We start from the raw sequence: 72,089 nt of genomic DNA, 5'->3' as shown, positions 1-72,089 counted from the left end.
AAGAAGGATGGACTATTTAGAAGCCTCTAATCTAAATTTTAGCAATACTTCACAACAAGGGAACAGAGGCAGGCTAATGTGTACAGTTTGCCCTTTTTGTTGGTGGTTTTTCCTCCTCTATTTCTTGCATCAGCCAAAAGGTAATTAGGCTTGCTGGAACTCATGTGTATACTGGGAGAGCTAGGTGGTAAGGTCAGAGAGCTCCTGGGCTTGCAGCTGCAGGGAAGAATTAGCTGGAGCAAGCTGGGTATCAGCACCGGTCCTGGAGGCTAGCCTGTGCAACTCTTCCACAAAGGTTGTGGCATGTTCAAGAGACCAAGGCAGAGGCTGGAATCACATGAACATTGACTCAGCCCATTGGGACTCAAAACACAGTTGGATGAGTATCTGCAGGTTAGTGACAGCACAGCCCTTTCCTGTCTGGAAAGTAAGCACATTGGTGATGTCAGGTGAGACCATGACCAGCTACAGTATGCCTTAGAGAAGCAAATGTTGTTCACTACTGGAAAAACATAGAAGTTAGTTGGATATTCTTCTGGTTCATGCTGGAAATTCAGATGTTCCTCACTAAGACCTCAAAAATCAGGAGACATGCCAAAATGTTTGAGGGAGAGTTTTGAGGACAGAATTTCCTGGAACTGAGATACAAATGCTTTCCTCGCTCTTTCCATGTGGCAGCACAAAAGCTTTCCAAAATGCAGAGATGGATGTACCAAAACAACAGAGTGATAAAGTAAAAATTATTCAAGTGGGAGCTATGAAGAATTTATCAGGTCTTGTTCTGTAAGGCATACCCTGGTGAGTAGCTGCAAATACCAGGAATTACAACAAAATTTTATCATTAAGAAAAGGTGTTTTTTCACTGACCCTGAGACAGAAGGCAATAGCTATTGCCAGAAGCCAAAGGCTGAACGTTATGAGCAAATCATTCCGGATAAAAATCTCAGTTGTCTGGGGAATAAAGGTTTCTCTTTACAGCATCTGCTGTGGTCTTAGGTGGAGAGGCACATGACTGGGAGGGATGCAAGAAAAAAGTGAAATAAAGTGTAAGCAGAAGGGACGATTATGTAAGTGTTTTTATTAAAGTGGTCGCTAAAGATGGAGGACAGTTTTGTAATGAGATCACTTGTTTCTCACTCGTTGTAATCCTGCTCCAGAAACCTGAGAGGAAAATAAAAATGACAGAAAGGTCCAGGTTGGAAGGGGACTCTAACCTTCTGTGGAAAGCAGTGCCTTAGACTAGGTTTTTCAGGCTCTTGTTGAACTGAGTCTTAAATACTTTCATCAAGGGAAAGTCTACCACTTTTCTGGTTACCATGACTAATTGCTGTCAGGGTGAATTTGTTTTTTCCTGTATCCAAACAGAATTTCCCCAGAAACTGGGGAAAGTGTTCAGTTTGTGGAGAAGGCGCCTGATTTAACTTTCCTCCACAATTTGTCTTGTTTCTCAGTGTAGAGACTTGAAGGCTGATCTCACCCATGATGGCTGAGGCATAGAAGGCACTGAGTACTTTGATGTTTTCTGTGGGCATTTTTAATTAACCCTCCAGCCCCATTCAGCAGCATACCTACAGCTTCCTTGTACATCCACTTGGTAACATACTGATAAAACCCTTTTTTGCGATGTTTGTCACCTTTTGCTAGTTTGAGCTCTGGCTTAGTTTTTGCTTTCCTAACTACTTTTCTGCATGCAGGAGAAATATTTCCATATTTCTTCGTGGGATTCTCACCTTTTCCATCTCTCTCGTATTTTTCTTCTTCAGCTGAGCTCCCTCAGTATCTCACTTTTTAACCAGGCTGATTTTTGTTATGACTGTTCCTTTTTCTGATGAAGGCTGTAGACTGCACCTATGCTTTGAAAGGCTCTGGAAATCTCCTGGTACTCCTGAGCTCCTTTGTCCCCCAAAGTCTCCCATCTATGTTTCTTGGGTTCAGGTTCTTTCTTCTGCTACTTGTCTTCCTCAGGCTCCTTAGGACCTTACACTTCACAAACCTTACAGTCACTGTAGGCAAAGCTGCCAAGAAGTCTTCATTATTGGTAAAGAGCAGGCCCAAAAGAGCACCACTCCTAGTCAGTGTACACAGCAGTCGCCTTAGGACACGCTATGTCCTCAGCACAGAAATGTAGATTGATTGAGCACCGTTGTGTTGCTTTCCCAGCAAATATGAGGGTAGCTGAAGGATGGATAGCTTCCTGCATGTGCCACTTGAGTGAAGCTTCTTTTGACAAAGGGATGGGGACCTTGCAAAAGGCATGAGAACAGAGCCTGTCCTGGATGTCTGTGCAGGATTTGCTATGAGTCTGTATGCCATTTCTGTAGTAAGCTGAGGTAGACAGACAAAGAATGTCAGGTGTTTTTGAGAGCTGATCATTCATACCTAAGATAGACTTAATCCAAATTTACTGCTGCAGGTGAACACCCGAGACTTCAAAATGCACAGGAGAAAAAGATCTTTTTCATTAATAAGTAGGGTAGGAACAGAAGGACTCCAAACTAAAGCTACCAGCTGAAGAAACAGACAAGGCCTTTTAATTGTCATTTACTTGGTACAGCTGATGTTGAAAGAGGCAATGAAAGATGTCCGAACTGAACCCTGCCTTCTAAACTTAGTCATAGCCAAGCTGCACTGCCTCCATGACAAAGAAAGAAGCTGGGGACATCAGTACAATTTGGCTGCAGGCAAGCCTCACCTCTTTGACCCTCCCTACCATTTCACTGACTTTGACGATGGCAAAGAAAGAGCCTGCAGCTAAAATGTTCTCATAAACTCAACTTGCTCTCCTGCAGCAGAATTGGCAATCTGGGTTTTACCACCCTCTATTTTGTAAAAATTGGAGCTTTAGGAGATTCATCTCAGCAGGAATTCTGCTGGAACAATAGAAAGCCCATTGTTATTTGTATTGCAGAAACAACTAAGGGCTCATATGGAACTAGCTGCCCATTCTCAGATGATAAAATCCACATCCCACCATCCAGAGTGAGCAAGCAGACTGTGACAGTGGTGTTGCGGAGTAGCTGCTCTACCACAGGGGCTCAAATACTTGGAGCTCTGAGAAGGTTTCAGACAGACCACTGGCCCTGATCTGGGCTGCCTACAGTGAATGCAAGTGGTGAGACCTTGCCCAGCAGCCTGAACCAAAACCCGATTTTGATGGATGTCCCCCACCTGTCGATCCTTGTTTTTCAGAACTGCATGTTGTTCTGAGAATAAACCCTGGCTTCCAGTAGCAAACTACTAAGCCAGTCACATGATCACTTAAGCTGGTGACTTTCAGTAGTTACCAAATATTTGACAAGCAGCATTTCACATTGTTTTCTACAGATGTTTCATTTACCTCAACAATCTCAATGAAATTAAAAAGTCTGTTAAACGAGTGATTAAAAAATTTAAAATATTTTAGAAGTGTCTGGTGATAACAATGAGTATTATTTGTCTTTCTGGAAAAGATATGCAAATACACAACTATGTAAATATACATTAAAAGAATATTATTATCACCTGACATTATTTATTTACTAAGAACGTGACAAATTCTGTCATACTATATATTGAAAAAAACCCTATTGTCAACCAGCATGGGTAATCTCAGTGAAACAGAATTAGGCATAGAGAATTAGAATAAATATAAACAGTAGAGTTAAGAATGAACAATTGCAGAGGAAGGAAGACACTTGAAGAATGTGCTGGATAACCTCTGCCCAAAACTTAAGCAATACTTCAAGAAATGCTTAACAAAATATGTTGATCAGAATGCATGCCACTGAGGGACATAAGTTGTTGATCCAGATGTTGAAGTTTTATGAACATCAGTAGACAAATTTATAATGGATAAACAAAGAACAGGCAAAGATGACTGATTCAATGTTGTTCCTTCAGACCAGCCCATAGGGTTTCACATTGCAATGAACTCCTTCCCATGCCTCTGCTCCGGCTTGGGCTTATCCACAGACAGCAGTCCCTTAGGGGTGCACCTGCTCCTAGTGGAGCCTCAGCTATAAACCACAGTCTCTCCAGGGGTATCCCTGCTGTGGCATAGACTCATCCACAGCCACAGTCACTTTCCTGTTCCAACATGGCCTTACCCATGGGCCATGACCATAGACCTGCTCCAGTGTCCCTTTAGAAGTAAATCTTTTCCAGCATGGCCTTATCCCTGGCTGAAATCCTTCCAGGGGTGTACCTGTTCTGTCATGGGCTTATCCATGACCACACACTCTGAAGTGCTCCAGGATGACCTCATGCACAGCACGGATGCTTTGAGGTGTACCAGCTGCAGCATGGAATTATCCACAGCCACAGATGTTTCCAGCATGGTCTCGTCCCTGAGCCACAGTTGCTTCAGAGGTGTATCTGCTGCAGCATGGACATAACCATGGCCACAGATGCTCCAAGATATACCTATTTGGGCATGGACTTATTCACAGCCACAGGTGCTTTGGAGTGTCCTGCTCCCACATGGACTCATCCACAGGTCACAGTCCCTCTGACTCAAGTTCACACTGGAGTTCCAGCCTGTCCAGCACAGGTACATCACCATTGCTGTTACCAAAATGTTCCTGGGCATGGTACAGTGAGATGATAGGCAGTACAGCAGTACAGCAATCAGCAAAAGCACAAAGCAGCCACTAACAAGCGCTAGGCTCTAATACACAGTAAGGGAAGCAAGCCCCATGCTTGCACAGAAAGCACAGAAACCTGCCCCTTAAGAGCTAAACAGCCATAACAGCTATACATTTGAACTAGCACATTCCAGTCAAATTCATCGTTATCTCCAAGCCTTCATGCCCCACAGTGGATGCCAAAAAGGGCTGTTGCGGTTTAACCCCAGCTGGCCACCAAGCACCATGCAGCTGCTCACTCACTCCTCCCACAGTGGGATGGGGGAGAGAATCAGAAGATAAAAAGTGAGAAGACTTGTGGGTTGAGATAAAAACAGTTGAATAGGTAAAGCAAAAGCTGCGCACACAAGCAAAGCAAAACAAGGAATTCATTTACCACTTCCCATGGGCAGGCAGGTGTTCAGCCATCTCCAGGAGAACAGGGCTCCATCATGCCTAAGAGTGACTTGGGAAGATAAATGCCATCACTCTGAATGTCTCCCTCTTCCTTTTTCTTCCCCCAGCTTATATACTCAGCATGATGTTGTGTCACGTGGAATATCCCTTTGGCTAGTTCGGGTCAGTTGTGCCCGGCTTTGTCCTCTCCCAGTTTCTTGTGCCCCTCCAGCCCTCTCGCTGGCAGGGCCCAAGAAACTGAGAAGTCCTTGACTGAGTATAAACCTCACCCAGCAACAACCAAAACCATCAGTGTGCTGCCAGCGTTGTTCTCACACCAGGTTCAAAACACAGCGCTGCACCAGCTACTTAGAAGAAAATTAACTCTGTCCCAGCTGACACCAGGGCAAACGTCTAGGTACTGCTTGAGCAACCTATGATTAAGTAAGTCAGGTAAAATCCTGCTGCCAGAAAAAGTAGCTTGCTATCTTATTTATGGGGAAAATGGACTTCACTTAAACTTCTGTTATCTACTTAATTGTTCATTGTTACTGTCAGGATGACATAAAAAGATATTTGAGCACCACAGACTTGTTTAAATAGCATGGGTGATTCAACATTAAGGTTGCCTCAAATCAAAGTGGAGCATATTTTACCTTTGAGTCTTCAAATCTGAAATTAAGGGATGAGCTATAATTGTCTATCAATGATTTAATCAGTACATGAGGATAAATAACTCAACTCTCTTTTACTAAAGGAATATTTGAATTGCATATGCCAGGGTTCAGATAAAATTCCTCTACCAGACATTACTTCCATTGAACTTGAAATAATTATTTTGACCCTCCTCAAATGTAATTTTATATTCCTGTGGTTGGCAGCGTTACAATCATTTTGTTAAAAAGAACAACAGGAAAAAACACTAATTTAGTACTCTTTCTTGTTGCCTTGGCACCCATTAGAAGTGTTTGCTAGGAAAGAAACTGGAACAAGAGACTTACTATAAAGACTAGCATGTGTGGGATTAGACACAGATAGCCAGCTGTCTATTGCCATCCTGGAAATGAAAGAGCAAGTGGGTTATACCTTACTTCTTCTAAGAACTGAAGTGATAATTACAAACTCCTTTCTCCTAACAAAGTATAGAAATTGGAATGAACTAAATAAATGTATGACTGTGCAACTGAATTTATTAGACCTCATATAGTTATAATAGGCTTTTGTATTAGCTTTTTTATTAATGCATGTAAGCAGTAGTTTTGAACTGAGTATTCATAAGTTATTGAATGCTCTACGTAAACTGGGCCACCAATGTGAAATCAAATTTAGAAGTAATATTATTTCAATGCATTTGATTAACATTTGCTATGTTAACTATGTCAGCATTTACAATAGCCAGAACACAGCATATATTTCAAGTACAAACATTAGTTTAATAATGAACTTGAGAAATCAGATTTAACTGGAAAAATAAAGCATAACCTCACTCGAAAGCAGTATGAGATAAACTCTTCTTAAATTTTCTGTAAGTACGCTGAAGAAGAAAATTAAAATTTCCAGACTGTTAGGCATCAGGAGAAGATCACCAACTTAAAAAAATATATACATATACTACCATCATAAGTTTTCGAAGTTAATATCAAACTAAATTGAGGTCTTCTAAAATAATCCCGTCGGCATCATTATCTTTTAAATCGAAAACCTCAAAGAATCTCTGCAGGACCCAACAATTTGACAAAAGCATAAACTTTTCTAGAGCTCCGATGCCATCTGCTGGACGGGTAAAAGAATGCAACGAGCTTGGCACATCTACGTGGTACTTCTTCCACATGGAAATCTGAGGATAGTCTGTCCCCAGAACTGCTGATACGCAGCAAGATAACTTCAGAATTAGGAAACAAATCCTTCTTGGGACTGGACAGCTTTCCAGGGAACGGAAGGAAGATAAAAAAAAGATGTAAACCAGTAAACTGACATCTTGATTCCATGCAAAGAGGGAATAGCCATTTCAGGAAAAACGAAAGTGGACATCAACTTCACAGTTTTTGAAAAAGTTTCTCCAGCAAGGGTTCTTTCAAGACAATAACATCTCAGTTTGGGCCCTAAACTTAGCACTTGAATCTAGCTTTATGCAAGAGAACTTACTCTTCAAAGATGAGAGGCTTAAGAAGAAACTATAACAAAGCTACAAGGACAGATGGTTTAAGATTTACATCTTAGTTGTAAACCACATATGACTGACAAATCAAATTCCAGGAACAAAAGATTCATGAAGGACTTAATGTCCTTTGAAGACTCACACAAATGCGATTTTTAGTCTGTTTATCTGGACTCCTGATTTCTGCTCTGCAAGAAATCTTTTACACTTACAAGCTTTAAATACTGTAACATGTGCAAAACAGTAAGCCTTCTGGGATTCTCCCATTTCAGAAAGCAAATGGCAAATTCACTTGGGAGAGAAAAATAAGACAGTGTAGTAAGTGAGCAGTAAGATTTGGGAACCCTCTCCCTGAAGCAGCAACCAGATGCTTGAGGAATATATATGTTGAGGCTGACCTAACTATTTCTCCAAACCCAATACAGTCAATATTTGTATATTAAGATTGATAAAATCATCACTACCATATTAAAATGACATTCTTACTGTAGGGATGACCAACATTGACTTTTATCATTGTTTTCAGTGGGGAATGCAGACATGTACCTTCTAGCTAAGCCAATGCATCTTCATTGCAGTCTTGGTTGCGGTGCTTTCTGGGTTTTTTGGATGGTCCTTTGCTCTCTCCTTTTTTTGCCAGCTGGAAATTAAGAGTGTCTTCCGCACTGCTGGAAATCTCTGATGAGACCACGGTGTTGCTTGAGCCATGGTAACCAGCTGCAGCTATCATACATGGCTGCTGTGCCAAACAGCTGTGGCTAAAAATGGTTGGGCTTCCATGCACAGGGCACATACTCTTCTCAGCAGGTATAAGTGATTTGCTGCATCTTGAGTGCCTTGGGCAGCATGTATGCATGCAAAAGTGTGTAATTCATGTGAACTGTCTGTCTCTGGTGCCTCAGCTGGAAACATGAAAGCCCTGTCCTCATAAGAAACAGCACACTGCTGAGGTTTACATTCAATTTTACTCTTCTGCTTTTCCATGTGAAATGCTATTGATCATGTATGAGTACCACTCCACTATCAGCTTCCCTGTGTTTACCCATACCACCCTTCCACTGCTCCTTTTTATAAGTGTGCACATCTACAGAAGCAGAATCCTTTCAGTCTCTCCTCTTACAGCAGCCATGCAACAGCAGTGAGCAGGAGAAAAAATAATTCATAACTCCCGTAATTTTCTTTTCAGTGCAGATTAACTCAGACAGCATGACCTCTCCATTGCATCGCACAGAAGCTTGCTTAAAGTCTGCTTCCTTTGCCTGATTTGATGTTTGCCCTTTACGCTCAACTCATATGAGTTTATGCTCACCTTTGCAGTTTTAAAGTCATTCTCATCTCAAACAAATTATCCCTTTCAGTCCTTTTGCATTCCTAATAATCTTATTTGTATGTGACAATTGTAGCAGAGATTGTTACCATAATCATCAACATCTGCAACCAGACATGCAAGTGAATGCTGTATAGATCCTGAAATAGAATTGCTGCTTGTTTGGTCCTCTCCTTGATCTCAGAAAACACCATTTAGCCAAGAAAGTATGAAGACAAACCCAGCAATACCTATCTAATTTGATTTTCCCCTTCGCTGAACCTGTCTTCTGACAAACAATTTGTGGATGACTGTTATTCCTTGTTCTCACTGCTGGTAATTTCATTTGCTTCTTCATTTGAATTAAAAAAATATATTAAGCTAATTTTTAAGTCATTCCACTTTGCAGATCTATGAGTCCTCCCCACAGTGAGGACAGAAATGCATACAGCTAAAATCAAAATCATTAGCTGATCAGTTACTTTGGGTAGGATTGGTAGGCATGCCTCCTTACGCCCAGTCAGGCAGCCTACTCACTGCTCTGAACTACCTCTTAAACCTGCAGCTGCAAGCCTAGGAACACAGTGGTAAAAGGAAAAACAATTAGTTGGGAGTAAAGAAGCAAAATCATGCTATTAAATCCCAAGAAATTCAGGTCGCCATTTGGTGAAATCATACCAAACGTGGTATCCTCACATGTGTCACAGTCCTTCACTACAGCACATACAGAGCCAGAAAAGCTGTAATGGAAAGGGACATATGAATTAAAGGTGATATATCCCTGCTTCAGTTAGTACCAGAAAAGGTTTTAGCTGAGGTGTTCAGCAGTGACCCAACCCTAAATGTGAAGTAGACAGTTGAACTGGCAAGTCAATCAATAGACTTGATGGACACTGCAGAGTTCATTTTGGTAACAGCACCCTCAGACATGGTATTTTGCAAGCACCTGGTATTTGCAATAGCTACTGTGAGCACAGGAGTTCCAATAAGCTGGATATCAGAAATAGACAGCACGCACACTGAAGATTTGACACTGAAGTTTGCAGTGCAATCTCTTCCACTGGACTGTCATTCATGGCTTTGGGAGGGAGGGAAGGTCCCTTTGAGCTAAGAGAGTTTGCTGTTATCTAGAAGCTGCATTTTTTTCCCCCAAGCCTGGCAGGTGGAGGAAACAATCTGTTCAACATTTTACATTTCAGCCTTTCACAACTCTGTAATTATTCCTTGCACCCTAGTTGAATTGATTGCTGAACCTTGAAAATTGGATGGTAAGTACTGCTCAACTGGAATGTGTATTATAGCCAGCTAAGAATCTGTACAGATCTCTTCTAAAAGATAGCAGCCAGCACGGTTCTCAGTCACCTAATGAAGCAAGGCACCTTCCCAGTGAGCCTGCTGCCTCATTAGCATTCAAACACCTGCTGTGGCAGTCTCTGTGTGAGTAGCTGTGAATGCCTTGCTAAAAAATGACAATGAAAATCTACAAGGGAACGTAGAAGAACAGACCAAGGGTGTATGTATGTCTCTCTGTGTGTGTACCCATGTGTGTGTTTTGGATTATCAAGAGACAACAGTGTAATTCATCCCAAGTCATCTTAAAAGCAATCTAAAACCTGTGCTTGCTAGCACAGTCTGGGCTGTACCACCTTCCATTATAGACATGCAAGAATAGCCCTGAGTGCCAAGACGCATTACAAAAATATTTGAATGTTCTGTTGACCCCTTTTGAACTGCAGAAATCTTGTCCCATACAAGTCCATCGGCCCTGATGGGATCTGTTGGAGGGTGTTGAGTGAGCTGGCTGATGTCACTGTGAGGCTCGTGTCCCTCACCTCTGAAAGGTCGTGGAGCCTGGGGGAGGCGTCCAGGTCTAGAGTGCACCAAACGTGCACACCATCTTTAAAAAAAATAAAAGGACGATCTAAGGAACTCCAAGAAAGTCATCCTTGCTTCTGTACCTGTGGAAATATGGAATCCTCTTGGTAGCCATTTCTGGGTGCTTGAGAAAGTAACATTGGGGGCCAGTGGTTTCTCCAACGTCAAACACACTGCTAGAAATGCCAGGACTATTTCTGCAGCTTTCATATATTTATTGTGCTATTTGATTATCAGAGCTAGACTAACCATGACAGTCTCGCATTCCACTTGGGGGCTGGTGGGTGCCCCAGCTGCTGGCCTGGCCCCGGGTTTGGCAGCTCCTGGGACTGGGCTCTAGTGTGGCCGGTGGTGTGGCCTCTTGCGGGGCTGGGAAGAGTCCTGGCAGCTGCCGGCCCTCCTCTTTGGGGCTCGCCGTGGCCCCCCAGAGGAGCGGACTCTGTCCCGGCTGGGAGCAGAGGGTCCTGCCACAGCCTGCCCCGGCTCCTCGTGCGGCTCTTCCAGCTCCCCATGGGTGGTAACGGGGGCATTGCGGGGGCTGCCGGGACCCCTGCGAAGAGCCACACCTGAGGTGCTGGGGAGCTCCTCTTGGTCAGAACCCGCAGGACTGCTGGAGGGGGCTGGGCCAGGGGCAGGAGACCCCCCTCCGGAGGCAGCAGGCTCAGCAGCATGGCTGTCCTCGAGCTCCGATGGGCCTCCCCACTGCACTGTTGCACGGTGATGTGAATGAGGCGCTTTACAAACAGCCTTGCGGCCGTGCTCTCCACTCTCTGTGGTGGGCTGGGGGGAGCCGGGGATGGTGAGCAGCTCCCTCTCACTGGTGCTGCAGCAGCGGGTGTCACGCTAGGAAGGGAAGAGAGGCCACGGTCACTGGCTGGCCCGGGGAGGGGTGGAAGACATGCCCAGGCCCCCCCAGAAGGAAAGCCTCCCCGCTCCCCAGGGCGAGGTGTCCCCTGCCAGCTCACCTCTGCTGCTGCGAGCGCCCCTCCTGGGTGCCCCGGCTGCCTGAACCTGGCAGGGCCGGGGAAAACCCTCCGATGGCTCTGGGTCGGGCACCGAGAGCTGCACGGAACAGCTCCCTGAGCACGACACCAGCACCAAGGCCTCGCTCAGCACTCCACACCTCGCCAACTCGCTCAGCTGGAGTTTGGGCATGAGCCGGCTGGGTGAGCCTTGGTGCCCACTTATAAGCAGTGAGGAAAGTGTGGTTGCAATGCATTGCTCGGGGATGTCATAGTCCAGGTGACATCACATTCCATAGCCATGGGGCTCCTGCCTTGGCAGGGCACAACACTAGGGTGATGCAGAGAGCAGCTCCACGTCATGACCCTGCATGGGAAGCGGGATTTGATCCACTCTGAGAAACATACCATAAAAATGGTGTTTCATGGCATCAGTGGTCTGACAGAAAATCATTCACTGAAAGCTAGATTGTTCCTCTGACGCATGGTCTCAATCCATCACTCGGGGACATCCCAAAGGGTGATCCTCGTCCGCAGTGCTTGCCCCACTACACGCATCTGGGGTTACCGCAGCACCAGTGCCCCCTCCATCCCACCGTCTCTTGTCTTGTGCTTGGCATGGCTGTTTCACACTAGGTACTGAGGCCTCGGCTGTGTCTTCCCAAAGCCCCATCAGGTCGCACTGGCTGAGGCAGGCACCTCCAGGCACAGGTGGCAAGAGGGTACCGCCTCGGTAACACCTCGTGCCTCCCTGGGCGGCTGCAGGGCCAGGTCCCACAGGCTCTCCCCACACCCCAGCACTGCTTGCCAGCCCTCTGGGCTCCTCTGATTTCTCCCATGGGGTGTCATAGGCAGCACTTGGCTTAATCTCAGCGAGTTTCTCCTATTTTCTCACCTACTCTGGGTTGGGGGGAGATGGGCAGGGGTGATCCCCTCCGCTCAGCACCCCTGAGCCCTCATCTGGGAACTATGTCCTGTTTGGAGTCCCAGACAGGATTTACACTGACAACCCAAAATGGCTCAGGGAAGGCCACCGAGACTGTGCGACTGAATTACTTGCTCTGAGATGAGGGTCTGTGAGGCCACAGTGGCTCCACATGGAGTAGAGGAGGGTTTGGGGAACCTCACAGTACAACCCAGTGCCTATCAGAATGGGATCAAGTTGATGGGGATAGGGTCTTCCCAGCCGTCCCTGGCAGGAGGGCAACAGGCAGCAACATTAGCTGAAACTAGAGAGGTTCAGCATAGTAAGAAGGTGTAAAAAAAAAGGAGGATAATTAAGCACTGTAGCAGGAGCCAGAGGGGCTGTGGGATCTCTGTCCTTGGAGGTTTTCAAAGTCTGAGCAGCAGGGTATGAATTCATTCTTGATCCCACTCTAAGTCTGGACTAGAAGCTATCCACTTCCCTTGCAAATTAGAATGCTTCTGTGGTCTCTGTGACCTAGGAGTTAGTATTGTTTTACACATGGCTTTACGTGGACAGAGTAGCTGCATATACAAGTGAATTCTTGATGAATCCAGAGGACTCACACTCTCCAGCTGTCAGGTTACACATATGCTAGGAAAGGAATGTACTGCAGCAGCTACATTACTCCACAGCAGATGGCCTGTACAAGCTATGAACACTGTGACAAAACCCTCAGAGCACAGCATATTGTTCTCTTTTATCTGGCAGTCACGATAAAAAGCAAAGTGTTGGAAAATGCATGCTCAAAATCAGGTAATGCATAAATCCACAGTCAGGTCTCTACAGAAAGATCTGTTTAATTCCTTATATCACACTGGAAAAGATTAGTCTGTGTGGGGCAGTACAACCGAGACCAAATTTGTTTAAATGCATTTTAACTGCATTTTGATTAAATTAGAATACTTTCAGATAACCACAGCGATGACTGTAATATGATTAACGACTCATACAAAAATAAACTGATCTAATTTATTCATAGTAGGTCCAGTTAGACCTGTAGGATTTGATTCATTATTTTCCAGATAAATATTATTCTTGGAATCAATATTCCAGATTAATTGCTGCCAATTTCTGATGTAATTTCCCTAGGAGCTTTTCATAATACAAGCAGCAATCTATTCTGCAACTGCTCAGTCCAGCCCTGAAGTTGGGAAGACCCTTACTGTAACACTGTCAAATTGAAGAAATAGCAATGGGTTTCCATGGCTGACCACATTATTTGCCATTTTAATGTGTCATGCGATAATTGGCCACGCTTTGGAAATATTCAGATGCCTGGCCTTTCCATAGCAGCTCTGCAGAGCTACAGAAGGCCAATATGCAGCTTGCAGCTTACATTTGTGCTTGTTGTTACAGCACAGACAGGGCCAAAGAGAAGACAGAAGCTCGAACAAAGCCTATATATTAAAATAGTTGGCAAAGTGTCTGCACTCTGAAACCCTGTAAAATCCCCCTGCAGCAACAACAGCCCCTACTGCTAAAAGATCCAGCCATCAGATAACTGCCTTCAGAGATACACATTGGCAATTGTCAAATACAAATAATTTTTATTCCCTTCACTTTCAACTTCCCAGCACTCCAAAGAAACCAGAGATTAAATAATGAAACTTTTAATGGATAAAAATACTTGTGCATTTTAAAATAAACTCTCTTGAATTATACAGAACTCAGTACCTTTCTCTTGTCACTGACAAGCAGTCTTCATGCATATATAGATTTAAGAGTTTAATTCTGATGCCAAGTCAATAGCCTTTTCCAGGCACTGACACGGATGGGCTAAGCTTCCAGAGTCACTAGCTGTGACTGTCACAAGCCTGGAAGATAACATCTGCTTTAAAATACTTCGGGCAACATGCACTATGCAGCCTGGTATTCAACTGCAAGATCCCATACGGCCTTCCTTGGCAAACCTTATATCCCGAGGCAGCAAAATGACACTGATATGACAGCAAGAGAGCCTATAAACAAACAAACGAAAATACATATGAAGGGGTTAGATTCTAACTGCAGGTCCAACACTGGCATGAAGCTGGACTGTCAAAAGCAATGCTCTAGAAATAGCTCTCAGTGGCAGCATGCCTTGCAGCCACTCCCTCAGCGGAGATTCCTCTCCCCACCCATTGTCCCTTGCTTCCATAATAAACAGGGTAAAATGAATTATGACTTCAAATTAGAAAGTTCATATACTTACTATAGTTACTGACATAAATCTCTGTATAGGTGAAAAAAATATAAAGTCAAAGGTTTTGCTACTGAATGAGAAAATTTTTGATACTTTTAAAGAAAATTTGCACATCAGAGTCAGCTGAGAAATCTTTTGTGTGTTTCCCCATGCCTGGTACATGATTTTACAGATGGGAAATATCATATAGATATTCCTAATGCAATTAATCCACCCACATAATTACTGTAATAAATACATAAGCCTGTCACTATGATAGTCTAATGCACTTGCCACGCTGTTATGTTGTAGCGAGTTCCCGGTATTCTTGGCAGCTGTTTGAATGCCAATCAAGCTAAAAGATTAACAAAAAAAGCGCAATTGCTCTCAAAACAGAAGACCCCAACTGTGAATCCCTACTTAAAATATAATTTTGGTCCCCTTTTAGCACTAAAGGCTAAATTTTGATTTATTTCATTTTGATCTCATACGAACTTTTTGTCAGCGTGTATGAACTACAGGTGCTTCTGTACAGACCCCAGTGCTGACATCCATCATGTCCAAGTGCTGATGGAAACTCTAATGGGAATGTCCACGCTTCTGGGTGTGGTGCTGGAAATACACACAATGATTTCCCTCATCCAAGGGAGTACCCACTGCTTTGGAGCAGGATTTCTCCAAGTCTGATGGCTCCAGTCCCTTTTGATGACATTTGTTCAGACCTTGAGGCCTGCAGACCTAAGAGGTCACTGGTAAAGCCAATAAAAAGTAACATCCAGACCCTCTTCTGCCTGCAGCTGGTAGTGTCTGAAGTAGTTACAATTGCCTTGCTGCACATTACTGCTTCTCCACGGTCACAGCCTAATACCTCATGGTCTAATAAGCTGATTAACCCGAGCAGCTGATCTTTGACAGATAGTGTGAAGCTGCTTGAGTTTTGTCTTGCACAGCAAATGAGAATGACTGTGGAAGGCTGGTAGCGGTTTCATACCTCAAGTAAACCTCTGAATTATTCCTATAGTGAAAGAAACAGTGCTGCCAATGGGAGACAAATAAAGCTCCTGAGTGCACTGAGAATTAGATTAAGGGTGAATTAATTTACACTGTATCAATTACTGCAAACTGGAATCTAAGTACCTGTTTCACCTACTCTAGAGACATGCTTGCAGCTGGTTCAGCCTTCCTGAAAGGTGCACTTGTGTTCTCTGTTAATATATGTTAACAGAGAAAGTGAATGGGAGCACTGCACAAAGGCATGTGGAACTGAGACCAGTCAACTCAATGGAAAATCTCACCCTAAAGGAAAAAAACCCACAACATCCTAGGACACCTCACACTAATTCATACCCATTTTATGTTAACAGCCAGTGGAAAATGCCTGCTTTCAAAATTTTTCTGGGATAGGTCACTCGAGAAAGGTATAAATGCTGCCTTTCATTAAGGGTAAGGAGGGAGCTCTTCATGTTACCACCTGCCAGTCGCTCTGCTGCTTTCCCTCACCTCCCCGTTAGCAGTGTGTGTGTGTGCTTCATTTGATCCAAAGCCCCTCCAGAGCGTGCTGCCCTTCTGGAGCCCTTCTACCTGTCTGCCTAAGCAACAGCTCTTTGTAACCACCATCACAAGCTCAAAATCTTGCCTCTTCCTCCTGTATCTCTGCTGCTCATCTGCTGGTATCCAGCCTCACTCCAGCACCTTGGAGTGCTGCCCTCTGCATACCTCCCCCTGGTTCAACATAGCCAATACAAGACGCTTTCTCCACCTTCAGGGCCTTGTGCAGGCCATGCTAATGTTCCCATCACTTCTCACTTGGTTTTGAAAAGTGAGCATTCACCTCCAAAAGGTCTGAAACATAACTTCTGCTAAGAATGTGCTGCTTTTGGGCAAGAACCATTTAATTCCTTGCTTCCTTAGATTGTCAGTTCTTTGGGGTGAGAACCACCTTCATATTCTTTGTCTGCCATTGGTCCTAATATCTGGGTAGGAATTGTTATGGTTATGCTAATAACGATCGGCAGCCTTAATAACATACAGGTATGTAAGACAGTGGGATGACCCAGGCAACAGGGCGCAGGCACTAACTGCAAGTTAGTGTAGAGACTGAATGCAGTGACTTACCATGAGCACTGACTGATGCAAGTATTTCCCTTGATGTTTTCTAGAAAAATTGCAGAGCCTTTTATCAAGAGTTACTAGTCAAGCTGTAGTAACATACAATAGAGATTTCTGGGGGGTTGAAGAGGTGAAACACACATAATCTGAGGTGAGAACACACAGCCATGTACGCACTGATCTTGTTATGCACAGCCCTGGGCAATGCTGTTGGGTCTAAGGGTCAGTAACAGTCATGGTCCTTGCAGCCAGGAGTATGCTCACAGCTTTGAACCAGTATGTGTAGTGAGAAAATTTACTCTGTGGTGAGACCTTATCTTAAGATGTTTGACTCTCTAACCAGGGTCTTAGCCTCAGGTCTCTGCCTGATGGACTTCATGCATTGCAAGGCCTGAAGGTGTTACTTTCTCAGGTTGTCAGGCAACCTGTCTGTTATCCTGTCACTGAACATTTTTCTTGCTTAACTTCTTCCTCTTTTTTTCCATTTATGATACAGTTTTCTCAGGTTCCAAGGCTGTACTTCTTCCATGACCAGTAACTGACTACTAGTAAACTTTTTAGAGCCTTGGGGATGGTCTTCTAGCCCACACCCATGTTTTCATGGTATTTGCTATTACCTTATACTTCAACTGCACATCATAACATGAGACACTGTTACAAGGCTTCTTTTCACAAAGTAAGCTCTCACAACATATCAACAAACAGAACAGACCCTGGTCATCTGGCCTCACAAAATTAGCATAAGGACTGTGATGTATTACCAACATCAATAAAACTGGTTTTACTGGGCCACCAGCAGCCGAGAGAATCAGGTCCTTGCACATTTGCTGTAAATAAGCAGGCTTCCATCAGACCTGTTCACTCTCAGCTGTCAGATCCTCCTTCCATTAAATGTAACATTACCAAGAGAGACTCCAGCTGCTAGCTACTGTGGGCTCCACAGGATGTATATACACACTGAGGATGTATATACACACTGATAAACTACCAGCAAGACCCTAAGTTTTGGACAACTCTTCCAGTCAGAAAGGGAACAGCATTGATTCATGTCCCTACCTCTTTATGGTTTAAATGTCCACATCTTTCCAACTTCCAGAAGCACTGATGTTATGTAAAGAAACATGGCTGCAGGGAAAGGTGCACCAGAGGCACAAATACTTCCAAATTACCTTACCTACCATGTTTTACTTTCACTGTATTTTCCTCCCCCTCTGCAAAAGCCAGCTGTAATTAATGGCTTTGCCTAGTAACTTGTAAGACATGAAAACATGCACCTGTATTTGGGAGACAGCAGTCACTGGGGAATCATGGACAATCAGAAAGAGCTGAGCAGGACAAAGCCATGGTGGTATGAAGTTGGAATAAGTGCATCAGAGATATCAAGTTACTTGGAAACAAAAATCCAGGCATCCTGAAAACCGAAAGTAATCACTGCAGGCATTTGCTGTAAAAATGTCTTTCTAACTTTTGGGCTTCATTTCACATCTCTTTTCAAATGAATGTAAGTTTTTCTTTTTGCATAGAAGAGGTTTGTGTTCTCACTGAGTCAGCATACAAACTGTTGTAAATGAGGTCAGTAAGTGTGATACCTCAGTCTGAACACAGGGCGATTTCCCAAAGTACTTCAGACACAAAATGAAAAAAAACCCCAAGCACTGGCTGTCAAGGAAAGCACTATGAAACTAAGAGTACTTTGGGAAAAAAACCAAAACAATCCCCAATTCTGCAACTTCTGGGAAGCAGCCTCCAGAAAGACCTGGAGAGTCAAGCTCTGCCACAACCAATCTTACGGACCTGAAGAGGCTGGGCTACAGGAAACACCAAGAACGGGTTTCCTTAATTTAGACACCATATAGTGAGTCACCTTAAGCTGCTGTACCACTCAGCTGGGGGGTGAGGGGGAGGTGGGGGTGGAAATCACAGCTTTTCTTTCTTATTCTATTTGCTCAGAGTTCAAATAAATGGCCAGGAAAACTTCATCTATAGCAGTTCACAGCTTTTGGAGATGATTCCCAGTTATGATGAGGCTTTTACAAGCCCTCACAATAGGGCTAAACTGCCACCAAGTAAACGAACCCTCACCCCACCACAAACGTGGCATAACTGTTTCGTACTATAACCAGCAACCACAAAAATCAGAACACGTGTTTTACATTTAATATATTCTAAGCAGAAAAGAGTAGAGAAACTGACACAACCCTGCAGCACAAGGTACTTTCATTTGCATGTGAAACTCAGCACCTACATTATGCTGGACTACTGAATGAAAAGTTTAAAAAAACATCCTTTTATCTGTGAAGTACAGAATTAGAATTAGTACCAGGGAATAGTTAAAGTGAACAAGCAGCATATTTTAACTTTTAACCACCCATGTAAAAAATAGCAAGTGATATTTTATCTCACGCCTCTCTCTTATTTTTTTTTTAATGGCTCTCAATGCAATGCAAGCAAGTTATTCTGTGCTGCCAAGAATGCTGGATTCCTACTAGCAACACTCAGCAGCTTCTTTTTGGTTGCAAAAGCCCTAAGAGGCTTTTGCTGTCTAGCAGCTGTGTGTCAGAGCCTGAGGTGGATGATGACAGAAGCAGCACCACCAGCTGCGCGTGCAACATGTACACATTTATACACTCCTGCAGGAAGAGGTGTCTCCCACTTTCCCTTTGTATTGCAACACAGCTTGCTGGCCCCTGCTGCACTGAGCTGCTGGTAAGAAATTGTTATGAAGCCACCTTTACTGTAATAATGAGATAAAAGATGTTTTTTTGTTACAAACACTATGTTGACAATGTGGATGAGTAGAACTTCTCAAGGCATTGCACAACACTAAGACATTTAGGGTATAATTTCATTACAGTATTAAGTTAGCCTAACATCAGCATCCTCTTTTGCAGAAAGACAGCCTTGGTTACAATGAATACGTATGCATTGGGAGATCCCACACCCGCTGACGGAGGAGGTTATAAGGAGCTGTAGCAGGGATCTCTTAGCAGTGTAGCTGGCTCAACTTTAAAGGTTATTTGTAGCAGGGCTGTCTCTTCACTGCCAAAGGAGTATGAGGGGAAACAGAGGTTAGTAACTCATGAAAGCTAAGTGCTGTTGAAAGCAGCACTGGTGAAATTGAGACACATTGTCCCATCCACTGCACCAGCTTCTGTAGTAAGCAAGTAGCCTCCTGGGGTGTCCATTTGTATGCACAGGATCGAAATGAAGTGGAAATGGTAACGCAGAAAAGATGATACAGACTTCAGGAAAAGCAGACACCTTATAAAAGTTAGTTATAAAGTTTGAGATTACTACCACAGAGAACTAGTCTAAACTTCCACAGCATGTGCATCTTAAGGCTTGTCATGATCTAGAAGACATTTGGCCTTCATGCAGTTTGTCCTACATGTAACAATACATCATTTTTTAACAACTTGGGGGAAATCTTTCGCTGTGCTTAACTGGAGATTTGCTCTGGTGACAGGAAAACCTCCTTTCCTGACATGTCATCTGAGGTCTCCCCGCATCAGCCAACACCAGTAGCAAACTGCACCCATGTCATGTCGAATGGGCTCACCGCCTCACAGCATCGCGGCCTTCAGGCCCCCGCGCCCCCTATAAATTCGTGTGTACGTACGAACAAAGGGTTAACTGCAACATATACGTTTATATAACTTATATACCGTGTGTACGTACGAACAAAGCTGTTAACCGTAAACTTATACTTGTATATAACTTATAGAACAGTAACTTACACACACAGTCACACACCCCCCTTCCCGGGAACTGCCCGCCCCGCCTCGCTCAGACCCACCCCGCCCCACGCCGTGCCTGCGCGGTGAGTCCGGCACCGGCCGCGCCGCTCCCTGCGCCTGCGCGTTACGGGCGTCTCAGGTGGCGCGGAGGGCGCAAGGCGAAGGCGGGGCGGAGGCGGGGCGGAGGCGGGGCGGAGGCGGGGCGGAGGCGGGGCGGAGGAGGGGCCGAGGAGGGGCCGAGGTGCGCCCCCGCCTCTGCTCCGCCTACCGCCGCGCCGTGAGTGTGACTGGCAGCCCGGGGCCGCGCGGCACTGGTCGAGCTGTTGCTCCGCCTCCTCTGCCGCTTCTTCTTCAGCGCCTTCCCCTCTCTCTCCCCCCCCCCCCACCGTTCGCTTCTGTCGCTTCTCGTAGCTGACCTGTCCAGCTGCGCCGCGGGGGCCGGAGGGGCAAGCAGCTGCAGCCGCCATGAAGATCATACTGAAAACGCTGCAGCAGCAGACCTTCCGAATCGACATCGACGTCGAGGAGACGGTGTGGGCCCGCGCAGGGGCGGCAGGCGGTGGGGGGCCGCGCTCCTTCCCCACCCGGCCCAGGCCTTCCCCCTTCCCAGAGGAGGCAGAGCGGTCCGGGCCCTGGTGCTGGGAGCTTTGCCCTGCCCAGGGGCAATGGGCGAGAGGGGAAAGGGCGGGGGGGGGGGCGCTTGCGCTGGGGAAAGGGCGGGCAGCATGTGCCGGGGGGAGCGGTCGTTGGATCCTCATGTGAGGGCCGGTGTTTTGAGGGCGTGATGTAGTGGTCGCCCAGGAAGAGTTCGGGAGGGGAGTGGGGCCGGCTGGGCGTTGGGAGCTCCGCCGTGGGGGAAAGGACCGGGGCCCCTCGGCGGGGGAGGGGCGGACCCCTTTCGGAGGGCCCGACCTGTCGTGGGGTGACCCCTCTTACTGGGAGCGCAGAGGGGTCTTCTGCTGGTTGAGAGCGACCTTTCACAGCCGGAGGAGAGGGGCCGTTGTGGCCTGTCCCCCGACGAATGGACATCCCTCCTTCTGAGGAAGGATGACCAGAGGGGGGAAGGCAGGGTAACTCACGTTGTGCGCTGGAGCAGAGGAGCAAGAGGATTGTAGAGCAATAAAATTTTTCTTTCGGGAAGATATGTGCCCACCGCACCCGTGGTTTAGTGGGTAACGGGATAAAGCAGTAATCTGTGCTGTTTTATATGGGGAGTCCTGGGAGTGGGTCATGTCCTCTTGGGGGGGGGGGGGGCGTGCAGCAGAAGGAAAATGTGCTTGCTCCCTACAGATTCCCCCCGAGGAAGGAACTGTCGGGAGGGTTGCAGGGCTCTTCTCTGCAGGAGCGTGTAGCAGAGAGGAGTTAGAGAGGAGCTGGCGAGCGTTTGCTCTTACATGCATCTGTGTACACTTAGGGAGGCGTATACTGTTGTGTGATGAAGGTGGGTGATTTTGGGAAGACTATTGTTTTGCCTACAGTGTGAGCTGCAGTGATTAATCTGTGCTTACGAGGTGAGGGAGTGCATGTGAGACTTTTGGTAGCGGCTGTAGGGTGAATGAATGTTGGTGTCTCCTGCAGAGCAGGTGTTTGGGTGTGTGGTGAGGTTTATGAGAGTTAGTCTGCCTTACTGCCAGGTTGCAGTGTCTGTGTGTCTCTGTACTTCTGAGACAGGGAGGGGGGAGAGGACATATTTTGGTTGTGGGCGAATGTTTTCTGTTCGGCACGTTAGAGTCTGCTGGAAAATCCTCAGGGAAAGAGAGTGTTCTGAGATGAGAGGAAGGGCCTTAAGTGAGTTTGCAGGTTAGAAGTTCCCTTGTCTCTTGCTTGAAGATAGATGGTTGCCTCTGATAGCCAAGTCCAAACATCCTTGTGGCTTTATTTTGAAAGATTTGAGGACTTCAGTGTCTGAAGGTATGTCTGCAGCATACATACTTTCACTGCCCAGATGTCATGTGAAACTTCTGGAAACTAGGGAACATTGCATCTGCTTTTATAAAGTCTGTTGGTTTACCCTCTTCCACTTCCATCTTAAGAAAAGTAAAGGATGACAGGTAAAAGTCAGACTAAGGGTCCGTTTGGTTGAACGGTATGGCAGAGGGAGATGGCAAATTTGTAGCAGAAGCATGTGTTAGAAACCTTGCAAGTATTTAAAACTTTGGTCTTGTTACTGAGAAAAGCCCTGTTTCCATCGTTTTTTCCAGTTCTTATTACTCAGTAAGGTCCTGGGAAATAAAATCAAGGAGAGGACTGAAGGAATGCTGCCAGTCAAAAACACCCCCTTAGCAGCTTATGAGACAGCAAAATACATTACCTAGGAATTGAATTATGGGAAATTAGACTGCACTTTCTGTTTATAAATGTAGTTGCTACAGTAGTGGCTCAGTAACTGAAACAAGAATGCTTCTCACAAGCATAATACTTCAGTTTTTATCTAGGAATGGGTGGTAAGATAGAGGAAATGGGGGTAGGACTTCAGGAAGCTGTTTTAAAGTGAGCAGGGTGAAGCCTTGAATGTATTAGCTGTAGAGGTGTGGAGGTGAAAAATGCATTTAAATGTCCTTGGTCTATTTAGACCAAAATAAGTTTTAGAAAATTATTAAGAAGTCCTTGTTGAAAGTTATAAATTGTAGAACTTAATAAGGAGAATACTTGAGCCTTCAGTTAGAAACCAAATTGGTCAAAATTGGAAAATGCTTGAAAACGTAATCTGTTAAGTGTTTCACAAGTATATGTTTGAAAGATCTCAGTATGATTTTTAAAAATCCTAATTTTATCTAAATAAGCATTGGTTTCTTAGGTTAATTTCCTAACATCTTGAAACAAATGTGTTTGTTCTGCAGAGTTCAGTAAACACTGCTTTTTAGTCTTTGTGCTATATCTGTGTGTGTGTTTCTCTGCTAGAGGTAGGCTTGTTTACTTGGATCTGTGCCCTGTACTGTGACAAGGCCAAAAAATATCTAGTTGTGATAGGCCCAGGAAACTTGTTCTAAAATTGTTTTCTGGTTCTAGCACTTCCTCCCCTTATTCTCAATAGAAAACTGAATCTGAAGAGACTTGATGTTATAGTGCAAGGTAGTATTCTAACAACAGTTTAAGCTTGTAACTGAAAGCTGTCATTAATGGTAAAGAATATTTAAACCTTCCAGTGAGAATTTGAAGTAACGTACTTTGTGATAAGTAATTAGACTTGTTACAGCTTTTACACAAGCAACTGATTCTTTTTTTGCTGCTTAATCAGACAGTTAAAGTTCAGAACATGCTTTTAATAATGTGACTTCAGTTTTAGTTTAGTTGTGGTTTAAAGTAATGGCCATCTGGGTATTGTGACTGAATGAAAATTAGACTTGAAGCATTAGTAGTCTTGCTTGTGGAAGTCCTAGGTGAAGACTGAAATGTTTTGGCTGACTTAAAAAAAGATTTAGCTTCAGGCCCTATTATTTGAGAAAGCTTATTATCAAATGAAGAAATCTTTGCAGGCATGGCTGTCTTAAGTTCTGGCGAAAAATACCTCTGGAGTGCATGTGAATGAAATGTCGTGCTCATCATGCTTTGTAGAGGAGTGGATTTACTCATGTCTAGTGTTCTGAGCTGTGAGTGAGGCAGTTCCGTACTTGAGCATTCAGACTTCCCCAGGATAAATGAAAGCATGCATTTATATGCACAACCTGTTTCTTGTGTTTGTTGGCTGACTGTGAGAGAGTAAATATATTAGACATTGTGTTAGGAGCAGATAATGAGCTCTGTCTGAAATTGATGCAGACCTGTGTAGCCACATCTGTCTGAGGTGGTGGTGACACTGTAAGCTTCTAAATCTAGTGCTTCTGTTGTAGTTATCGCTATGTACATGTGAAATAAGCTTTTAAAAAATCTCAACAGCCATTCTTCATTTTCTTTGGGAGTGAAATACCAGTTGAAAGTAAGTCTGTCTTGTTCCATTTTCAGCTTCCCTGTGCTGATAACCTAAAAACCTAATTGTCAAGAGGCAGAGAAGTGCAAGGAATATTCAGGATGTCAGTAGCCTTTTGGCTGCAGTCTGTGTGTCACCTAATACTGGCTTTCACATTCCTCTATGTCACTACGCCTTTGAACACCCAGGAAAGGCCTGCTTGTTTAACACCCTGTCAACAGGACACTTAGTTGTGAAAGTTTGAACTTGTGTATGTTCTGGTACATCCTTAATATGTTTATTGTTAAATGTGTGTATGGGGATTTTTGAATGCTAATGTTATGCCCCTTTGGTACTGGAAGCTCCTCGGTTTTAAGCTTAGACATTTAGGCTAGACATTTATGTGTCTTTTTGCAATTACTGAAAATGTCTTGTCAAGTTTGTTAATACTCAACTGATACTCACTGAAGCTGTACTAAATGTGTGGGGAGTATGCTCCAGCAAAAATGAAACAGGATCCAAAGGGTATGTAGTAAAGAAAAAATAATTCATGTTTCCACATAAAACAGGTATACTGCAGGGAAAAAGAGGTGCTACTTATAATTTTTCAAAAGACAATGTCATAGAAAAGAACTTGTATTTTCTGATATGTAAGAGGTATAAAAAATATTCTGACTTTGTAACAACAAGGAGGTGGTACATGTAAGGGAGGCACTTTTTAATATTTACGTGGGTGCATCAGATAAAATGACAAGCTCCTCTCATTCTCTTCAGCGAGTGCAGTGATAAAATTCTCAACGAGGGCAGACTATTGTCTGAATGGGCAGAGTATGATTTGTGAACCCATATGAAAGCAAATACTATTCGTGAACCCACAGGTTTTTAATTGGTTACGTTTGTTTGTATCTGTTGGGTATATTGACAGCTATACTAAATCAGCTAATACAAAAAGGAGATTAGTATTGAAAGCCTATGGAATTTTAAAGCATACTTTGCATCATCAAGTGTTATTCTGACTGAGGCTAGGGAAGATACATGGAAACAAATAATGGGTTGTTGTAAAAAGTATCCAATATATTTCTCAGAGCTCTCCTGGGAAACTGGGCTTCTGTTAGAAAAACACCCGATCTGGAAGTGTGAGTGAAGAATAAGGTTTTAACACAATCCAATAGGTAGGTGAATGAATTGTAAGTAGCAGTACATGTATCTCATTAGGAAGTGTGTTTTTCTTTTTTTGTGAAGATACAAATATCATAGATTTAGTTTTGGTCGTTGTAGTTTTGCTCAATGTGTACTTTATTGTATTTGTTAGAAGAATTAACTTAAAACAATCCTGTAAGAGCTAGATGACCTCCTTCCTACATGTGTTTCAGTGTAGATTAATCCTGGAGCACTTGCTGCTAAAAAGATCGTTTTTACATTTCTCTGAGAGTTTATAATCTTAGTGTTTAGAGAAGTGCCCTCATGATCCTGTTCAAAATCCAGAAATAGCCTTCTAGTTGTCTTTATGTCTAAAGTCCTGATATTTTTCTCTAATTCTTCTTTGGTTTTACAGCAGGTGTCTTACTGTTCTTCTAGAGCATTCTTATGTTGCTCTTGTATCTCCTAGGATTTTATTGGCGTGTATATGTACTTTTGCACTCATAGGAGGTGTGAATTTGAAGGGCCTGTACTTTCTGCTTGAGGATTGATAGATGACTGCAAAAATTGTAGCTTCGGAGACTACCAGACTAAGAGTGTCAGGGAGTATTTACATTGTTTTTTCATTATTTTTATACTTCGCAGACTGTAGCATTTTCAGGTTATGTTCTGTTCATGTTTATTTTATTAACTGTCGGGGGGGGGGGGGGGGGGGGGCGGTTAATAGTGCTTTTCTTCTGTAGCTAGGTTTTTTCCCTGTTTCCTGGCTAGAGTTAGAATTTTCAAGCATGGGAGGTTCTAATTCCTGCCTGAACAAGGAATATTCAGGAATATTTTCCTTAAATCTTAGTGAGTGTTCTAACGTAATTTGCAAAGGACTTTGGGGGGGGGGTGACACAAATTCATTAAAATTTAATAAAAGAAAGGTTAATATAGTATAAATTATGAATACAACTAATTTTATTCATATTGGAATTTTACGGGTTAGCCATTTCTCAAATGCATTGGCTCTTTGACCATAATTTCAGAAGTGTTTTATTTGGAATGTTCTTATCCAGTTTATCTGTTGGCAAAAGTTAAATTTGTACTCCTAATAATTTATCAGTATTACAATTGTATTGTGAGATTATATTTCTCAACAATCCAAACTTCCCTGGACCACCATTCCCAAGGTGGCCAGTAAACTGAGTAGTGTATTGGTTGTATGCACTTATGGATAGCTCTGTACATAATTGTGTCTTATATTTAAAGTCTGTTTTGCAGGTATGATTGGTGAGTGAAGATATCTGTCTTTGATATGGATAACAACAACAGGCTGGAAGGTGATCCCTTTGGAACTTAAGGAGAACAGAGAGTGCATGATGAATAAAGCAGAGTATGAGCAGATGACCATGCTACTGTCTGCAGTCTCATTACTGTTCTTGTGTGTACAAGGGCGTATGTACTGGCAAACCTTCTGAAAGTATTTTCCCTGTATTTCTGAAACACAGGAAAATACTTTCCTGAAGGTACATTTATAGGGCTATGTAAACTTATAGGTATGGAGGAAATGGCTGCCAGTGTCTTCTTCCACCAAGATTTGTATCTTTGACCACTGATCCAGGCAGGATACGTGGATGGAGTAGACTCACTGAGACAAATTACCTTTTATTTTACAGGATATAGTCAGGTGCAGCATGTCTTATCTGGGCCTGTAAGGGCCAGACAGGAGGCCTCAGTGGCTCTCCTCTGCATGTTACCCTACAGGGAACGCCAAATAAGCATTAAAAGAGGAAAGGGCTTGTGACTGCTGTAAGCATACTGAGTTGGAATATGGTCTACAGGCTAACTGACTCTAGTTCTCCCTGTCTCTGTTGTTCCCTCTGGTTTTGTACCAGAGGCATGTTAAGATCAGGGAAGGGAAGAACTGGGGCTGAAATTCTTACCCCCATCCCCCCAGCTTGAATATCTGTGTTTCACACCTTGTATTTCTAACTTGTTTTTTATTTTGTTATCTAAGTGAAAGGCACTAATGCATATCAAAATAAAACTTGTTCTACCCCTCCAACTGGTCTGTCAGTAAGCAGTATTGGGGAAGGTTTTTTATGTGTCTTTTTGCAATTACTGAAAATGTCTTGTCAAGTTTGTTAATACTCAAACCACTATATTGCTTTTACACTTACTATAAATCAGTGGAGTGTATCTGTGTTGTAAAAATGGTATGCTTAAAGTACTGGAGGGTTGTTTATGCTAATCAACATGACAATGCAAGAGTCACCGCTCAGAGAATGTAGGCTTGCTCCTTAAAACAAACCCTTGTGGGTTCATAGGGAGCACTCAAAACTGTCAATAGCTGCATCTTTCTGCCTTTTATTTTTTTTTGAAAGGCGCAGGTAGCTGAGGGGTTTTTTTTTCCTGTTGCTTAAAGCTCTGCTTTATGTTGAAATCTGTGTGTTCATGTAGTTAGTAAAAAGCAGTGTGCTGCTGCTCTTTTAGTCACTATTTAGCATCAGAAACTGGCCCTGGTGTATCCTGTTTTAAACAGGGCTTAGATCAATTTTGAAATGAAGGGTAGAAATGTTTAGAGGCCAACTTTGAGATCAGAAACAAATTGCCCAGAGATCAACAAAATGAATAGCAGCAACAACTAGACTGATAAACTTCACCTAAGTGTAGATGAGCTCAGGTTTGGAGAGGAAATTAGAAAGGCAGAGGTAATTGCTCAGGAAGTAAATGTCAGAGCTAAATCTGGATTTGTACCTTGCCAGTTCCAGACTACCTTCCAAGCAATGCTGCTGCTTTATGTGTATACAAACTTCAGCAGAGTAATTGCAAATAGTAAATATAGAAGTTTATGAATACTTTATACTGTCTATGAGGCTGTTTTCAAATATTGGAATAATTTTAACTGCCTTGTTCATTTGAGTAAAAATGTTTATTTTTCCAGTCACACACTAATGTCGCAAACCTGACTGGTTCTTCACAATTGCGGCATCTGTCCTGCCTTTGGGACACAAAGTAGGGCAGCTGTCTCTTCATGCAACCACCGTGGTGGGCTTCTGATTAAATATGAGCATCTTGTTTAGGAAGACAGTGTAAGAGATTACTGTTAAGTGCAGGTTTGTGCCAGCAAAATCTGCTTTTATTATTTGTAGGGAGAAGTAGCTAGAACCAAATGTGTTCTTATCAGTAAAGCTACTATAAAGCATTTACTTAGGAGTCAAGTAGTTTATTATCCTTTGGACATTTCAGTAGCAGGCACAACATTAATCTGTTGCTGATCATGGAATTCGACTAAGGGTAATAAAGACTGTTGCACTAGTCAGTTTGTTGCTTCATTAGCTGGTTTATTGTTCGATACAACTCATTGGTCTCACGTGACTTTGAGCAATGTCTTGTGTGGCAGTTACTATACCACGTTATTGTGTGGTAAATGTTTTCAAAGGCATTGGGAGGGAAAACTCAGGAATGAAAACTTCCATCTTTGTCTAAATGATGACTTTCCCCAGAGTGAGGGAGAAACCTATTTAGTCTGTTAAAGAAAAGATGGGGATTAGTGGAGAGTTACAAGATTTAAAAACCCTTCTGCTCAGTTTCTTCTCAAAGAGAAACAGTAATTTTCATAGTCCTTTTATTAATTTGATGATTTCGAGTAAAAGTCGGTAGAAACATGATGGAATTGAAGAACACAAAGCTTAATGTTTGGACTCAGCTGCCTGATTGACAGTCAGTCTTTTGGCACTGGGTGTCAAATGAGCCGCATAGATTAATGAGTTGAATTCACTAAAAAATGGAACCCTGGAGCTCATAGATCCTGGAACTTCGAGTAAGAGTGGTAATGCTGCTCTACTATGTGTGCTGGCCACCTACCTGTTCCCAAGGGAAATGACTTTCCACCAGAGCAGGTGGAGGAAAGAGGTGCTAGTAGGGTAAGGAAGACTGAAGAGAAAGATTTAATAAGCTGTATAAATATTTTATAGTGGTAAGCACCATGGGAGGTGGGAAGGCTATTCATGCTTGAATTATACTAATTTCTTCTTATGCTGATGTTATTAATAGTCTGTGTATTAATTTGGGCTGGAAATTGGGAAAAGGCTTCCAAGATCAGAATAAACTTTGTAGGAGCCTTGTGGTAGAAGTAACAGCAAATGATCATACTTGTTTTTAGGTACAGGTTAATTGGATTCCTCATGAAGACAGATTGTGGTGTTGGAGGCGGAAATGTGGCTTGATGTTGAAAGCGGCCCTTCTTAGTTTTATATTTATTTTCTGTAGAGATCTCAAATTCAGAAATTTATCTTGCCTGTGTAATTACAAATTAAAATTGATTGGAAGTATACTGTTCACTTTAGTAGGAATTACAAAATATATCTTTGAATCAACTGATACTTTTTCTTTTCTGTTTTAGCTTAGTATATAAGGTAGGAGGAATGGAAATTGATCTGTGAGAGGGAAGGGAAGGAGTCTGCTCAGTGTACTGAGCTATGGGAGCTACTTGCCTAGATGGAACCCAGCATGCCCTGTTTGGCTGGCTTCAGTAACTGTAGGGAACAACTAGGCAACTTAGCACTACAGGTTCATGTAACATGTTTCTAGGATGCCCAGCTGGGATGCAGTTAGGGACTGGTATCTCTCTGGAAGACCTCATTTTTACCACTTAGGAGTCAGTGAGCTCTGACTCGGTTAAAGAAATGTCGGGGCATCTATTCTTGAGGACACTGTGTTCAGTACAATCTCTGAACAGTAAAAAGTTTCACATCTAAATGGATAGGGGGCAGAAGAAAATTGTCTTAAGCTAGCCTCTGTGGCATAAGTGTGCTGTTTCTGAATATTTAAGGTCTTTGGAGATTAATCGATGCTCATTCTTACAGGTGGCGTCATAAAGTGTGGGTTCCCTTTATTCTGCTGGAAAATTTATTAGGGCAGAAGAAGAATAGGTTTCTCTGAGGACTGAAATATGTTTTGAACTCTGATGAGGTAGAATAAAGCTAAGTAGCCTGGAGGTGTGGTTTATGGATTTGTATTTTTGAGAAAAATATCATAATGTTATGGATGCCAAGGTTGACTATCTTAAACCTGCTTTCTAAGTTTGACAGATAACGTGCTGGATGTGCTTTCCCAAAATTAATTTTCACTTACTAACCTTGAACTGATGGTGATGCTGATGTCTAGATTCTGAGTGGCCTAATTTGCTAGAGGCAAAGTTTAGGCTGTTGCTCTTTTCAGCAGCTCACTGTACCACTAGCTGTGCGATGCAACTGGCTTTCTGAAGAGCAGTGAGAGGGCTTCTGCCTTCCTGAAAAAGCAGCATTTCCAGTTTCAATCTAAACGAAGGTGGTTCAGGCTACTGTGTTTGACATACAGATTGTGTAGGGAACTTGGTCTTTTGTTTTGGCAGAACTAAAGGCATGAGTATCTTTTCGTTAGTGGGTGCTAAGTCATCAGTCATTCTAGTTAGAACTACAGGAAGAAATTTTATGCCACTAGCATGTTACTGTAAAATTGGATGTATTTGCTGTTATCTGTTCCTTTTTTTATTATGAGAGTTAGTGTTGTATCCTCTGCAAATGAAGTGTTTCTGGCCACTTAGGCTAGGCAGTGATGAAAGCCAAAAGAAGAGGCAGGCACTGTTTATAAAAACTTATTTTAGCCTAAGTGTTTCTTGAATTTCTGCCTGAAACAGGAAAATGCTGACATCTGCAGCTGACTGCATTCTCTTGCAGATTCAAGTGGTTAAGAGCTGCCTTAAGTACAAGTCCGTTCATTTGTTCCTTTCAATGGGTATGACCACTTAGGTGAATTCATTTGAGTTACGACAGATTCGCTTATGTAAATTACTATTCTGTATAAACAGCTAAAAAATGTTCTGAAATGTATTTTCTGGAATTGACTATTTTGTACACTTCCTGTTTTACAGGAATAATCTGAACTATGTTACAGAATTTTTAGTTATTTGGAATTTCTTACGTGTTAAGTTACTGTCAGTCACCATAGCACAGTAGGTACCTCTTGAATGGCAAAAGTTTACAGAGTGAATGTCCATTTAAAGGAGGCCTATGTTAATAATCTTTGCCTTTGCAAATGGCAGTGTGTTTATGGGTGTAGTTAGCAAAATACTGTAAGTCAGCCGCGCTATGTTAAGCCTAAACTTAGTTTAGATTTTTGTAAACTGTCAGCTGGAGATATGTGTAAGAACTGAAGTAGTTTGTGTTTGAATTTAGTATATGATCTCTTAAACTGATAGACATATATTGCAGAACCTGAGGGTTCATGCAATGAAAGCATAGCTCTAGACAGAAGGTTTTGGAAGAGGGCAGCGTGCCAGGTCACTTGCAGTACATCAATCACACTGTAGTGTGGGGAAGCACCACATGTGAGGTGCACAGCAAAGGCAAATGAATAGCTGTAATTTTTCTGTCAGTATTTCACTATAGTAAATATCTTCTTTGCATGTATCCAGTTACTGTATAGTAATTAACCTGTGTGTTTAATGTGTACTCACCTGCACTATGACATTTAGCTGTTCAGACATTTTTGAGAGAACACATTTTGGTTTTGTCCCTTGTAGGAAATACTAGTCCAGAATAAAACTCAAACAATAAAACATGAGGAGAACAAAGTAGATGTTTGAAACCAGTAGCTTGAGTGCAGTGGACATGAAAGAAGCCTGAGGTTTTTTCCCTCAAAATAATCATACCTGCTGTGACAAATAAGGTGACTGTGAAGGAAAGAAGAAGCTTAGAAACATCTTCAAGTGATTAATACAGGGGCATAAAATATTAATAGGTAAGCAGTGTGCTAAAAGGTAGGTGTTTGAAAACAGAACAGGCTTTTAGCATGATTTAGGGTTAATTTGCCCTAGTGGGTACAGGACGCTTAACTGGAGTTGCCAGAGGTATCTGATGCTTTAAAGGTCAGGAAAAACTGCTTAATGGCTTATCCATGACCTAAAGAGACTGTTCTGTTGTCAGGTGAGTGACTTCCAGAGTTAAATAATTATTGGGGCTGGAATTAACAGGTTTTTTTTTTTTTAGTTTTCAAGAGAATTTCAAGGAAATACTCTTTTAAAATAAATGTAAATCCAGAGATGGAACAGAACAAACTCTTGTAAGTGCATAAGAATGATGATGCTATCAGAAAATTATTATTAAAATGTGTAATAGTTTGACCCTGCCTGTGACAGTGAGCTGTGGTTAATTTTGCTGTGGAAGAGCAGCTGGCTGGCTGGGGACTGATCCTGAAGCTTTTGACATGTGCTGGGGTGGCATGTGTAACAATCATTCCAAAAGCATCCTTCCTCCATCTGCTGAGGAAAGAAGGAGTTGGCTTCCTATTTTAGTGTAGTCTTATAAGGGTGAAGTCATATGTTGTGTTCTGTATCCTTGTGGCTAGTGTTATAAACACCTAAGGTGTAAGTTTAGAGAAGGGGGTTGATTCTGCAGGTCTCCTTTGTTGGGTCACGAAGCTTGATAAAACAAATGCTCTGTTTTATGTGTACTGCTGAGAAGACGCAGCTTCATTGTGAGTGTTAGTTTGGTTTGTTCCTGTTGGACCAGACATCCAAATTGAAAGGATTAGCCTGGTAGAGAGACTGATGGGGAGAAGAAGCAAGGGGACCAATGAAGGAAAAGGAGAGAGGTAATACAAAGGTCTAAGACTATGTTAACAGAATAACAACGTGAAGCCAGGAAACATGACTGGCATGTGAAATAGATGACAGATTTTAATTATACTGAGAATCGCAAAGCTCAGCTGCTCACAAAGTATTTCCATTTAGCACCAGAAAATATGTTTCAGTGTATTTAGTACTCAGGCAACCCTAGTAGTGAGCTGCAGCTTTAAAAATTAACAAAAAATGGAAATACTACAGCTACCTGTGACACACATAGTTGCCAGTCTGTTAACTGTTAAGCTAAACATATTTTCACATGCTCAGTTGCTTAAATAGCTAGGTATATGCATCTCAATTACAAGGTTTCATAAAAAAAGCTTATGAATATTCAGAGAAGAAAAAAGACACTTCAGAAGATGGAGTTAGTTTGTAGTAACAAGTTCATGACAGATTGGTTGTCTTTGTTTTAAATATACTTGGAGTGTCTGTCAGGAAGCAAGAAGTATGAATGTATACTAGCAGTTTGTCTTAAAACATGATTTCAGATGTATTGGTACAGAAGTGCTTCTACTGGAACATTGTTTATCTCCTCGGGATAGCATTATTTAGTCTTTCTGGAGAATACAGGCATTCTGATATGTGACAACTAACATCTTGTGAGCTAGTGTATGTGTTGCTCTGAAAGTGTGGACTGTGGCAGTGGTTTGTCTAAGTAAGTAAACAAGACAAAATGGTTTCTTATGTAGGCTTAAAATTGCTATGTAAAGCTCCAGAAATTTTGGGAGAGGGGAAAGAGTTACCTTACCAAAGAAATAGGCATTCTGTGAAGAGTCATCATGATGTAGTAAGCCATGAGCTGTGCATAGAATGTGTGCCCCCAGCAGTGAGGGCAAGAACCAGGAGGGGGTAATGGGTCAGTAGATAAAAGCATTTTTTTTGTGCAGACTTCTCAGTTTTTCACTCCATTAGAAACTTGGACTTAAAAGATTTCTCATGGAGACGTTACTTATCTAATTTGATTAAGCACAAGAGATTATTTGGTAAGGGAACATGTTGCTCTGCAAGTGGTTACAATGACATCTTTGGAAGACTGATGTACTTGACATAATCAAGATATGACTGAAAACTCCTTTTTGGTGTTTAAAACTTAGAATCAAGTGTACTTAAGTAGGTTTGTACTGTGATTTTTTTTTATTTCTTTTTAATGAAGACTGTTTCTGTCCTTCAGGTGAAGGCACTGAAAGAGAAGATTGAATTAGAAAAGGGGAAAGATGCTTTTCCAGTGGCTGGCCAAAAACTAATTTATGGAGGTAATGGATATTCTGATGATACTGTATGTGAATCTACCTTATTTTTCATGTTCTTTGATGTGAATGTTAAATCTTCTAAAGATTGTAAGTACTGAAATGCAAACAGGTTAAAAAAACCCCAATAGACCAAGCCAACAACAAACATTGTCAAAGGGAATTCTTAATTTTGAATGGGAATTTGTCAGATTTATTTAATATATGTGTGTCTGTTATCTTTGCTCTTTTGGTAAAAAATGCTAACAGCTTCAGGCCTGGGTGGGATATCCTAGGTGAAGAAGAAGAAACGCTGTTGTTAAAAGAAATCAGAATTTAAGCAGATAATGCTTCATATTATAGGTTAACATAAATTTGTTCAGTTTATGCTGTATATAGCTGAAGTGTTCCTGTGTATACCTCAGAGGGTTAAAAATCAGATTATTTCTTTTTGTATTAACAGAAGAAACCTACCACCAAATTCTTGCTATACAAAGATACTTTCAATACTTTTGAGCTCTGTCATTAGAGACATGTATTATGTGCTAACAAACAGCAGACTAATGTCAGATAAAGACATGAAGTTACTTCATGTGAGCTAACATAGTTGGCATTTTTTTTGGCAATATTTAGGAGTTTTCTACCTGGCTGCTCCATTCTGGCACTAATACACAGGTCCTTTTTTTGTTTGCTTGTTCTTGTTTCATGTCAGAAGTTAAAAGTTTTATTCCAGTACTGCCTCTCAGGCATTTCCCCCTCAAACTGTGCTTGAAAGAAACTTTGGTCTTACTGCTTCGGTGTACTGCTTTGTAAACAGTATTGGATTTCCACTTCTAGTAAGCTAAAGCCACTGATGACAATAGAAAGATGCCAATGGAAGAGAAATTGGGAGTCTCTTTTGTGTTTGTACAGGCTCCTCAGGACTATGTTTCTTATGAAGTTTTATGTCCCTTGTACTTAGTGAAGGGAATGCACATCAAGGACATGCAAGTCAAAGTTGCATGTATAATAAAGAAAGATGGGCAAGGCAGAAGGCCTTGTGCAATATATATATAATTGCATGACACAATATTATACTGCAGTGATTAAAAGAAATCAGGGGTTACATAAGAAGATATGATGGGACTTGAGTATTTTTCAGAAGTCAGAATTCATGGGTGGCATTGTACAATCCTCACAAGGAGCAGGAAATGTAGGAAATAAGTTTTAGAATAGAAGACAGTCTAAAGATTGATTGTAATTTTTTTACCTGGATGAGAGATACAAGGGTGTTTTGATGACATTTTTACATTAAAATGAGCTTTTAAAATTTTCATAGTTTGGTAAAACAGGGTGGTATCCTAACTGAACCGATTATAACATTTGTTATTAAAAATACTTTGAAATTTAAAAAAAAGTTTTGCTTATTAGTGGTGTTAGATCTGTTACATTGTCATCTGTATTAGGGTAAAGTCTAGAAACCCTGGAAAGGTGTGTCCTGAGAAGGTAGGGCATCTGCATTTATACACTGTGCAAGCACCTTCTCCAAAGTGCCTATAAATCAGAAAATTGTAAGTAAACCTGTGCAGGTTCTGAGTAGATGCTGCAGTTATCTGTTACAGGTATTACTACTGCTACTACAGTACATATAACATGGTCTTCAGTATTTGACCTGCAAGGCTGGAACCAGTAGAAAATAGAGCACAAATGAGGTGGTACTGTCCTAAGTGCCATAATGCATATGCATTGCTTGACTTCCTTGCAATCATCAGGATAACTAATTAGCAGGACATATCCTTAAGTGGTGTATTCCACTAGCATTATGAAAATGTGTTTTTCCCTTAGTCCTTGGCACATCTTTGGAAAGTGAATAAATTCAAATAATGAAATATTTCCTGAAAATTCTGTAGTAGGAAGAGGTGCTATAAAACTCACTGGAATACAAACTTAAGTTTGTGATTTGTGATACTGCCTCTAAATCAGCTTATCCTAAAAAAAAGTCTGTAGTTGAATATATTTCTGAGTTCTTGTCGTGTGAGGCAAATCTACTTTGCCACAGTACCATCTCTGCTTAATCTCTGCTTATGAAACATCCAAAGCAGTAGTATGATGCACATTTCTAGCTTTGATCCTCCTTTTTTTTAATCCTCCTGTCAAGGTAGCAGGGTATGGAATGGTTCTAGCTTTTTCTAATGTTTAGCATTCTTTTAAGAACAAATTTTTAAAGTTGCGAAGTCGCTTACGTAATGCAGATAAATTTGGTCTGTGGGAGAGAGCTGTAGATGTCTGCATCTGAAGGGCAGACAAAACATAAGCAGGCAGGAATTTTCTTGTTGTGTCTAGAGTGTCAGGTAGGTCTAAGTTACTCAGTTAAGCTTATTGTATGCTAAAGCCTTTCCTCTATATTACTTGTATCTGTGTAAAAGGTGGTCCAATTAATCTTTTTCTAGATTTAGTGGTGCTGTTTTAAATGATCTGAAGCATCTTCAACACTGCTGGAAACAGCCTTCAAGCTAAGAAGTACTGTGGACATCATAGGAGGAAAATTACTGATAGCTGTACTGCCAAAGCTTAAGTGCTGAAACGCTTTTTCCTGGGTTATTAATGGTTATATATTTGCATAAAACATGCTTTTATGGTTGTTTTGGGAACTGTGTTTATGTGAGGGAATCCCAAGATCTTCTAATGATCTGTTAAATAACTTAATTTATATCTGTTTAATTTGCCAGGTAAAATTCTTGATGATGACACTGCTCTTAAAGAATACAAAATAGATGAGAAGAGCTTTGTGGTGGTTATGGTGACAAAAGTGAGTAGTCATTATTTTTGAGAAGGAAACTGCATTCACTTCATTATTTTTCTCATTGTCATGACAGACTGTATATGCCTATCCTTAAAACCAGTGGAATGCGATCATGTGGAAGTTTTGATGGACAGTAAAAATAAATTATTGTGTGCATAGGTAGGAATTACTGATTTGCAGCCCTATTTTGCCTATACTGAGTGTTTACATTCAGAGAAAAAACTTGAGTGGCTGATTTTACTGTTTCTTCATTTTCCCAGTGATACTGTTAAAAGGAACCTGGATAGTCTGTTGTTAAATCCTCTGTACAGAACCGTTCAGGTTTGCGATGTTGTTTTTCTGAACTCATGGTTGTTTATTTTGTCATGCTCAACAGCATAAATGGTAGAGAAAATATACATATTTCAATCAAACCTATGAGTTTTGAATGACTGCAGTGGCAAATTAAAGGGGGTGATAGACATTTATTTGAAATACCTCTCCTCTTAAGCCGTTGCTTGATTGCTTCCAGGAATGAAGTCACTGATTTTCTAGGCATTCCAGACTGTTGGGGTATGAATAAAACTGGCTTCATCTGTCTTGAGATAATGAAGTTGGTTTTGTAGTTAGAGATCGGTCGTCTGACAAAGAAAACCTATATTCAGTTGCCCTTTGCTTCTGTCTGGTATTGGCTCACTAAATGTTTGAATGTAACTGTTCCTTCTGAACAAACAGCATTCCAGCCTGTGGCTTGTGTGGAGGAGAGGTATTTTTCTGTACAAGAAAACAGGTGCAAATATGACTTCAGAGTATACAGCTTTCATTTAGTTTATAGCAGAAGAAACACAGACTTTCATGAAGAACTGCTAAATGCAATACTTTATATTAAAAGACCTGTGTTTTGGAATTGGACATATCTTCAGTGTTAAGGTCTTTTTGCTAAGTCTGTAAGCTCAGTTTTTCCCTTAATCTTCTGGATCAGACATGCCTTGTCATGTAGGCACAACTGCCAACTTTGTCTGAAGCTCAGGCGTGTTGCAGTGAGGTTTTTTCTTTGAGTGATTCTTAAAATGTTCTTTATTGTGCCTGTGAAGTTGGCAGCTATTAATTCTCAACCGCCTGTCCTTTCAGACAAAAGAAGGAGGAAATATGCCCCCCTCCCCCAGTTCAAGCAAACTTGTCAAAAGTGATTTGCTTTGAATGAGTAGTTGGGTTTTGTTAAAGTTCAGCTATTCATCTGTGTAAGGCAGAGATGGCCGTCAGCCTTACCGATATTTGCAGGTAAGGGACAGCAGTAATTACAGCTTTCAAAAATGTAATTCTTTACCTTAGCAAGAAGTTACATGCATTCTGAAAAGTGTAATTTCTGTATAATGGGATTAATGGATTAGTATTGCGTTCAATCCAAATTAATGTTTTGAATATACATGTAAAGATTAAATCAAAATTATATGCAAATATTAAGTACCCTTAAGTTTGTTGCTGCAGATATGGTAGTCCCTGATTCTGCTGGAGTTTTGGTACTCACTACAGAACTCAAGCTATGTGAAATACATAATGCTTTGAATGTAAAGAGTGCATAAGTAAACCTTGTTGCGGGTTAAGTTTAAATTTTAGCGTCTCATTTTCCAGCAAATAGCATTCATAATGAAATGTGATTTCTGTCTTTATCACTATTCCAAATTTGAGTGGTGAGAAAAACTTACACTTGTTGTGTTTGTCAGATGTCTTTTGACAACTGTTTTAGTTTCTTCTGAAAAATGTGCTTTTGTAAAACACAAGATTGTTTTCATGTTTAGAGTGTTGTGGTGTATAATACTCTAGATCTTACCTTTGTATTTCACTTGTAACTCAAATAGTGTGACTGCTTAGGTGTATAAGTACTTTAGTGATGCGATCAGTGGCCTGCTTAAACATAATAAAAGGCATTATAGATTTAATGTTTTGAAATGTTTTAATGTTGTGCTTGATGTTGGGGCACCGGTGTCCTAACAGAACTTAATTAATAGAAAGCATGGGTTTAGGAGCTTTGTGCCGTGTCTGAATTTTGTTCTCTTACAGCCCAAAGCAGCAACTGGGGTGACTGGGCAGTTGAGTGCTACGGGTGATGCTTGTGTGGCAACCGAAATGCCCGTACCAGTCACTGCACTGATACCTGCTGCTGCCTCCGTACTGGCTCCTGTCTCTCCTCCACTACCATATACAGTTGCTTCTGAATCTGCACTTGTGAGTGCTCCTGAAGAAGAGCAGCCAGAAGGAAAACCACCTGAGATGCCAGCTGCTGCCAACCCACTGCTAACTGAAAGGTATGAATGAGCCTCCATAAACTGCTTCCTTGTCCATTTCTGTTGCTTCTAGGTTTGATTTTTAATTGGAATTTTCCATCACAGTGTTAGTTCAATCATTTTCTTGGTCCTACATAAGTTTTCTTCTTAATTGTAATTTCAGTCTCTGGCTCGGGTATAACATTACTATTGTAAGAAGTGCCCCTCCTTGCTGTACCTTATCCTGTGGGAAGTGTGGTTTTGGGACTAAAACTATGGAGTGGAGAGTGAAATGACAGGATTGGTGCTTCCATTAAGCATTTCAGAGTTACTGTGGCACAAGTTTGTTTTCAGACTAAGGATATTCACCTGTGTATGGATCTGCTGTCAACAAAGCTCTTAAAGACTTGGGAGCTTGTGTCCCTGTCCTGTTCATAGGCCTCTGGTGTTTTGAATCATGCTGGTTAAGTTTGAACCGTAAGTTCTTTACTGCTGTGAGAATCTATTAATTTCTGGAAAGAGTTTTTTCTTCCAAAATGTAGGCTATTAATCTTAATTGTATAATGTCTTAAAGCTACAAGCTTATTTGTTCTAAATGTTCCTTGATCCATCTGCAGGTGGCTGTGGGAGTTGGGATAGCTTTTAACCTCAATTCTCTACTTCTAAGAAAATCAAATGCCAGTTAGAGGTTTCATCCCTGTTGTACACTGGCGTGATTTTGCTTGCTTTAAGTTGCTTAAGTGTTGCATGGGATAAATGTGTTGCTAACTGATTTAATGGCCCTTGAAGTGCTGCATAGCATCAAGTCCTTGGTTTTTTTATATGCTAGTTTTCAGTATTTTGTGTTAAGTCAATACTGGTGCACAAGATATTAATTTTTGAAATGTTTGTATTTAAACACTGTCCAGTTCTGATTTGATGAGAAGGAAGCAACTTACAATTGTCTAATATCCTGAACATGTAATCAGAAATTTCTTGTGTTAACTGATGATGTAATTTTGGATTCTGAGAAATTAACATCTTTTTAAAATGAAATACAAGTGAAGCTTTATTTATCAGTCAAATAATTCAGGTCTTTTTTTAATGTTAATGGGTGGGGGGGTTTGCTGCTGTGTTTGTCCAGTAGATGTAAAGACTAGATTGATCTTTGATATTGAAACAGTGCTTTTCAGGTTTTTGATGTAGAGACTGCAATTCTATACACCGAGGCTCCCTTACTGTATTCGTACATACTTAAGAGGAAGCAAGAGAATAATTTAACAATACATTGTAGTTACCACCTGCCTTGATTTCAGTGAGTACTGTTTGTTTCTGATTTGCTTTAGAAGTTAAATTACTAAGGCTGGTGAAGATTTATTGAGCTGTGGACAGGCAAGCTGGTATCCCGTTTCGCCTTTGATCTTTTTTAGTTGTAAATCTTACTGGTGATAAGTGAGGCATTCTTGTTGGAAACATTTTTTTTTTGCATTAAAAAAATGCATCTCTGTAAACACCTTGTTAGGTTATTCTTGGCATCTCCTGAAAACTGATTCAGATTAATCTGATCATCTTTCACTTCCTGATAGGAGTTGCAACTCTGGTAGCCTGATAGATGTAAGACTGCTGCAGCCCCATCTCTCCAGGTCTATCAAGCATCAAGATTGAACTGTATTCCCAGTACATACACAGAATATGTATATACCTATGTATATACCTGGCCACGTAGCTTAACACAGGCAGGAAAACACCAGCACTCAAGCAACAATAAAACACCAGCGGTCACATCTGGCTTCCCTCTGGCTACTTGGTGCAAAACCCACTAGCGCAAAATATATATGTACAGACATATAAACAATATGAAATTTCTCCAGTAGCTGGCCTCAGATAGTCTTTTGATAGTTTGCTCCCAGACCTCCCAGTCTCTTAAGTTTTTGATACCTGGGTGTGTGACTGCCTGAGCCCTGCTGATACTCAGATTCCCTTTGCTTGCACATGCACACACGGGGGATCCATCCAGGAACTGGCTGTAGACATGCACTGAACCTGGTAGCTAGTGCCTAGATTGCCTGGCCTCCTAGTTGCTTCATTCATGGACACGTGAACAGATCTCACTAGCTGGTTGAGGCCTATAATCTTACCAGTAGCTGACGCCAAATGTTACAGTCTTCCCAGCAACTCCTATCTCAGACCCTCCGAGCTCTGCAGCAGCTGACTCTGTCTTGCAGCCATTCGATACCTGACTCTCAAGCGTCTTACCCTACTGACTGTAGTCAAGCTTGATGTTTGCTGGTGATTACACACATGCCAGTGTATGCATCCATACAGATTATGCATACACTATAGTCTCTTCAGTTGCTGACACCCCAGGCACATGGACCCCTTGTGGCCCCTTCTCCAGTTGCTGGCACCGAGACTTCCACAGTGTCTGGTTTCTGCAGTTGCTGGCTCCACAGATATGTGGATCCTTCTGACCCATGGTTCCCTGTACAGTTGTGAGTGCTTAGACTTCTGTACACATGTGCATGTAGATTAGAGAGACACTTCCACCCCAGCATGAAGAATAGTTAGAAACATAATTTAATTAGAAGGCAGGATGGACTGGTGATGAGGTACAGGGCCTGGCCAGGCTAATGCTGTTCACATGTGACTGGCCCTTTTTCTCCTCTTTGCTCTCTTTACCCATGGTTTTCATCTGCAGGGTGAACTGATGCTTCCCTTTCCCTGCCTTTGGTTGTTCCCCTAGATGTCTCATAAGTCTTGTACAATCCCCAAACACTTTTTCCTGATGCCCCATGTTGAGCTGTACCACCCTGTAGGCAGTAATGCCTCTGATCTGTAAGGAGACCTGGAGACCTGCTCCCATCCCTATCACGGGTGTCACCCTGAGACCAAAGGGCTGATGCTTTGAGTTGCAGCCCTTGGAGGAGCCAGGAAAGGGGCATCCTTGGCTTTGAATTAATTCGGTGTTCATGGAGGTGAGCCTTTAATCCTGTAATTTAACAGCTTTGATAATTTGAGGTGGAGTAATTGCAAATGCTAGCAGTTTATATTCCTGGGAAAGTAGGATACCGAGATTTTAATAAGTGCTTGCCACTGACTTCATTGGGTCCTCATTGAAGTCAAACTGGTGACTGTGGGGAAGAAGTTAGTGAGACTGCTGTGTACTTCTGAAAATTCACCTTGTTCTCCCACCCTTTAAAGCAATCAAGCAAGTAAACGGCTAATCCCTGAGCAGATGGGCAAGAGTCAAATGACTGGGGGGTAGGGGGGAACGTTGGCCTTCTGTTAATGGTAGTATTGTAAGTTTGTAAAATCTGATCTCACCATAAGACCGAAAGAGAGCTCTTCAGAAAGCTTTGTTGGTTTTTTTAGAAACAAAAGGGGCTATTAGAGTTACAGCTGCTGCTGCTTTTTTGAAAAACAGGAAGTTTTCCAAAGTTTTGTAATTACCATTGCACTTGTCTTCATCTTACAGTACAACAGGTGATACATCTCGATCAAATCTTTTTGAGGATGCTATAAGTGCACTTGGTAAGTGGAGTGTTTTTTTAATGTAGACGTTATTTTGGTGCAGCAGAAACATGACGGATTAGCAGATGCTGACACTCTCTTCTGTATCTGTCATTGTTAAAGTTATAATCAAAATACTCTTCTCTAAGACCTAAAGTTGGTATCTTAGAATCGGCATCAAGAACTTCTTTACTGAAGAATATTTCACTTCATATATTTTTATTGTGTAAAAGGAAGATCTTTATCACTCCTGTTTTTTCCCCATTTGCCTTAATTTCTTTTCTAACTACTCAATTTGAAGTGGCTTGAATAGAAGACTGGACATAAACATGTATACTCTTTTCTTTTCACCTTTACTTCTCACTATGCAGGTCTGATAAAATGGCTGCCTTAATATTCACTTGTTCTAGCTTTGACAGTACTGTCTTTTGACACATTTAGATAAATTCAGCAGATCTGCTGCACTCTGCTGGCTCCATATACTTACAGTCAATTCACTTTTCTTTTGACAGTTTAAATATCTTTGTCTCCTAGTGGAATAAACAGGGTAAAAACAGTAGTAAGTTCTTCCCCTCACTTATGCAGATTCTGGTAGCTGGGAAATCACTAGGCAAACCCACAACTCCTTACTCCTACTTAATTTTTTGGAGGTTTTTTTTTAGTGTAGCAAACAAAGACACAGAAATAAGGGAGAGGTGGGGTTTTTATTTTGTCTTATATCTGTAAAAATTAAGCTGCCGCTTGCTTCAAAAGTTAAACTAATTGAAGACTTTGATTTACATTTTTGTGTAGGGGTGTGTGGATATACTGGAGGCAGATCTTGTGATTAAGCAGTCCAAGGTGATTTAGGAGCAGTAGTCATGTTTTACATGTATTGGTGGTAGCCACCAGGTTTAGTCTATCTAACTGCAGCTTAGGTCTTAAGACTATCTGATTTTGACTGAAGAAATGTAATAGCTACTGTTGGAGACAACCCGTCAATTTCCGTTACTCTTTTAAAGTGACTGCTGCTACCAACGGTGCTGCAGGCTGCATTAACCATTAATCATACCTTAGTGGCAGAGATATGGTCATCACAAATACTCACGTTAACAATAATGATCAACAAGTTTAATTAAGCTGGTGGACTTGATTCAGTTATCTTTTAATTGGGGAGGAAAAAAAAACTCTTTCAGTGTAGCAGGAGAGCATCACCTCACTATTTTATGTGGAAGTTGTTTTATTGGTATGTGATATAGTAAACCCACACATCCCTAACAGTTTGGAAATAACAGGCATGGAGTGTAATTTCCTGGGTAAGCATACTGCAAGGTTTGTTATGCCAGCAGATTTTCAAGGACAGTTGGTATGAACTCTGTGGTTCTTATTCTTTAGAAACCGTTTTAAAAGGAATTTGCTTGCACAAATCTATGTAGGCTGGTTTTACATTCTAAGAAGGATCCTAGGCGTGTTTTTACTGTGGTTTCTTGATTACGTTGTCTGAAGGTAATTGACTTCACATTAAAAACAGAGATTGGTTTCTACTGATTTACTTTTGTTTTCAGTTAGACACTCTGACTGAAAAACTATGTGGCTTTCTGTGCCACAGGAAGATACATATCCACATCTTGCAGTTCCTGTGCAACCATATCTTTCGCTGGAGCAGCCTAAGCTTTCTTTTTAGGGCACGGGACAGGAATTAGTGTGGGGAGTGTGAACTGGATTTGAAAGCCAGTCCAGCTTTTAATATGTTTTTTGAAAAATGGAAGCAAAGAGCAGAATCAGTTCAGCATTGACATCACAAATATTCCCAGTAGTTCTATGTAGAAATAAGCATGACTTATCATTACATTGTGGCGTGGAATTCCTGAATTACTATTCTTGGTCTGCCTTCTTCACAACTTTGGTAAGTAGACTGTATATGGAGTACACAGAATCATAGAATCACTTAGGTTGGAAAAGACTTTTGAGATCATAAAGTCCAACTGTTAACCTAGAACTGCTATGTCCACTAAACCATGCCTCTGAGCACCATATCTACAAGTTGTTTTTTTTAGACTCTTCCAAGGGATGGTGATCCTACCATGTCCCTGGGCAGCCTGTTCCAATGTGTGACCACCCTTTCAGTGAAGTAGTTTTTCTTAATACCTAATCTAAACCTCCCCTGTCACAGCTTGAGGCGGTTTCCTCTTGTCCTATTGCTTCTTATCTGGGAGAGGAGACCTACCCCCACCTGTCTATAACCTCTTCTCAGGTAGTTGTACATGTGCCTAAATTTGCAGTAATTCTCTTTCCTTCTTTGGCTTTTAATTATGACTTATGTAGTGGTCTGTCCAGAGCAAGTTGACTTTCTTGTATCTTTTTTTTCTGTACCAAATCTCTCATACTGTTCTAGCCTCTACCTAGCTTATATTGAAAGAGCACTACAGAAACGTTGTAGTAACTAATTATAGATCAAAAGGTGTTCTGTCTGCTGTTTACCTTTCCTATTGCTAACAATCTATAGAGGTAAAGTAATGCTGTGTTAAGAACAAGCATGAGCAGTGAGTTTAACAAAATCACTATATTGGGACAATTGTTGGCTTGGCTTTCTTGCGTCTCTGAAGATACATACAGACGTGTATCTTTAGAACAAAGTTTAGGTGATTTTTTTTTTTTTTTTTGTCTTTGAGAAAACTGAGGTAGATGTAAAATGTTTGATCTAGTAGTTGTATATGAAGATGTGAACTTACCATTCCTTAAACTCAGGTTGGCACTGTTATTTTGAAGTCTGAGCAGTAAATACTCAAATTAACCAAGGGTTGTAAATCATTATTTATCTTTATAGATAACGCACAAGTATCCTTGGGCTAGGGTTTTTTTACTTGTTCTTGAGTATATTGCCCTTGGTTGTTTTATTTAGAAGCATTCTTTAAAAATCAGGAAATGTGATTGTGGTAATGTTAACTTGAGTTAAACACCTTCTCCCTAGGGGAATAAAACTTGATATTTTCTTTGACTCCTCTGATTGTGACTTGCTTGTCTTAACAGAGGAGCTCCAGCAGTATTTGTTTCCTCTACTTTTTTAATCTGTCGTTTATGGTGACTGTTAATAATTTAATTCTCTTGCCACTAATTTGCTATTGTTACAGAGTTGGTAAGGTTCCACTGGGATGAGTAATACCTTTATCCAAGGAAGGAAATGGTATTTTAATGTCTGGATTTGGGGGTTTTTTTCTGTCTTTGCATAAAAATCTTTAAGGAGTTGCTTAGTTACAATTTATAATAGAACAGTTAATTTTTTAATTAAGCCTGCTCTCTGCTTTTATGGAAGATAAATAAAACATATTATGAATAGAAATAATAATTTTTCCCTACACTACCATTAGTGTAGTGAACAGTTGTCCTTAAATTGCCCGATACGTAGTATATGTTTTTGTCCTGATGGCTGCAGGTGTGGGCCAGTTTTAGTCCATTTCTTTTGTAAGAGGTGAGGGGATTTGATATGATAGATGTCCAGTCAAATATACCTAAACTAAACAAGAACTTGTTCTCCTGAATCCTCATTGAAATCTTGAGTGACTTTCCTAGATGTAACTTTCACGTCTTCTGCCTGACTTGGGTTGGTTGATGTGAAGTTGATTAAATGACTTTGATCATCATCACCAGCATGTAGCAATATACAGTTGTAATGTGGTCATGGCTATTTGTCACCTGTTTAACCACATTATAGTATAAAATCTTTATTTGGAGAAACCTTAGTGGCTAACAGCAGACTTCTGCCTAGAAAGCTTAATTTCCAAACTTGCACTGCAGATGTTTCTTGATTACATCAGGAATTAAATATTAGCTGTGAGGATGCCCTTGACCTTAGATGAAAGCATAGAGGGAATATTACTGCAATTATGAGTATAGAAGTATCAAGAGTGCTGCTTTTTTCAATAGAAGTTTGCATTATGTTCATTACCTTCTACTATTCCAATCAAATACATAATGAAACCATCAGAATATATTTGGAATTAAAGCAACAGAACCATGGCAAGTTTAATATGAGCTGTTCTTTACTCTTCAATGAATAACTCAAATTTGGGTAGAAATTAAATCTGTCCATTGAAACTTCTTTCTGCTTTTTTGCCTTATTCCCTTAAAATGGTGATCATGTTACCTCTAGTGACAGGTCAGTCCTATGAGAATATGGTGACTGAGATGATGTTAATGGGCTATGAACAAGACGAAGTAATTACGGCGCTGAGGGCCAGCTTCAACAATCCTGACAGAGCAGTGGAATACCTTTTAATGGTGAGCAGTTCATGTTACTACATCTTATTCTTTCACTTTTTATTTTGTCCTCACTAAAGACTAATTTTAATTTACTTGTGTTTTTGAATGTTATCCAGCCAGTGAGTAATGCACATCTGTAGGGAGAACAGTATCTAAGCAGGGAATCTGGAAGGCTGAGACTGGGGTTTTGAGGGTCATAGTGTGTTATAGACAATACTGAAGTAATCTCTTAACTACCTCTATCACTTCTTTGCTTTTATTCTTAGTTGAATTGCATGAGGATGTATGTAAAGTATGTCCAGTTACAGTGATAGTTTTAACTGCCAGTGGCTGGCTTAAGGAATGATTTTTGTGTCACACAGCAGTGACAGCATTACCTGTATTTTTGTATTGGTTTCTATAACAGCATAAAGACGTTTTTTTAAAGTTCCAGTTCATTGTTTTTACTAATTACAGACAGTGTTCTTAATATACTTTCCAAACAGAAAGTTTTGAGAGTTATTTGTGTTTAACTTAACTGGTGTGTTGTGGAGTTTCTTTTTTTTTTTTTTTAAAGAAACAATTTCTCATTTGATAAATATGATTTGAAGGGTGACATTAACGTCACTGGTGTGAGAGGAAATAGAGTAGCTTCACTTTAATTGATCTTGTGAGTTGTTTCAGGGGCTTTTTGGGTTAGTTCTCATTGTATACCTTAATCTGACAGGTGAATTGTAAGCACCAGAGAATCTGTCTGGGGGCTTGTTGCTTAGTCGGTATTTCCGGTGCATTTAGTTTTCACTCTAGCATACCATTTTTTTTCAGTATGGTTTGTCCTTATTCTAAACTGAACTTTATTAAAATCTTGAAGCTAGATATCTTGAACCAGTCCTTGCAAAATAGAGATTGAATTTTTGACAGATTGGTAAGAAAACTGGCATTTTCATCTCTAGTTACAAGACTTTTCTTTTGTTAATGAAGTTTTTCTTCAGTAGTTACAAGTCACTGGCATGCTTGCTGTTTATGTTAATGATCCCAAGACTTTAACCTGCAGTTTTTAAACAGACAACACATGTTTTGAGTATGTGAATGTAAGATGTTTGGGTAGTATTAGGCCAACAAAAGGTAATAAATATTGTATTGCCCTAAGGGTGAATGCAGTAGCTCCTGTCTATCAGCCATAAGTCTGGAATCTCAAATGCATGGCATCTCAAAATGTTTGTTTTTCATGCCTTAAATGTTGTTTTTACTGTTCATTTAGTCTGTCCATGCACCATAAATCCAGTGTGTCCTGCTAAGTGTTGGGCTTGTTGTGCATGTGCCAGTCACGTAGAGTGCTTGTACGCTCAGTCTGGTATTTCCCTGCTCTAGCTTACATCTGTTCAGGAAGTCCTGAATAGAAATAGAACATTGCTACAATACAGTCTGACAAGTCTGAGCAGTTCATTTTTACTCCTTCAGTAGGTCCTGTGTTTAAAATGACTTCTTCTGTTATATAAGGTGGTCCCTTTCTGTCTTGTGTTGTTACCTCTTACTGAGAATATCTTTTCTTTGTTGTTCCTCTTCCTACTGGAAAAGGGAGTAGGGAGGATCAGTCTTGCTCTTAAAGACCATATTAGCTGGCAGACTTCTCTGGTCCTTCTAGAAGAATCCTGTTGCTGCAAATGATCTTTCTAACTGTTCTTGATCTGCTGAGGTCTAAACATGTTCCTTGCCATCCGGCTGCATCAAGAAAGCTTCTCTTTAGTTAATAGCGGTCCACTGATGACACTGTTCTCTGACCCTCTACTTCACTTGCCTCCAAATGATCAATGTTATTTTATGTATTCTGCAGGGTAGGATTAGGATGTTGAGAGCTCTTAAGTGTATACCACTGTCCTGGTTTAAAGAATCAGTACGCCAAAGGTACTTGTAAAGTGTTGAAAAAAATTTTGGGAGAGTGTCTACGCTTAAAGCATAGCTGTTGCTTAAATAAACCCTGAAGATTCCACTTGTCTGTGGTTCAGATGACAAGCTTTTTGGTTTTCATATCGTTGTGGTGAGCTTCTAGATGTAGTCCTGTTTCCTTGAGCTGTGGTTGTGAAAGGAGGTCTCCATTCCAGAAGACAACTGTTTCTTTTTCTATGCTCCAGACTCATCTTTCAAGGAATTTAGGTTCATGTTTCTTTTTGACCCAAGATTTTCTAACCCCTAATTAAGGAGTCCTGTCTCTTTCCTCCAACAACCAGACCATTGGTTGAAGCCTCTTTAGTTTGGAAATGTTTAGGAAACATTTCTTACTGTGAGGGTAGTCAAACACTGAACAGGCTTCCTAGAGAGGTCTTCAATGCCCCGTGCCTTGTTGGTATTTGAGGCATTTGGATAATGCTCTTAATAATAGACTTTAACTTCTGATCAGCACTGTAGTGGTCAGGCAGTTGGACTAGATGATCATTGTAGGTCCCTTCCAACTGGAACTATTTTGTTATAGATGTGCATGTTCGTTGCACTGGACCTAATGTGATTATTACCCTGTGGAGGGCAATGTCAGCTAAAAACTGCTCTGGGGTTCAATTAAATACAAACAATTGTTTATTCCACCTTAAGGCACAAATGGCCTTTTGTTGTCTGACCAATGTTTACATTCAAAATTAATTGCATGTGAATTGGTATGCTTTATTCTATTGGATAGCTGCATGAATGAGGTGCACGCACTTCACTAGTCTCATCTGATTACAATTGTACAGTCTAGTTTACTCAGAGTGATAACTTCAACTTATATTAAAGACTTCAGATGATCTTCAAGATGGCAAATGGTATCTTAAGTAAATTCTGTTGAACTAATTCCCATAGTCTTTCTATTCAATAGCAAACTCGAGGTTTAAACAAGCATATGCTGTTTGATTTGGGCACTGATTGCAGTAACAAAATAAGTCTATGAATAGGTGAAATCAACCGGTTATTTCATGAGATTAATCCCAAGTTCCTACATCATACTTGGATTCCCAGAAATGACTGATCTAATGGGAAAAAGGTATTTAAGCAGTGCTCTGTAAGGCCCTAATAAGAGAGTTACCTCAGGGTTATGTCATGAATGGAATTTTCTTCTCCCTCTGTGGAGGGAGGGATGTATAGCAAGCTGACCAAGCCATATAATGGTAATGAAATACATGACAAGAAAAACTTGCATTAATTCCTGAGTGGCTTAAATATGGACTTGATTAGGTGATTTATACCTTTTTGTGCTGTTTTTCACAGGTGAGGAGGTGAAGTTTTGCCTGGAGTACTATCCAGTTCTCCATTTCTAGATGTGGCCTTTATATTGTGTATTTCTCCTTTTTATTCAGTTATAGTGATGAATGTACCACATGAAGAACATGTTATAGTAGGATTTTTAACCTACATAACCATAGAAAATCACTGGTAGGTAGGTTTGCCAGACTTCTTCATTATCCAGTTACACTGAAGTTCTGTGATTATTTCCACCCACACTGCTTCTCATGTTTTGTGGTTCCCAAACTGAAGAGTGCCTTCTTCATTTGAGGCAGGTGAAATATGTTAGAGCCTTCTCAGACTTCTCTGGACTGAGTGTGCTGTATGAATGACTGTAGAAAAACAGATATTTTTTTTTTTTTTTTTGATGCCCTGGAAACTGAGTGTTGTGAGGTAGCGGATCTTATATAGTCTTGTCCCTTTGGGGTTGGGTTTAACATGGCTCCCCCCACTATTTCTCTTGGGTTTCAAGAGGTCTGCTGCTCTGAGTCTGCCTCTTGGGTTCCGGTTGGGCAACTTCCCTTGCCTATACCATGAAGGCTTGTAGTCCTACAGGAGTCTTTCTTGGTGTCTGCACCATGGCAAGCTGCCTAACTTTCTAGGCTCCATGGAGGAGGATGGAAAGGACAAACTTAGTGCAGGAGTTCAGTGACAGTAGGGCAAGCATGATTAGGATGGGAAGTTTGAAGGATTCTCATGCAGGAGAAAGGTAATGTGGTAAGGTTTGTCTCTGTTGTATAACTCACATTCTAATTTAGTTATTGTTCTTTAGATTTTTTCATTTCATCCTCCTGAGCAATTAATTTCCTATGAAGTTGTTTGCACATTAAAAATAAACGAAGTGCAAGTTAACTGGTTTTTTAACTGCTAAAATTTGTTAACATACAGCCCTCTTCACACTTCAGATACAGTAAATGACTGTTGTAGTGCTGTCACATTGAGCAAAGAGGTCCAAAGAGCCATGTTCTTATATCTCAATTTCTTGCCAGACTATATGGCATCTATAATCTTACTGTCAGCATTGTGTGCTACAATTCTGTTGCTGTAATGTAACTTCATTTGCATAACAGTATAACATATTGTAACGGTGTATTTAGTTTGACTCACGCATATCAGATATCTTAGGATTCAAAGCAAGTGTTTGTTTATGGAGTAAAATGTATTTTAAACTCATGCAGTGCATGCTTTATACCTCACTATACAAACCATATTTTTTGTGTCATAAAATTAAGCTTTTCACTGTGTTCTTTTCCAGTTGCAAATGTGGAAGCATTAGTGTTTTTTCCTTAGTTTTGCAAACTAAGTAATACACGCGGTAAGCAACCTTTTAGCATTCCGTAGGTAATTATGTGAACTGTGGCTTTAGGGTATACCTGGAGATGATCAGGCTGTGACTGAACCCCCTCAAGCAGCAAGTATTGGTGCCTCTCAGACTTCAGTGGAAGTACCAGTAGAAACTACACTTACAGCTAGTTCATTAAGAGGTAAGAAAGGTTATATTTGAGAGCATGTGGTAAACACACTTAAACATTCTCTTCTTCAGTGAATTTTTAAGTTCTTGGTGCTTGTGAACTGATCAAAGTGAATTGGATAAGAGCTGTAACATGGAAATTCCAGGTGTGGTACTTGAAACAAATGGCTTGTCGGATATGACCATATCTGGAAAAAAGTATGAAATTCCTAAAAATGCTGGGAACTCGAACAATTCCTTTGATTCAGTATTCTGGATTTAAATGTAAGACCACAAATGTTGAGAGGGTTGTGTTTTCTCTCAGTTAAAACAATGGTTTCCTACTTGTGCTAACTGCACTGTTGACTGACTGTACTAATGCGTTTACTACTTGGAAGTTGGAATATCAAGGAAGAAGCCTGCAATTACCTGCAATAAGGTAATAAAGTATAGCACCTGAGACCTTCCATGACTCCTCACTCAGCACTGCGGCACATGGACAGTGTGATTGGTGCCTGCTGAAGAGAACTTTGTCTTAAAGGAAATAAATACACAAAAGAAGCATATCCAAGAAGTAGTAAAGATCTGTCTTAAGCTGTGGCAGAGATGGTGTTCAAGACGTAAGCCTTAATAGAGGCCAGAGTGTTAAACATACAGGTAGTAGTGACAGGCATACATGACATCATCCATAAAGAAGGAATGGGGGAAATGGGACATTTCAGAGCGCTTCAGACAGTGCTATGTTCAAGGCAGTACCTGACAGTATAGGACAGGGGTCCTCACACTTTTTAACCAGGGGCCGGCGCGGATGCAGTGGCAGGCAGCCATCTGCGGCTGCTTGGTTTCCCCCCCAACCCCCGGTGGGGGGGGGGGGGGGTGTGTGTGTCTGTAAATACCGGGGGCCGGATTGAGGACCCTGGGGGGGCGTATCCAGCCCGCGGGCCGTAGTTTAAGGACCCCTGGTATAGGATAAATAGGAAGGCGAGTCTCGCTTAAGGACAGAACTGACCTATTGAAGGAGGTAGAGAACTCTTCTGTGGCCATAGAAGGAAGACAGAAGGCTCAGTAGGTGTCTCTGAATGAGGTTACTTGGAGACAAAGAGAAAAGTGCTGGAGATCAAGGACAGAAGGTGATTTTCTCTTCCCCCAGCCTTCTCTTAAGATCCACTGCGTTGTTTAACCTTAGTGTAAAGAATTCTTGCTTAAAGCTAAGTAAACTAGTGTGAGGAAGCAAGCTCTTCAGTGAGGAGTGTATTGCCACTTTTATGTCCTTTTTCTATCAACAGTTACAGTGTAGGTATGTGTCTTGTTAAGAATCTTGGTAAAGTTTTAAAAAACAGGTTATCACATTGTTTTTCAGGACATCCACTTGAGTTTTTACGAAATCAGCCTCAGTTCCAGCAGATGAGACAAATTATTCAGCAAAATCCTTCTCTGTTACCACCATTGCTACAGCAGATTGGACGGGAAAACCCTCAACTACTACAGGTGAACCTTAACAACAATAAAATAATGCTGCTAATTTTGACTTAGCTTTACAAGAAAGGGATGTGCTGATGTTAACTTCTATTGTTGGCTTTTCAGTAGTTGTTGCTGTACAGAATATATTTTCTATGACAGAAGTGAGTCCGAGTCTCTTCGTAAGAGATGTAAAGGGCATCAAGAAAAGGGAAGGGTCACTGCAATTGAACTGAAACATGAAAATGCATTTCTTATGGTTAGATTTAATAACTTTTCTCTATATACTTTCTACACATTCTTTTTGCCTACTTAATTGACTGAAAATAAATATTCTTATTTGCCTGTTGGCAGGCTTAAACATGCTCTATTTCAATGTATTTCTTTATTCTCCTTTGTGTCACAGCAAATAAGTCAATATCAGGAGCAATTTGTTCTTATGTTGAATGAGCCATTTGTAGAGTCCTACCAAGGTTCAGGTGACACTGATGATGGTCCCATCATTGGAGCAGAAGGTGGAAGTGATCATATGAGCTACATTCAAGTAACACCTCAGGAAAAAGAAGCTATAGAAAGGGTGAGCCTTTCTTTGAAGTGTTGCTTTGATGTTCCTGGTGTTGACTCATGTGCATGCCTAAGACATGTCTTAACTTAAACTTTGTTTAGGCTCAGTACTTATGCGTAACTTCTGATATTTTATATTTGATACTTCATAGCTGCTGTAGTCTTTCAAATCACGCTCTTGCTTTATAGCAGTTGAGTCTAAAATCTTTTGAATCTGTCCTACTGAGAAGATGCAGTCTCTTAAGTGATCAGAGGTCATCTGTAATAACTGATGATTGAATGGGTTTTCCTGAGGAATGGGAACTTGGCAAAAGCTTCAGTACTGTTCCAGATCATGCTAAGATAGGTTTCTAGGTACAAAGGTGTGTCCGCATGAGCACTGTTTGCAAAGGACTTGGATAGTAAGAGCTCTCATAGTTAAGTAGGTTAGTTGAAGTTGCTACTTAACCTCCTTATTTGGCTATCCATGAGAATTAGTTAATTTTAGCTTTCTAAAAATACAGGTAAGGTAAAAATATCTATAAAAATATATTTGGGGGTGGTACGTTGCGTTCATAAATGCGTGTAACACTGACTAAATACTTATTTGCATAGATGGCCGTGCCTCTGAGACTTTTTCTTAGAACAAATTGCAAAGACTTATCATACTGTGGTAGGGCTATTGTATATCAAAGACAGTGGTTTTTTTCAACTGGCAAAGCAAAAGGTTACATAAGGATCACCAGAAAAGAACAATTTTAATGTGTCAATTCTATAGATCTCAAAGAAACTTCTAATTTTTAAAACTGCTTGTCCATTTACTACTTCACTGATTATCCTCTTTAGTCTGCTACATTTCCTTGTAAAACTATTTTATGCAGTAGAACATTACCTCCACAACATGTTCCAAAACCCAACAGACACTTGTATGCTTCTTCCCCTTTCCATGGAACACACACCTCAAAATTTAGGTGTCCTAGTAGTACACCTGACATGTTCGTGCTGTTTGTAAGCATGAAATTAAATCTAAAAGTGGTTGATAAGGGATAATAGGACATAGTTTCTTGCAGAGATTTGATCTGCCCTGTATGTAAAATGCCTTGCAGGTGCTGTGAGGATTTTAAGAAAATATCCAAATAGTTGTATGTACTTGCCTTTGGCTAAAACAAAAATTGGTTTGCCAAACGTATTTTAAGTGAGGTGCAGGCTAAATGCATTTCCCTTGGCATGGTAATAAGCTATTCTCTAGTATCCTTATCCCCGTTGTTGTTTTGTCCCAGGCATTAATTAATTCCTTCACTTCTGAAAAACATTGCTCTCAACTTGTCATGGCTGCAATGTGTAGTCATTTTCTCACTTTTTAAAAATAACTGAACGTATGGCTTAATGTGATGTGTTGGGTTACCTACTAGTGATCACTCTGGGAGCTGTTGTTCCAGGCAACTTTTGTTAAAAATTCTGAGTTCAGTATGATTAATTGTTTGAAATGGGCATTGCTTGAAGGTGTTTATTTTTTCTGCAGCAGTGCAATGTGCTGTTGCTTCCTGACACTACTGTGACCCAGGTCTGTTTTAGTGACTTACTGTGGCCGCGAAAGAAAAGTGACATGTTTTATGGTGCTTCATTACTTATTCATATCACTTTCTCAAGTGAGAATTCTGTTTACTAAAGACAGAGGCAACACCACCTTTGCTTGCTAAAGGCTGTATTGAGCTAGGCAGCAATGTTTGTTTCTGGAAGACAGTTAATTGTTTAAGTGGCATCTCAAGATCCTAGACATATAAAGAAGTTTAATATACAAAATGTACTTTCTAAATGTGTTTCTCTTCTTCAGTTAAAGGCATTGGGATTTCCTGAAGGACTTGTGATACAGGCGTATTTTGCTTGTGACAAGAATGAAAACTTGGCTGCCAACTTTCTTCTACAACAGGATTTTGATGAAGATTGAGAGACTCTTTTCGTTTTTGGGTTTTTTTGGTGGTTTTTTTTTTTCCCCCACACCTTGCACCAGTGCATTACACTAACTTTGTTCACTGGGTTGTTTGGGATATTTGGGCTTATATTCATAACACTTGGTGTATGGTATATGGAGGGCGTGGGTGGAGAAGAGAATGTAAGAAACAAAGCAAAGCAATCCAGCAAGTATGTCTGTTTAAAATTATCACACAGTGTAAAATAAAATGCAACCAAAAATCAGCTTCTGCAGATAATTTGTTCCTTCTGTAAACTGTAGGTTAACTTCTTCTGGGGTTTCACTCTTAACTCTGCTGGTTCCAGAAATGTGTAATGCCCTGCTTCATGTTTCTTTCTACTTAGTATTTGTATTGGAAGTAGCCTGTGCTACTTAGATTCTACAGTCAGTATTGCGTGGTAACAGGGGATAGCAGCTTTGTGAACCTTAAAAGATCTGAGGAAGTGTAAACCTGAATGCCAAAATATGGGTAGTTATTTTGCTTTTTCAGATGTGTTAAAGTAGTGCAAGGACACAGTATTTTGTTTAATGCTGAGTTAAGACAATGTTGACTTTCTGTTTTCCAAATGAAAACCCATTTCAGTTAAGTGTCTTGAAACACTACCCCTCCTTTGCCCCCCTCAAATTATCTGAGAAGCTGTATACATACATGTAGAGTTAATATCCTGTCTACATATTTTCTTTTGGGGAAAAACAATGGATATCTAATTACTGTTCACTTCAATGTTACATTGCAGTAAAAGTTTTCAAAGCAATAGATTGCTTGTTTGTTTTTGTTACGTGCACTCTTGTGAATCTAATGCTCTTTTTCTGCCAGCAAACAAAACGGAAGCTTCTTCTTTGTCTGCTGCAATGAGACTCAAATCAAATTTCACCTTCCTACCGTTGTTGAACCAGCTTTGTTGGTTCATCTGTTTGAATACCAGCATCTGAAGATACTGGTTTCCTGTTGCACTTACGTAGATTATTATGATCAAGCTATATCTGTTCAGCAAGGACTTTGGATTTACTCACTTTATGAGGAAGAGGAGTTCATAGCTTGAGATATGAAGCAAGTAGGCAAGTTACTCTAACCCAAAAGAATCTGCACTCACACCTTTCTCTTGAAAACAAGTTCTAGTTATAGAATTTTGAATCTTATTAGTACGTACTTGTCATTTATTTTGTTCAGTCATCATAAAATGTAACGATCTTCTTTTAATATACACTGACTTTTAAAGGCAGTTTTGCCCATCACTGCAATGCTAGCATGAAAACATTCTATTTAACCTAAAGCTATTATGTGCAACATTTCTTGAAGATGCTTTGAGGTTTTTACTGTTGTACTCCCATTACATGGAGTACAAATTTCTCTTTACGGTAACCAAGAAAATATTTTTAGTGGTACAGCACTGAGCTGTGGTACCGCTAATAATACTAATGATTTGGTGGTACAACAAAAATTATTTTCTGCTTAGGTTGTGTGTCAGTGGATTAACTACTTGTACTTTGAGCTTAAGTGGTAGTGAAGTGTCTTGAGGAAACAAGAGCAGGAAAGACTGAAACGGTTGTGTTTGTATTTTATTTCTTCATTGGTTGGCTGTAGCCTGTTAAATAATTACCTGAAGTAATCACTTCTATAGCTGTCTATTCTTAAGTCCTCTATACAACAGCTTCACTTTAATGCAATGGTTCATTAATGTTGTTCAGAATCCTGTTACGAAGCTAGCTAAAACCCAAGATATTGCATCAAAGGTATGCTTATTCTTGCCACCCTGGGAAAACTTTTTGAATGTGAGATGAAGTCAAACTGTGGCTCTGATTCTGAAGTGTCACATTGCGCTTTACTTCAAGAATGCACATGAAAAATACACATAAAAAAAATAAGGTGGGAATGAAGAAAGAACATCTTAGTAACATTTTTGGTTTTTCTTTCTTGCCTAGTTTTGGACACCAACAAAGTGTTAAACACACGATCTTTTGAAAACATCAGTTTGAAACTTCAGTTACATGGTTATGAATCCACAAATTATAAAACTGACTTCACTAAACTATGCAGAAAAGTGGTCTTTCCACCTGTGATGAAACAATGTATGGGAATAATTTAACTGTTAGACTTCCACAAAATACATGACTGATCAGCATTGCTTAAGTTTGGAATTTATGGCTGCAAGCTGTAGCTGCTGCTGCTGATTTCTAATTGTAAAGTGCCTATGCTGTATTTATATATTTCCTCGTAGAATATATGACCTGCGAGGGGGGAAAAAGGGATGTCAACCTTCTTCGTTGTTGTTAGCACTCAGCTTCTTTCCTCCATCCTGATAGTGAGAAATGCTCATTGCCTAGGCAAAAAAACCACAAACAAACAAAAACCCCAACAAAACAACCACACAACTTAACTCCCCTTCTAATCAAAGCACTCTGGCATTTCCTGTCGAGACTGTAGTGAAATTAAGAGACACATGCATATTGTTCAGTAATAGTAGTAGTATGGAAAACTAGTAGTAGACTCTGAAGATACTTAGCCCTACTTCATCCTTTTGCTTTGGCATTTTCCTCAGTGAACTTTTTTGTTGTTTTAATTTAAAAAAACACAACTGTATCCACTATATGCTTTCATTTGCTGAAAATCTAGTGCTGAAATAGTACTGAAGTGAAGGTTTTGTGTAGACCTATGCAGCTGTGCCTAGAGACCTAGAAGGAAAAATTTCTTTTGCTTTCAAAATTGGTACCTTTTTATTTTGATATGGCTCAGCACATTAATGCTAGTACCGTGTGCTGCAGAGGACAGGGAGCAACATCCGTGAAATTCTTGCCTGAGATAGTGGATTTTATATGCAATACACTAGGAGTAACCAGATATTCCAGCAATCAGCTCTTTCATCCCAGGGGAAGAATTCACTGCTGTCCTTGTAACGTGAAGCGTTTGACTCTAAATGCACAGCAGCCAAAGACCAAAAACTGGCACAGTGTTTTCAGAGTGCCTGTGTGGATGTATCTGTAGAATTGGTCAAAATCTTATAAGTTCAGGTACATATTTTTAATTATATATTTGAAATAAGCATGAACCTTCCCTCCCCCAACCTCTTGTCTTTAGTCTAAATCTCGTGTATTTTTTCTTTCTGTCTTACTGTTGGAGAAAGTATGGAAGCTGCAAAAGGTGTGCTGTCAGCTCCTGTTAGAGAATAGAACAACAAGGTTTCAGAGGCAGAATTAGTGCTGTCGAATAAGGAAGTGGTCAGTCTTCTGGATGGGTTATGGAATAAACTGTGAGTGCTGAGAGTGTGGGATAGAGACTTCCTCTGTAGAAAGGTTAGGTTGAAGTGAGGAATCTCCACCTGGAAGAAGCAGTGGTGTTTGTGAAAAGTCATGCCTGAAGGAGTTAAACAGTATGTTAAAGGCTGAGAGGAACAGAGTGGTATGGCAGGACTGAATAGAGTGAGCTAATGAGCAAACTTTTGGTGGGACTTTGCATGTATAAATAAGAATTGAATTGATTGAAGTCTCCTTGAATACAGATGTTCATCTTGTTCCCAACTTCTCAAAGCCAAAGAAATGATGGGTTCCTTTTCAGCCAATAGCTCTTTGTCTAGGACTTTCCTTCCAAAACCAGCTTTAACTGCAATAAAAAGAAACAAACCAGTTTGTACCTTGGCATAAATCTCACAGACTTGAGATTTATGTAGTCTTGGGTAGTCTAACCACGCTGCGGTGCCCCTGCTTTAAAGGTGGAGAAAAAATGTCATTTTTATTTCTAGCTACATGTTACACTGTTAAGACCTGATCTGCTCTTTTGAGTCTTTTCGGGAACCTTTGTTTTTTTGAAGTGAGAGAAATGAGTGATCCACCTAAACTGTGCTTTTCATAGTAATACTGCTGTTTGTTTGTGGTGGGTTGATCCTGGCTGGGCACCAGGTACCCACCAAAGCTGCTCTGTCACTCCCATCCTCAGCTGGACAGGGGAGGGAAAATACAAGGAGTTCATGGGTTGAGATATGGACAGGAGGATCACTTGGCAGTTACAGTCGTGGGCAAAGTAGATTCTGCTTTGGGAAATCAGCTTATTACCATTCAGATTGGGGTAGGATAATGAGAAATAAAACCAAAATTTAAAAAACACTTTCCCCCACCCCTCCTTTCTTCCTGGGGTTAACTTCACTCCTGATTTCTCTACCTTCTCCTTCCCCAGTGGTGCACGGGGATGGGGAATGGGGGTTGTGGTCAGTTCATCGCATGCGTCTCTGCTGCTCCTTCCTCCTTTGGGGGAGGACTCCTTCCCCTGCTCCAGCATGAGGTCCTTCCCATGGGTGACGGTCTTCCATGAACTTCTCCAATGTGAGTTCCTCCCACAGGCTGTTCTTCACAAAAATGTTCAAGCTTGGGTCCCTTCCATAGGGAACAGACCTTCAGGAGCAGACTGCTCCAGCATAGGTCCACCACGCGGTCACAAGTCTGGCCAGAAGACCTGCTCCAGTGTGGGCCCCTCTCTCCACAGGTCCTGTGAGGAGCCTGTTTCAGTGTGGGCTTCCCATGGGGTCACGGCCTCCTTCAGGCATCCACCTGCTCCAGCATGGGGTCCTCCACAGGCTGCAGGTGGGTATCTGCAGCACTGTTAACTGCCATGGGCTGCAGGGGAACAGCCTGCCTCACCACAGGCTGCAGTGGAATCTCTGCTCCAGCATCTGGAGCACCTCTTCTTCTTCACTGACTTCTGTGTCTGCAGAGTTGTACCTTAGGTACTCTTACTCCTTTCCCTGGATGTCATTTGTTGTGGTCTGGTTTTTTATTCTTCTTAAATATGTTGTCAGAGAGGTATGGCCACTGTTGCTGATGGGCTCTGCCTTGGTCAGCAGCAGGTCCATCTTGGAGCCAGCTGGCATTTGCTTTATTGGATGTAGGGGCAGCTTCTCAAAGAAGCCACTCCTGTAGCACCCCAATACCAAAGCCTTGCCATGCATACCAAATACGTTGCTTTATTTGTATTTCCATGTAAAATAGAATGGTTTGAATTATGCAGTGTACCAGTGGAGCAATGCTGCAAAGTTCATTTGGGACAACTTCTAATGGGATTATGCCTCTTGAGTGTGAACGTAATTCATGATCCATGAGTATGTATCTGAATTATAAACTGTAACCTGTTGGAAGCTGCCACAGCAAGTGACAATACTCATCAATCTCAGAGAAGCAGCAAGGTTAAGATGAGCTCTCAATATATGAAATACAGCTATAAATCAACAGAGCCATTTTTTTCCCAGCTGCAGTAAAAAATGAAATTGTGGTTAAATGAGTATATAGCTGTATTGTTTGTCACATTTCTCAAATACGAACTATCTAGCTCATTGGTACACAAATACTGAGGAGGTAGAATACACAAAAGACCATTTTCTGTACCTGATTAAAGCATGCAAGCAGTGCCTAGTTCACTGTTCAAAACTGGTGGCAAATTAATGTTCCTAAAAACACTGAACCTTAGTTTGCTGTGAACAAAAGTGATGATTTTGTTTGTATTCAGGATAGCAGAATGGAGAGCTGTTATTGCTGAATACAACTGTTTGGCATGACCATCTGTGGGAGAGGCATGTAAATAGCATTTAATAATGGCTCTGTTGGCTGCTGCTAGCAATGAGGTTAGCCTTGTGTTCTGAGTTCAGTTCAAGAATTTTCTTTGCTTCAGAGTTGTTGGAAAGGATCTGTTGCTTTGCAAGCTTGTTAGAGAGTCAACTTTGTCATTTGTGAATTGTATATCCTACACTGCTTAGAGAGGAGGCTAGTTGAAAGCTAGGAATGCAAGTGAAAAACAGAAAGTCACTTTTCAAGCATTAAGACCTTAGCCTTTTTTGGGGAAGAGTCACATTACTTAAGCATGTTGATGCAAAGTGAGGCTGAAGTTGAAGTCATGCATCTGATGCATTGTATCTGGTGTTCATGCCATCAAACAGAGACAAAGTGGTGTTTTTAATGAGAGAGAAATACCCTGTTGAAAGCTATTGTGGCAAGGAAAGTAAGTTTGATGGGGTTGCTTCTCGTGCATAGGCAGAATTCTGCTGTCTGTTACTTAGATCTTGAAATTGAGGACACTGATGCTGCAGTTCCTTCTCATTGCTGCACTCACTGCTGGAGTTTGTGGTGTCTTTAGAATGCTGTATTATGCCTTAATAGGCCTTAACGTGCCTTAATAATACCTTTTGAATATCTTGTCTCTAAATGATTAAGCCTGTGCTTACATAAGTAGATATCTTGGTGGTAAGATGTTATTTGCGTGATTGTGGTTTGTAAGTGGAGAAACTGCAAGCTTGTCATCATATTACCCATTCCAGGTGAAAAAATTGTCTCTGCTTGGCTGTCACATTATCCTAATAGCCTGCATGGAACGATTAGTGTATATGACAAGTGCTAGAAGATTGGGGTTTGTCCCTCTTATGTAGCTTCTCCTTGGAGTTTCACTTTATGGCAAGAAGAAAGCAAGTAATTTAGAACACTCAGACAAATGAAATAGTTTTCTCTACACTTACCTTTTACAAGATTCTCCTCATCTCCTCCAGTTTTCTGTGTTTGTAGACATTCCAGTGCCCTGAAAAGGTCTGCAGTTTTTTTCTTTAATAGAAACACTAGCAGGGTCATCATTATACAGTGACCTTAATCAGATGGAAGTGTATGTTGCTTAACTTTAATCTTGATCTCCCTTCACCTCTCACCGAAGCCATAGTTTCTTGTCTTCATGTTAATGCTTAGATTTTGTAATTGTTGATTGAACTACGCTTGGGAGATGAAAGTGAAGAATGAACAGTTCAGCTGTGGAATTAAATTAGCAGCTACAGAAGTGTAGACAGAGGTCACACAATGCTGACCAGACACCTTGTACAGCTGGCTTAAAGGGTAGCTGTGAGGAGAGGGGAGAAGGGGACAAGTTGATTGATTTTGTATTTGGGGCAGGAGAAGGGAAACTTACTGGTTTCTATATGGTTACTGTATCAGTCTGTAATGTTTTGCTGGGCCTATAGAGTTTTAAGTCCTAGGTTAGAGTCTTAACAACATGCCGATGATGTAGCTAGAGAGGGTAGATACCTGAAGACACCTGTCTTGCTAATGAGAGGGTTTTTATAGACGTATAATAGTCTATGCAGCTTGCAGTATCAGGGTTGGACTTAAGTTGTTATTTCTACTTAAAATTGCATCACTTTTGTCATGCGAACTGGGTGTAACCTCACAATGCCAGACTGTTTGCTGCTGCTTAATGGAGTCTGCTATCCCAAATCTGAATATGTAAGTCTGAGAGCAAATGAAACTTCAGAGAGCTTGAGTGTAGAGGTGGGAAACAGTTGTTTGAGTTTGTCTGAGAGAATAGACTAGAGTTTGGTCCTGTGCTTAACCGGAATAATAAATAAAAAGGCTATCTGGTGGATCTGAGCAGCTTAAATAGTATAAAGGACTAACAATTACACTTAGAAAAAGTAATGATAATGAAGGAGGTGGTTTTGGAAATATTTGCAATTCTGGGACTTTTTAGAAAGCTAATTTCGCTAACTGAAACTGATTTACATCCTCTAAGATCCTCTGATCAGTTTGTTTTCTAACTTTCTGGCTTTAGGCAATCTGGAAGGAAACTTTTGGTGCTTGGTGTCTGGTTTTGACTACCTTTTTTAGATAAAGAACTCTGCTGTTTTGGAAAATAATACTGGGAGTAAGAGGAATGCATAGGTTTTTTTCAAATTCATTTCACTGAGCAGAGGTACTAGATATCTAGATGTTCTTGGAAGTGGTCTTTCCCCTCCACCGCCATCTATGTGCTTGGAGCTGGAAAGAGGAAAACTAATGAGGGTTTTTTCTTTGGCTTTCAATGTTTGATGCCCAGGCAGAGTTTCTGTGATGCAGGAAGTCTGAAGTCTTGGCTATATCTATCCTGCCTGTGTCAATAAATTTGAAAGCTTGTACATAACTGTTTATGGACAGACCAGAAACATCAACTTGCTATCTGACCTATTCTGAATATGTTGATTTTACCATTCATGCACAGGCCACTTTTTTGTTGTAGGCATGGAAAGGTGGCTGTTCTTGACTGCTGTGAGAAGTCTGAGCACTTGAAATTTTTAGGCTTGAAGTCTGGACAGGACCAGTGGAGAGAAAGAGAGCAGCAGGAGTCAGGCTTTGGTTAAAAGAAGCAGAGTTTGAGCCACTTGAACTAAAACCAAAGTGAACGAGCCTGTACTGTGCTGCTACAATAACTTTCATTTGCAAGTATTTAAAACTTGAGCTCTCCATTGATGGCATTTTTATTAATTTCATTTTTTTCATCACTTTTTTTCTTCTTGCTTACATATTACTTTGAGATGTTCCATTTATGTTTGGCAGCACTTTGTGGGCCTGCTTGCAGATACTGTGCAGATCACAGGATGCAAGTCACAAAGCTATGGCACATTCAACTCTGGAAATGAGTCCTGAGAACCTGGAGCATTGCCTGTTGTCTGCTGTCAGCAAGTATCTGTGAAGGCTACTAACAGAACTGCTGTCATCTTGTTCTCATTGCTATTCTGCTTGAAGGATAATATCCTATAACAGTTATAAGCTGCTGGTTTAGATGAAGTGGAAAGGCTGTGTAGTTTTGACCACCATCTGTGAACCACAAAGGGATGGAATTTCAGTCAATTTTACATATGGATAACCTTATTTTATGGTCAGGTTGGCAGATGGACATGCTGTTGACACAGGATCATTTGTGTGTAAGCTTATTTGAATGATGGAGCACACTGTTCTTAATATAATAAGTAAGTTTCAAGTCAAAGGTTGGAACAGGTTGCCTGTACTAGTTGTATTGTCTCTGTCTTTGGAGATTTCCAAGCTCAGACTGGTTGAAGCCTTGACCATTCTGGTATGATCCTGTGGCTGACCCTGTTTTGAGCAGGAGGTTGAGCTAAGAATCTCCTGAGGTCCCTGATTGATCCAGTGTCTCAAATGTAAGAACTTTTCTCATGCAACCTTACCATTCTGGTGGGGATATAACTTACATGAAGGCTTATCCTCAGTTTCCGTATCTTGTCCTTTCTTTTGTTTGTTTTTGTTTTTTAAGTGTAGAGGCTGTCTAAAGAGCATTTGAATGCTCAGTTCTGCCACTTTCATCGTGGTCTCTTAATGTTTAAAGCAGACCTGTAGAAATTAACAAAGCAAGCTTGGCTGAGACTGTTAGTTCTTTAAAAATTCATCAGTGATGTCAACACAAGTTAGCCTTAAATTTCTTAGGTTCTGATGTGTGAGGAAAACAAGTTGCAGAATCAGATAGACTTAGCTGACAGTTCCTGTCTGATGATGTGTGACATTACCATAAACTGGAAAAAGGATTTTGAATGGCATATAATATAAATGCCCTATGCATCTCATATTATTTACTGTAAAATTGTCTGTCCTCCTTCACCTGGTATGGAAGCAACTGCCCATCTGTTTATTTTTAAAATCATTGCTTCCACAGTGGTATTACTTTCCAATCTCTCTTCCTCTAGCTAAAAGCATGTTAGCGTTTGTGAAAAATCTTGTTTTCAAGAGGAAAAAGCCTTCCCCAGAAGCATAATTATGTGGGTTTTTTTTAAAACAGATCATCCAGATGAGCAAGAATACGAATTTTCTAAAAGTGTGGACTGAAGTAATTTTAGAAAATGTTACTAAACTATTTTCAGATCAGTCATACATCTCAATGGTCTTGTTCACTCTGTCTAGGTTCGGAAGTAACTAGTAGAATAAATCATAAATATCATACAGATTTCAGTGACCTAGACTTCCAGGTTTTCCTTGAGGAGAAAACCAGTTGAATCCCTTGAGTTGGTTGTCAGAAGGTGGGAGAAATCGCATAGCAGAGTCCCTGTAGGCTGTGAAAAGGAGTGCTTTAGAGACTGTGCCAGGGTTGTTCGGCTGGAAGGAAGAGGGTACTCTTTCACAGCGTGCCAGAGCTGGGTTTTCAGACGATTCTGGTGAGCATGGAACAAAGCAGATGCACAAGGCAGTGCTTGCTGTTTCTGTTTTCTGCTCTGGGTTGGTGTCTAGCTAGTTGTCATTTCCTTCGATATTCTCTGACTGTGGGACTGCCATGAGGGATTGCCAAGATGGGTTCATTTGTTGGGATATCTTTAAGTTCAGCTAGTAACATTGGTGATTAAGGGGGAAGTAGCACAGTGGCATTTCTAAACAGAATGAATTTTCTTTATCAACAAATCACTGCTTTGGGTGGAAGCTGGGGAGAGCTAGAAATCTGGCCTACTTGTAACAGCTCATACTGAAAATTTACAATGAAAACCAGTTTGTCACCGCTTACCATTGTGCAGTGACTGCTTCTGTCATGTCTTCTCAGGTTTTTATGCTTTGTAACTTGCACATTCCAGCTGTCTACAATGGAAAATGAGGGTCTCGTTATCCTGTCAGTCCATGAAGTGTGTTATGGTGTAAGTACTTTCAGGAGTCAGAAGGTCAGAGCTCCCTTTCATCCATGAAAGTAATGTGTTTGGTTCTGGGGAGATGCTTGCTAAAATGTCTCCTAATCCTTCAAGGTTGGAGTGCTTTGGTCTCCATGCCACTGAAGCACTTTGTTCAATAAAAGTGTCAATATGAAAAGGAACATCCATGTGGAAGGTTCTCAGAGGATTTGTCACCTGATGATCTCTGAACAATTAAGAGCAGATTGGGGCGGGAGGAGGAATTCCTGTTCTGGAATGACAGGGCATCAAATGAGGTGCTGTAACTGGCTGTCTACTATTTCACTTCAAAGGACCCCCCCTCATTATCAGTCCTGCAGTTACCTTGCGCCTTTCTAGCTGTGAGAAAATGGAGCAGAAGAAAGCATTTGCTTCTCAAGCCTACCTCTCTTGCTAATGCACACAGTCTGAGCTATCTCAAGCCTATAAATTCTCAAGCTTGTTCCTGAGTTCTAAAAGTGTCTTGACAAACCAATGAACAAGACTTTTAGCCGTGGATGTGGAAAGAAATACTCAGGTTAAGTGAGTACTCTGCTGAATGAAGCTCTGCATTTTGAGTGCCAGCTTGCCCAGCCACTGTGAGAGGCTGGGGAGGAGGCAGTAACTGCAAGAAACCAGATGTACACTGGGTGGGTACTCAGTGCAAACAAAATAGCCATCTGTTGACCAGGCTGTATCATATTGTACAGGGTTTTCTGACAGAAAACAAAGTAGTACGGTTGTTGTTTGAGAACAGTGTGCTTGTTGCTGTGAAGGATACCAGATAAACTCTGACAGTATAGGAATAAATCTTTCCTACCATAAGGTTACTACTTGATGCCAATCTGAGACCCTGAAAATAGTCTTGTCTGCTTTTTAGACTTTTAGACACTTACAAAGCAATGGCTTGTTTGCATGGCTCCTATTTTCTTTGTATCTCTTTGATTGCGTTAGCAAATTAAAAAAACTTGTAACTGCTTTCCCTTTTTTCTATCCCTTCTGGACCCAATGTTGGAGGGATCACCCCTGGAGCAATCACTCTGACACTAAATGGAAACTCTGTGGTCTTGAAGGTGTACCTGTTGTAATGAGGGAAGAAGGAAGTTTTTCTCAACCTCCCTGTCCAAAATAACCCTGATGCCCCCCAAAATCACTTCTCTGTTGCATCTTGGTCTTGCCTTACAAAAAAGATGGTGGTGGCTAAATAAACACGGAAGGATGTTTTACATCAGTTAGCCCAAGGCTATAGTGCTTCAGTATATGGTAAAGGACCCTGTTATTTTAGATCTTCTCTTGTCCCTGCAAGTCTCCCGTGATCATTGTGGAAATCTTGCTTACATCAGAGGCGAGGTGATCCATAGGTGATCCAGCCTTGTTTATGGCAGTTGTCAATCTAAGAGAGGATTACCTGTGTGATACCAAGCTAGGTGGGGCTCTGTATCAGGCACTTAAATTACACCTCAGCTTGAATGTATGTTTATGTTTCATAGAAAGTGGAGGGATTTCAGTGCCCAAATGACAGCTCAGCCTTCGTGGCAATTTGGTAGGAGTTTGGTTTCTTCAGAAAGACTTCAGTTTCCTGGAAAGCTTTATTGAAAGTTTACTACATTTTTGGCAGCTGTGTCATTTGTCATCGCCTCAGCACCAGTGACTTCCATCATTCATGGCAAGAAGAAAAGTTAGAAAAAGTGTAATTAAAAAATAGCCTTATGGGAGACTTGGTAAGTAGAGCAAAGGACAAAATCATTTGTAAAGAACAGGTCAACTGACATGTAGCCCAGTCTGTACTCCTGTAACTATGTTAGCCTGCATCATCATCTCTGCTTTCAGCTGAAGCACCTGGCAGTGCTGAAGTTGAGTGCTAGCCTGCTTTAGATTGGATGTAGGCTGATAATTACCCTTCTCAGAAGACACTACAGCCTGTTTTGAGACTGTTACATGAATTTGAATGTGTCTTGTCTTCAAAAAGTTGAGCTGTCTTTTGTGATCTGGTAAGTTGCAGTAAAATAGTGAACTGAGGAGGTAGATTTTACTTGTCCAAATAACAAAAAACAGAACAACCCAAACCAAGTAGTCCTTTCCCAGAAATAAAGCTTGGTTACATGTGGGTTTGTGGCTCTTGATATAAATTGAGCCGTCATAGAACTCCTCCTTATGCTGAGATGTTTATAATTTTTTCTTTTGTGAATATTGCATGTAGATGAGTTTGCGTGACAGTCTGGTTTTCCATAGCATGATGAGTTTGTCTTTGGCTGCATAACCTCCTAGGGATGCAAACCTCTGTGCCAGTCAGATTTGTTGAATAGGTTTGGGGGAGGACTGGAGATGCCTAAATGGATGGGTAACGACCACAAACAACACACTTGAATACATCAGTGTCATTGATACAACTTGGGAAACAAGGTTCTTTTCAGAAACCTGGCAAAATCCCCAAACCCTAGAAATAAACACTATATCCTTAGTGGCATATGAACTTGTCACCATCATTTCCCTGTGCACTATTTTAGATATTTTCCTCCACATTGAATGCCTGAGCCCATCCAAAATTTTTGGATGAGCAGCCATTATTGGGCTGTTCTTTTGTTTGCTGATGGATATCTCAGCTACTCCAGTTTTCCCAACTGCCCTTCCAAGTAGGGTTTTTTTAAGAGGCCTTTATTTTTGAAGTGACTAATAAAGATGCAGTGACCTTCAAGCTAAAGAATGGAATGATTTGTGTTGCATAATTACATGTCAGATTTTATTTTCGACTTTTCCAGGTCTTCCATTAATCCCTCTACAGGTTTTGTCAGCACCCCATAAAAGCACTATGTTACAAATGTTCCAGTCTTCTTCACAGCAGCATGCTGGCTGCTGTGTGAGTTTCAGATGATGCTGGTATTTTTCCAGACCCTTTGTAGAACAGAAGGAACTGAAACAAAGACTGTGAGGTTCCTTCCTGAACATTCCACTTCTCTTGGAGGCCTCTTTCCAAAGCCAGAGCGCTGTAAGGAAGGCTATGTGTAAATAAGAATCAGACACTATTTAAGAGTGCAGAGGGCTGACAGAGCCATTTATTTATTTTTGCAGTAGGGCAACAAATGATAATTTGCTGATGTATATTATTGTGGTTTTACTGGTTCGGGGATTCATATTCCTTCATCCCAGCTGGGATGTGTCACTGGGAGATCGTTTGGTGATCTACACCGTCAACGTTGAGGGAGGCAAAAAAGCAACATTAAAAAAAAGCAATCTGCTTGGGTCAATACATGGGGCATTAAAGGCCTACTTTAAAGCAAAGTGGAAGAAGCCTACACTTAATTTGGAAATGGGGTTCTAGTGACTGTTCACACAAGTAGTGTGATTGTATGGAGAGGTGGGTTTTGTTCGTAAGCACTGGCTTTACAGGTGAAGTAATGCTAAGAAAGTGCTAATTAGTACCCTGCTCTTGCAAATGCTCAGGTATTCATATAAGTAGATCTTTAAACTTCAGAGGGGTTACTCACATGAGCAAAATGAAATGCAGAATGGTTATGTTTTCATTCTTTCTTCTAGGCTGGTGTTTTCTAGTGTAACTTCTGGTGCTTCATTCTGAACATCAGGTGAAGGTCCTCTGGAAATTCCCAGTATAGTCTTGTTACCTGCTAATTAACAACTCTCTTATCTTTCTTTCCCTCTCCATTCATTGCTTTCTGGGTATTAATGAAAGGCTGAAATTAACTTCTGGCTGGTGACGCTCTTGCCAGAAAATGCAGTCTGGTCAGTCATCAGTCAAAGCTATGACACATGTATCACCTCATTCTGGAATAGCCAACTTGTATGTGTGTAGGGGACATTCCTGGTCCCAGACAGTTGTCTGAAGAAGGCCAGGCTAACACAGCCAAGTTTCCAAGGGGCAGCGTGTGTCTCTGCTGCTGAATTTCTTAGGGATCTGCATTTGCTGGTTTTCTCACAGTGATACTCCAGCCCAGTTGCTTGGGGCTGGGTCAGGGGAGTGGAAGGAGGAGAGCTCAGTACAATTGTCCCATGTGCTGACAGCTAACCAAACCTGTTTAACACACCTGGTTCTTAGTACGGCACATTTACTGGTGCCTTTTATATTCAGAGGACTCCAGTGACTTGGTTCACTGATAACAGCTCTGAGAGTAGGTACATGTGACCCAGCCAGGGGGCATTATAGCATGGCTAATTCCACCTAATTAGTCCTGAATGCCCAATTCACTAGATTCCACCAAAGCTGTGAGATCCATGGTGCTTCCATTACTTCACTGCAGTTTTGTATGTAGCTATGCTCTGTTGGAGGTGTAGTGTGTTTGGTTTGTTCGTTGGTTTTGGGGTTTTTTTTGTAACCAGATTAGAACTCCTGCTCTTGCCCCCTCTATCTGCAGTGAACCCCGCTTAGTTTGATTCTGACAGTTCCCAGGCCTGTCCTCAGGTCTGCGGCCATGCCTCTTGCTTCACAAAGGTAAACAAACAAATCCTTCATCTAACTGCCGTTAAGTCTCTTTTATATAAGAGTCTTTCGACTCACTTCAGTGGCAGTCAGAGTGAGTGGTTGGTTGGTCTGGGTCCCTTTTTGGTTTTGTTCCAGCCTTTGTCCCCATCATGTTTGAGCACCTCAGTCAGCAGTAGATCTCTCTGTCTTGTTCTGATAGTCTTACTCTTTGCTGCATGGTGGGGCTGGGGTATAATAGTGTCTCCCATCATTTTGCACGTCCCCATCTTTAACTGAGGATAAGTGGCAAAGACGAAAGGCCAGAATTTCAAGATATGAATGATAGTCTGGTGTGATTTTTCAAAGGTATTTAGAAGCTTCAGAAACCACCACTTTGTTCCTGTTTCTCTAAGCCCCTCACTATCCTGAAAAGACCCAGCATTAAACAGTTTGAAAAAGGTCATGGGGAAAGTCTGTTGCAGAGGAACTGGAGAGGCATCAGTTCCACATCTGCTTCTGAATGCTCCCTCTTCTGAAGCATGGACATCTCTCAGCCTCGAGCTTCACCATGCACTGGCTCTACAAGCAAAATGTCAGCAGCAAACATCTGAGAGGAACCCTGTATGGAAAAGCCAATCTTCTGCATTATGTGATATTGGCCATGGCCATATTTTAGCATTTGAGGGCTTCTCTCCCTTTTCTTAGTTGTCAGTTTCAAGGAGCTAGTTGCATGATTGAGAGAGATCTAAACAGACTGTGAGGTTTGAGCCTTGCAAATACCGGTGACCATTATGTGATTAGGAGTAAGCTTTCAGAGGTAAAGAGCAGCCCAGTGACCTGTTCCGTTCATAGAGGAATGATACAGGTGACACAGGAATGTGACAGATGAGAGACCTGCAAAACACTCATTCTTAGTCCTGCTCCCTGTTGATGTAAAACAGTGCAACCCTCCAGCTCTCAGCTTGCCTAGGAGATCTTGCCTGGTTTACGGCTGCTCTGAGGTACTCAGATATGTGTGCCATAGCAATTAGTTATGCTAGCAATTAGTTGCACCTCTAAAAATGGAGTCCCTTATTAAAGCCTGGCCCAAGGTGTGAAGGTGTAGCATTTCACCTGGAATCTTTGAAGTCTGGATATTGAAAGCCTAACAGTAATAATGATTATTATAGATAAACACATAAACAGTTTCCAAGTGTGTCACAACCACATGCAGGACAGACTAAATCTTGTTGATAAGAATGCAAGAGGCAGCAGAAGTTTGAAGATGCTGACTGCACATGTTCAAAATAAATGTCACTTTTAATAAAAGAAAAAATTGGTCAAAGTGACACATTTTCTCAGTTACACTGGTACACATTCAAAGGCCTTTGTAGCATAACTGAGTCACTGGGATTACAGAAGGGAGGACTGGTGTTTTTTGAGGTGACCATTTGACTAGCCACTAGCGATAGCCATCATATGAAAGTGTTGCCGAAAAGTGTGAAAGGTTCATGTATCCTTACAACCTTGGCTGACAGGTAGGAGATCATTAAAATACCTGAATTATGGCAATAACCAAGCTTTACTCCAGAAACTGCTGTGTTAGAGATTGAAGGTTTAAAAAACAGGAACTGCCATCATTGGTTAGGGAAGGCTTGTGGCCCATAAGCCTAAGAATATTTTGAGCCAGCAGTATAAATGCTGG

General features: G+C 41.0%; 1 protein-coding gene across 1 annotated transcript; it reads left to right on the top strand.

Annotated features, from left to right (window-relative positions):
* Nucleotides 1–20,635: 20,635 nt before the first annotated feature.
* Nucleotides 20,636–55,803, top strand: RAD23B (RAD23 homolog B, nucleotide excision repair protein). The gene is made up of 10 exons (XM_055698792.1): nt 20,636–20,803; nt 34,118–34,199; nt 36,881–36,960; nt 38,995–39,239; nt 42,652–42,707; nt 46,816–46,943; nt 51,523–51,640; nt 52,967–53,094; nt 53,471–53,641; nt 55,442–55,803. Exons 1-10 carry the CDS (start codon nt 20,738–20,740, stop codon nt 55,553–55,555), a joined length of 1,188 nt encoding a protein of 395 aa, XP_055554767.1. The 5' UTR covers nt 20,636–20,737; the 3' UTR covers nt 55,556–55,803.
* The last annotated feature ends 16,286 nt before the right edge of the window (nt 55,804–72,089 follow it).

The sequence above is a fragment of the Falco cherrug genome, chromosome Z (assembly GCF_023634085.1).
Source record: "Falco cherrug isolate bFalChe1 chromosome Z, bFalChe1.pri, whole genome shotgun sequence".
Taxonomy (NCBI): Eukaryota; Metazoa; Chordata; class Aves; order Falconiformes; family Falconidae; genus Falco; species Falco cherrug.
The sequence above is the reverse complement of the archived record's forward strand: the minus strand, read 5'-3'. Positions and strand labels throughout refer to the sequence as shown.

Coding starts and splice junctions, on each gene's coding strand:
- RAD23B (XM_055698792.1), top strand. CDS start 20,738: ATGAAGATCATACTGAAAACGCTGCAGCAGCAGACCTTCCGAATCGAC. Junction 20,804..34,117: donor ACATCGACGTCGAGGAGACG/GTGTGGGCCCGC, acceptor TCTGTCCTTCAG/GTGAAGGCACTGAAAGAGAA. Junction 46,944..51,522: donor CAGTGGAATACCTTTTAATG/GTGAGCAGTTCA, acceptor CTGTGGCTTTAG/GGTATACCTGGAGATGATCA.